The sequence below is a fragment of the Pinus tabuliformis genome, chromosome X (genome assembly GCF_031772625.1).
Source record: "Pinus tabuliformis cultivar Carrire ecotype Pingquan chromosome X, CPIR1, whole genome shotgun sequence".
In the NCBI taxonomy this organism is placed as follows: Eukaryota; Viridiplantae; Streptophyta; class Pinopsida; order Pinales; family Pinaceae; genus Pinus; species Pinus tabuliformis.
The window spans coordinates 685,976,557-686,048,645 of NC_142308.1; the positions used below are offsets into that span (position 1 = coordinate 685,976,557).

At 36.5% G+C, this 72,089-nt stretch overlaps 1 protein-coding gene across 1 annotated transcript; it reads left to right on the forward strand.

Moving 5' to 3' along the window:
- The first annotated feature begins 43,762 nt into the window (after positions 1 to 43,762).
- Positions 43,763 to 57,924, forward strand: LOC149141836 (transcription/mRNA export factor). The gene is made up of 5 exons (XM_089452158.1): positions 43,763 to 44,185; positions 44,285 to 44,372; positions 44,663 to 44,757; positions 48,333 to 48,409; positions 57,375 to 57,924. Coding segments are annotated over exons 1-5 (336 nt in total). The 5' UTR covers positions 43,763 to 44,183; the 3' UTR covers positions 57,449 to 57,924.
- Positions 57,925 to 72,089: the final 14,165 nt, after the last annotated feature.

Genomic DNA, 72,089 nt, shown 5'->3' on the forward strand with positions numbered 1-72,089 from the left:
AACAGTATGCCAACAGGGTGAATAATTATGTTGCCAATCAAATCACAGCATCCTCTAGTACCTCAGAAGAAACAGGGCCTCCCTCTAGACAACATCTTTATGATAAATTAGAAATATGTTCTACATTGAACATGACATAAATCACCTTTTTGAGGTTCAGCCCAACTTTTATAGATATACTGAAGCTGATGAAACACAGATAAAAATACAAAGACATCAATTGCCTAGAGAACACTGGTGGCAGAGAATGCTGGAAATTTTACCAAGGTGATTTTGTTTCTATTTTCCTCTTTTTTGGTCAGCTACAGGTCAGCATATTCAAAGGCAAGAGCCACATGTCAAGGAGTAAAAACAGCAGAAAAAAGAAGCCAAATTGTGACTGCAGCTCATTTATGAAAAAATCAAGCACTGATGACATAGCAAGACAGCAAGACAGCAAACGCAGGAAACGCAGAATAAAGACGCAGCCATTAGCCGACCCACTCAATCCAAAAAGTCAAATATCTCTGACAAATTGGACAGCCAGCACACCAACATTTACTGTAGTATTTATTTCTCTCATTTACTTCTTCTGAAGAGTTGGTGAAGGGAGTTATTGCATGAAGACTTATCTACAAGATATTTTGTATCTCATTTTTGTATAAATACCTCCCCATAGAATGTATTTGGGGTTTGGTGATTTTCTCTCTAGACTGCGCTGTAAATTCTCAGACTCTCTAATACAAAGGCTGTTTGAAGTTCACTGTTGCTGCACCATCTGAATGTGGATTTGATGTTCTGGGAACTGCTACAGAATTCTTGTATCTTTCTATGGATCAATAAGTTTCTCTAACCCGCGTTTATGTTTTCTGTGTTTGCAAATTTCATACATGTTTCATAGTCTTAGTAACAGAGAAAAAGAATAGCCCAGAATTTGTTTAAATACACTCTGTGTTCAATCTCTGCTATTAATTATGTTTTCTTCAGAATTAGTCATAAATAGGAATTCTTAGCTGCTCTTGTTTTCACTAATTCTTTCATTTTGAATACTATTTGGGAATTCTTAATTGCTCCTTGATAATATTCAAGCACCTTCGCTCTGCCAGCATGATCAAGGATTCTTGACTGCCCTTCATCCACTGGCTTACATCCCATTAATCTCCAGATTTCAGAATTGTTCCAAGACTGATTATCTTGCTCTGTAGCATTACCCTTTACCAAAGAAACACCTTCAGCAGTACACCATCATTGACCCCATTGCCCAACGGTATAAATTGTTTTGGACTTGCATCCCAGCACTATTTGAGATCACCATCCAACAAACTAAAAACCAAACTCTGTGCATCATAACTAGCCTAAAATACTTCAAAACAAAGCTAAATTACAAAGAGAGAGCCCTCTCTAGTTTCAGATTGGCTAGAATCTGCAGCTAAAATATTGGTTAGTGGTTACCTCGGTCGTATTCCCTTCTGGAGGCAGGGAACAACCTGAGTGATAACAGAATCCATCTTGCAAATTTATCAACCTCGTCCTCATCATCAACATTATGTCATTCCTTCCTTGTAAGAGCTATGGTTTTTTCTTTTAGCAAAAACATTAATCTAGGTACATATCTAGGGGTTTACAAACCCTTGGACTACTAAATCTTTCAAAAAGGGCACACAACACAAGTGATCTGATTTCTCTTCTAAGCTCCCTCTGCTTCTTGAAAAATCTACCATATAGTAATATGTTTTGGTAACATCTAGACTGAAGCAATTGAATCCAACAGCATATCTCAATCAATAACCTCAACAGTGTAGGAATTTACAGGGTAAGTTCCTTAGATAGAACACCAAAGGACACCACTCACAAATAGATCATAGATCAGTATACCAGTATTCTTGACGTGGTTAAAACCCTCAAAGAGGGAAATAGTCCACGGCCTGAGCCAACGCAACCACTTCATGCAATTTATTAATGTAAAAGAAAGAAAATTTACATAAGCTTCTCTCGTGAATGGTCACCCTACAAATGACCCTCCATGCTCTTTAAATAGATATCATGGACCAATCGGGTGTTAATCCATGGATCAAGTGTCAGTAATACTGAGGAGAGAATGAACCTTCAAATCACTTCATGTCTATAACATATCGTGACTGTCAGATTGTAAGTTACAAAAAGTACATAGTAAAGAAACACACTTTACCTAACTATACACTAAACCAAGTTATACTTAACTATTTCCTGTGTCAAAATATCCTAACATCCCCCCTTAAGAACAACTTGGGATAAGATTGAAGGATGTACAAAGATGACACAATAGGAGAAGGAAGGAGGCATTAGATCCTATCTCCCCTTAGTGACAACTTCTTGAAATCCAACCATAAATTGAAGTTTAGTAAACTTCACCTCTGTGAGAGCCTTTGTAAAGATGTATTCAACTTGATCATCGATTGAACAATATTTCACTTCAAGAACATGGTCATGAATGAGCTTTCCGATGAAGTGCATGTGTAGTTCAATGTTTTGTTGCGCTAATATTCGATTAGATCTTTACATAGTTGAATGGCACTTTGATTATCACACCAAAGTGTAATCAGATGTTGCTGCTAAAATCCAAACTCTAATAGGATTTGATGAAGCCATAGGGCTTCCTTACTAGCTTCTACGGCACCACGATACTCTGCTTCTGCTGAAGAAAGAGAAATGGCACTTTTTTGCTTGCAAGCCCATGTAATAGGTCCATAACCAAGAGTGAAGACATAACCTGCAGTAGACTTCCAATCATTAGGGTCACCAGCCCAATCAAAATCAGTGAAACCAACCAATAGAGGAGATTCTTCTACACTGTAATGAATCCCAAACTGAGTTGTACCTAAAACATAACGAAGTATTCTTTTAGTTACTTTCCAATGACTTTCATGCGGGTTTTGCATAAACCGAGCAATAATGCCAACTACAAAGGAAAGGTCGGGATGGGTATGGGTCAGATAGAAAAGTTTTCCAACAAGCTGATGGTATAAGGTAGCATCAACTTCAGGGGAAGTACAAGTGACTGAAAGTTTCGCTCCAAACTGAAAGGGAGAAAGGGTTGGCTTACAACCTTCCATGTGAAAGTGGCATAGAGTATCACAGTAATACTTGGACTGGGAAAGGGAAATACCATCTTTGGATTGCAAGACTTGAAGACCAAGAAAATAGTAAAAGTGTCCTAAGTCTGTCATTTCAAATTTCTTTTTAAGGCTAGACTTCACATGGTTTATAAGGTTGGGATCACTACCAGTAAGGATAAGATCATCAACATAAAGAACAAGAATGATAAGAGATTTACCCACTTTCTTGGTGTAGAAAGTATTGTCAAAATGACACATAGAAAAACCAGTATCTAAAAGAAATCTATCCATTTTGGCATACCAAGCCTGAGGGGCTTGCTTGATACCATAAAGGGATTTCTTAAGCCTACATACAAGGGTGGAGTCTATTTGTATAAAGCTAGGAGTTTCTTCCATATAGATTTATTCATACAAGTCCCCATGCGAGATGGCAAATTTAACATCCATCTGATGGACTTCCCATTTGAAAGAGGCAGCAAAGGAAAGAACAAGGTAGATAAAGTTCATTTTGGAAACAGGGAGAAGGTTTAAGTATAGTCAATGCCTTCAAATTGTGAAAAACCCTTATCAACAAGATGAGCTCTATGTTTATCAGTTTTTCCATCTAGTCCAAACTTGGTTCTGTAAACCCATTTGCATCTAACAATTTTTCGTCCCTTTGGAAGAGGAACAAGGTCCCATGTATCATTTTCCAATAGCAAATGATATTCTTCATTCATAGCTGCGTCCCAATCTGGATGACCTGAAGCTTCTGCAAAGGTGCCAGGATCATAATTCATTGAAGCTTGAGCTAGTAAATAAGAGGCTCTATCGAACTAAGAATGTGTACGACGATGATCTGTAGGATCACCTGCAAGAGCACCTACTACATCCTGAGTAGCACTGACCCATTTTGGACGCTGAGGAGCCAAAGGAGGATCCCGAGAAGGTGGGGGAGGATTTTCATCCTCGCTGTCATCATCTAAAGAAGAAATATTTTCAGAATTAGAAGTGAAAGAGAGAGGTAGCACATCCGCCAAACTAGGCTCGTAGGCCAATATATTTTCAGCAAACTTTACATCTCTTCTAATGATAACATTTTTGGATCTAGGTTGAAGAAGTTTGTATCCTTTGACATCTTCAGAATATCCAACAAAAATACATTTTTCACTCTTAGGTTATAAGGCTTTACGTTTCTTATCTAGAATATAGGCCCATGCTTCACTGCCAAAAACACGAAAGTGACTTACATCTAGTTTAATTGAGCTCCATGCTTCTTCTGGAGTGATATTCTTTAAAACCTTAGTAGGAGTGTGATTTACTATGTAAGTTTCACAGTTAATTGCTTCTGCCCAAAATTTAATACTAAGTCATTTAGATTGAAGCATACAATTAGCCATTTTCTTTAAGGTGTGATTCTTCCTTTCAGCTACACCATTTTGCAATGGAGTATATGGAACAGTATGTTGCAATTGAATTCCATGCTTAGTACAAAAGTTGATGAATTTTTTGTTAACTTATTCTCCACCATTATTAAATCTTAGCTTAAGAATTTGATATCCAGATTGTTTCTCAACAAAGGCCTTAAAGGCCAAGACCATATTAAAGACTTCACTCTTGGGTTTTAAGAAGTATACCCAAGTGCGTATGGAGAAATCATTAGTGAGTTAAGAAATACTTGTAGCTAGAGAATGAAACAACTGGAAGTGGACCACATAAATCACTATGCATAAGTTTATAAGGGGTTGAGGCGTGCCAAGAGGAACGTTTTTCAAAACTATCTCGATGATGTTTTCTAAGTACACATCCACAACAAACATCATCTTTGCAAGATACCATAGGAAGATCTACCACCATATTTTCTTTATGTAGATTTTGAAGGGATCGATAGTTTAAGTGACCAAATCACTCATGCCAAATTTTGCTCACTTCATCATTATGAGCAACAAATACCGAGGGAAGAGTTGATGACCCAAAGTTGTTAAACTTATACAACCTTGTAGAATCATCAGCGATGTCAGTAGCTAAAATATGTCTAGGATCTAGTAGGTCCTCACTTACAACATCATGAGGTGAAAATTCAATGATTTTACCTTCACCTGAATGAGTTATCTTATATACAGATAGAAGGTTGCAGGATAAGGTAGGAACACATAATACATCATTAAATTGACCATTTTCTAGATGAATAGTTCCAGTCCCTACAACACTAAGAGATCTATCATCACCAACATATATATTTTTGGTATTACAATCATTTAAAGAAAAAAAAATGGCTTTGTTTTTGGCCATGTGATAAGAAGCTCCAGAATCAATGAGCCACTCATGAGAATGAGAAGAAGAAGATACATTTAGTGCATAACCAGGCCAAGATGCTTGACAACCACATGTAGAAAGTATTATTCATGAAGTTGAAGTTTAAGAGTGCTCCAAATGGATGTTATGCTTCTTCATCGTTGCTTCCAAGGCTTTCATCTTCTTAAAGCATTTGGATTCTAAGTGGCCATCACGATTACAAAAGTTGCAATGTCTATCAGTCTTCTTCCCTTTATTTTTATTTGCCTTATCTTTTTGTTGAATTGATTTTTCATTTTGACACTGAAATTGCTTAGGACCCTTGTTTGGTTTAAGACCACTCCTTTTAGGATGTTACTTCTTAGGATTCTTTGAATTTGGTTGTTGTTGGGTTGTTAAGGCTTTCTTAGAAGAGTTTCCAATATTAAGAAGACCAAGATGTAAGAGTTTTTCTTATTCTCTTATTAAAGAATCACAAAAGGCATCAAAAAAGGGGGACTTGTAGGCTTGTCCTTGAGAAATAAAGGCTTCTCTAGTAGAATGGAAGGTGGAAACAAACACATAGTAGGTTGATCCTAACTTAGTAAGAATGGAATAAATAAGGCTACCATCTTCTTTCTTAACCTTAACACCTTCCAAGAAAATTCTTAGGGTCTTGATCTTGGAAAAAAAATATTCAATGGAAGAAAAATTATTGGGGTCCAATGCAAGCAACTCATTTTCGAGTTGATGGGTTCTAATTTCATTTTTAATTCCAAAAACTTTATTGAGTTGTTTCATTGCTTCATCAAGGTTATCAAGTTCTGCGATATGGAATCTAAGGTCTGGAGAAATAAACATCCCTATCAAACCACGTGCTTGATCTTTCTTATTTTCCCATTTGGCTACTTTATCTTCATCTTTCAATTTAGATTCTTGGCCTGAGACTATTCTATAAAAAGTCAAGACCTTTATTTCTAAGTAAATCCACAATGTAGGATAACCATTGGAAGTAGTTGGTGTTGTCAAGAATAACTAGGCATGGACTTTCCATTTTAAAAGAAATTGACGCTGAAGATGCTGAAACTAAATGTTCGAATGGAAAGATCTCGAAAAATTATGTCGATTAAAAAAAAGGACTCTAGAAATGGCTTCTGGATGAAGAAGTTATGGATTTTTGAAGAAAAGTTGTTGAAGATGCCGACGAACTATGTGAATGTTGGGAAGTAAATGCTAATGTTATATTTAAAAAAAATTCCCCTCCCCCTTTCCAAACTTAATCTAATTAGCTCACTTTTAAAAAAAGATTACTTTATGTAACCCACTTTTATAAATAAGTGAAAGTCACTTTTACAATGGTACTTTATGAACTACACACTAAATTGTAACTTAAATAAAAGATAAAGTGACTTCGGAATTATAAGTGACTCAATTTTTATAATGGATGAGAACACTTTTACATAAAGTAACTTTAAAACATGAGTTACATGTGCTTTTTGAAAAAATAACTTAACAAAAATAAAGACTTGAACCCAAAACCTCTATTCTCATAAAGTAACTTTGGACCAAGTGAGCTAGTTTAAAAGGTTGGTAATTTTTTAAAAGGAGAAAGTTTTTATTTTTTATTTATTTTTGGCTCACTGAAGCTTTAGAGTGTGTGCTTACTTGAAAAACCTCTTTTTGCCTACAAAACAAAAAAAGCCACACAATCCAAAACGAACATGCAAAAAAATCCAAACTTTACGGCTTAAAGTTAGATTTGGCCGGAAACTAAATATTTTCCTCAATGTTTCTGATTTTTCGAGATCACACTAAGGCACAGCAGAAAAGAGCATGTGCATGAGAAAAATCATTTCTTTCTATTTATTGTTTGCCCAGATCGCACAAAGTCGTAGGGAAAAGTGCATACGCAGAAATGAAAGGTATAGATCCAGTAATATTTTTTTTTATAAAGGACTATAAACAGAGTGGTAAATAATTGTCACTGCAAATAAAGACAGTATACCTCCAGATCTTAAAAATGACATAGCTAGGGCTACCAAAAACCTTTTCGCGCAAAATGAAATGGATTCCTCACTGGAACAGATGCTCCTAACACAATAGAGCAGTCCTCTCAGCCCGGAAGTAGTAAAAAATAGTAGATCTAGGAAACGACAGTCGGATGCATTTGTACCGGCTTCAGATTTGGATCACCTATGGATGCGGCCCTCGAATAACGTTGATACCATGTAGAAATTTATAGGGTAAGTTCCTTAGATAGAACACCAAAGGACATCACTCACAAACAGATCATAGATCGGTACACCAGTATTCTTGACGTGGTTAAAACCCCCAAAGAGGGAAACAATCCACGGCCCGAACTAATGCGGCCACTTCAGGCAATTTATTAATGTAAAAGAAATAAAATTTACATAAGCTTCTCTCATGAATGATCATCCTACAAATGACCCTCCATGCTTTTAAATAGAGATCATGGACCAATCAGGTGTTATGCCACAGATCAAGTGTTGGTAATACCGAGGAGAGAATGAACCGTTGAATCACTTCATGTCTAGAACATATCGTGACTGTCGGATTGTAAGTTACAAAAATGACATAGTAAAGAAACACATTTTACCTAACTATACATTGTACCAAGTTATACTTAACTATTTCCTATGTGTCGGAATATCCTAACAGTACATGAGTAAGGCATCGTATGGCAAGGGCCTCTTCAATATTCATATCCATAAATGAACACATGTCAACATTCATATTGTTGTTCTAGGCATCAATTGGAGGTTCTTAAATCATAGTGACATCTGAAAAATATTTGATGCCACACTTTAATCATTTCAAGAATGCAACTTAGTCAAGTGAATTATAAGGCTTTTGGTCATAGATTCTATGTTGTAATATGGATGCTCTGCATTCTTTTTCTTCAGTTATATCCTTTAAATCTTCTAGGGTTTTATAGAACCCCATGTTTATCAATTCTCCCAAGAGATCATTTTCATTACAACTCCCTTTGAATATTTCAAGAAGTGAATGACAACATTCTTCTTTCAGATCTTATAAAGAAACAACATCTTCCAGAGACAATCATCATAGTTACTTTCTAGAGATACCTTCTTTACACTTAAAATGGTCCTTTCATGGTTCTATGATATTCATGATGGTAATAAATTGTTACGAAAATGACTCGACCTTCACAAGGGATTCTTTGTCTTCCAAAGATGTACTACCAAAATATCATCACGACTTCAAACATGCATCCTTGATTTTCTGGCAGAGGTACTAATAAACTCCAACAAATCTTGTCTTCCTAATTTGGACTTTCAGTTATATATGTCTTCTGCCTAAAATATGTTCTTGAATTCAAAGAGGGAAATGCCCTTTGTCTGCTAGAATGAATGGCTTTCATCTTATTGGGATTTGATGTCAAGTAATATGCTTGAACTCCTAAAATGAAGACATTAACTCGACTTCCAATTGGTCCAGAGATTGAGTAGTAAATTTGGCTTTTCTGTTGTCATATTGAGGCCTCTTTTGGTCCTCCTAGAGTTACCCTCTTGTTTAGATTTTTGGTCCGTTGTTACAACATTAATACTTATACAATCTTTAAATAATATTCCATATCTTCTTATTCCTTGCTCATTTAATTTACATCACTTTTGTTCCCGTCAAATTATTTTTCAAGGAAGGATGATACATAGCATAAAAAGGTATACTAACTATAGAACACATAAAAGAATAATATTCTATTCTTCATAATGATAGATGCCATAAGAAAATATATGATATGATATATGATCAACCCTCTCAACTATTGAAATAACTTGATTTAGTGATCATGCAATTTCAAATTAGTCCGTAATCAGTTATCTGAGAAACTTCAAAATCCTTCTGAGATAGATATCTCATGTATTCCTTTCAGTCCTCCTTAGATTATTATTGAGGCATTTCATACTTTCTCATGTAACCTCACATTTCTTCTTACAAGGTTTCATACTTCTTTTAGATTCTACTAGGCATGCAGCCTATTTTTAAGGCTCCTCGACCCTTCTGAGGATTCTCAGAGTCCTACAACTAGTTCTGATATTTTTTGGCTTGTCAAGCACTGAGGCCATTCAGTCCTTGACACAAGATTCACCCTTTCAATAAAAAAATTGGACTTATGATCTCAGATTTGTTCACAAATGTAGGTTTTCCATCCTTCTTTTAGGGCCCAAACAAGGGGACAAACCTTGGTCGATTTTGGGATATACTTCTATCTTATTTCAATCAAATTTGGACTATGGATTCTTGGGCTGGTGATAAGACAATCCCTAGAGAATAACTTGAAATAAAAAAAGGCTTCTTTAAGGCTACTCTCTCACCCACGCTCTGATACCATGTTGATTTTTCAGTATCTTCTAAACTGATAATTACTTCTTATGATTTCTTTAGTTAATCTTTTCATGCATATATATTCATCATAAATAAATTACACAGAAGATTAGAATAATAGAAATAAATTCCAGTAGGATCATAAAGAGATAACTAAACAAGAGACATAAGAATTTACCCTCGGAAAACCCACATGGGGGGAAACCCAACAACCCTTTTCTTAGAGAAATCATTAAGTTCAACAATGATACATCAATTGAAACATAATGAAATAGCCCTGGTCACATCTAGTCAAACTGCCCTCTAGAAAATTCATGAAGTTTCCCAACAAACTTGGCTCGGTCTTCTTATAGTTCAACATTCTGCCTGCCTCGAAACTTGTCTTTTGTCTACCTCAGAACTGGTGTTTTTTTCTACCTCAGAGCTCAACCGTCTACCTGCCTAAGAGCTTAGCCTCCTACCTCAAATATCGCACTTCTACCACAAAGATCAAGGTATTGGTCTACCTCAGTTTGGTTTACATTAGTTTTGTCTACCTTAGACAACAGGACCTGGTCTTCCTCAGAGAATAATCTTACAGGAATAAAATATTAATTTGAAATTTCTTTCCTAGAGATGAGGTAGAATGGGCACATATATAGAGATTGAATGAACCCAAGTAGCGTGCTTATAGGGGAAAGCCAATCTATCCTTCTTAGAGGGTTGATTTTACATTTTGAAGGCAAATTCAATATAATTTGAAAATTCAAATTTCCCTCCTTTTGAGGCCAACATGAAGAACATATATTGAATACATTATTACATTTATTTGGAGGGCTAAACTATCAATTATGAAGACCAACAATAGCTACAAAAATTCAATACAGGGGACCTGAAGGACTAAGGGGCTAAAAGTTTCTTATCCATATGACCTCACCATGTGACCAAGACCTTAGTTGTCCATGGGAAAATGGGTGATGTCATCATTCCCACATGACACCCTTTGGGTGGTGCCATGTAAAATAAGCCTTATTGGCCACTCAAAATTGCATCTCTGACATACCATGTCTCCACATCACTGAGGTGCCATGTGTCAAGGTTTTGCTACAACAACCATCTCTACTTACGCCACATGTTTGGGTTCACCACATCAACCCTCTTTTCTTATGCCACATCGACCATATCTACTTACGCCATGTCAATCAGGTCAGCATATGCCATGTTAAAAATGTGTTATATTAAGCCTACCACGTGTCTTGATTCATGTCAACCATCTCTGCTTACACCACATCAATCGGTAATACATCAGTCCCACCACATCACACAGGTAGACACAACACACAAGTGTTATGTTCGACCTGCCACGTCACATGAGTATGTCATCGGATACATCATGGGTAATACATCGGTCCCGCCACATCACATGAATATGCCATCAAATACATGTCAGAACAATATAAATTTACCCATTATATTATTATTATTTAATGTGGGATGGGGTCAAACCCTTCTTGATTCCCATGTAGAACCACACCACCATCCAAAACACCCTGTTGATTAAATGTCGTGCAACTTTATCCGTCCACCATCATTGATTACCTAAGTCAGACACTAACTACATGATCCATCGGTAGAGATGTGCACTAGTTAATGAATTTAGGGTTTAACCCCTTTTACTAAAATTCTTGAATTCAAATCAATGTTTCTCCTTAACTGGTGGGAGTTTGACCAAGTGCCATATATTGAAGGAAAGGTATCAAAGATATTTATCCAACCAAACCATTTGCAAATCTTTTTTATTAACTTAACTCGAATAAATGCTAAGTAATCTTCAAGTTACGATTTTCAAGGTGTCATGTTCAAATTGGCCTTTCTTCGTAGTCCAGAGCAGTTTGACCAAGAGTACTATAATGTTGAAAATCTCTCGGAAAGGACTATCCAACTAGACATTCTACAAACTCATTTGATCATCATAACTTCAACAAATCCTCAGTAACATTTCCAACACATCATACTTCAATTGACATCCATGATATGACATATGATCTTCCAAGGTATCGTACCTTGTTTGTGATCCAAGAAATCATACTTCCTTTGACATTAATGACAACATTATGCCCAACAATCTCCCCCTTGGTCATTGATGAAAATTGGCAAAACTCCCCCTATCAGCCTATAACAAAATTTGTTCTTATGATATAGTTAATGTCTCCTATCTCTCCCCATTTTACATCAATGGAAAAGGGACCCACCGATAATGGTTGTTCATGAAATAACTGGTGATATGAAATTACTCTTCTAATGTTATTGCTTTTATTTGTGGACATGCCCCCCCTTGAATGAGTTCTCCTCCTGTGAATAAAATCTCCTCCTATAAAAGTTTCTTGCTATGATAATACTCCCCCTACATAAATTCCCAATCCAATACAAGTGTTTCACTATCCAATTTGATGTTTCATTTCTTTAATTCCCTTATATTCTTGTTGTAGCGGCTACAACACTCCTCCAAAATTTTTCCTTAGCTTCATTTTGGAGCCTCCCTACCAACCATCCTTAGCACCATGTCTTGCACTGATGGGTACTTATGCTTTAGTTGAATTTTTGTGGCTTATTAGCTTGTGTTTGCTAGCTTGTTTGCCTTCCACCCGCAAGCTAACATCCTGTGACTTGGTCATTAACTGACTGTTGTGCTCGCTTGAAGAATTGTGCAAAACTAGAGGGAAATCATCCTTGCTCTCCAGAATTGCGTAGAGCATCAAGCTAGTCTGCTACTGTCCAAAAATGCACAGAGCAAGCAAGCATCCTTCCCTCTGAAAATTACGCAGAGCAACCCTTCATTGGGCTTGCTCTCAAAATTTGTGTACATCTGGCTGACAGCCTTGGCTTCAGTCTAGAAACTACGTAGAGCCTGAGGGGCAACAAGAGCCACTCAGCCCAGAAACTGTGCAGAAGTCATCTAGAGGCTTGCAATCTATTGCATGTGCTCCTAGGTTGACTGGTTCCCTCTAGGACTGAACAATCTTTCTTTGCATGCATGGGATGTTTTTTTCCTGAAAAAGAAAAAAAGCAAAAAAGTAAAAAAGCATCCCTAGATTTTAGTGATCTATTTTTAGCAGTTGGGGGTTACATGCAAAAGTTGTTTTAGAAACCTCCTTCCAAGTGTCATTTATTCCTAGATTTGTGACATGTGTGTCATAAGCCTTGATCTTATCAAAACTATTTATTCGATGCTTCAGAGCTCATTCTTCACTTCAATCTTTGAGCTCTGGCATCCCCCATCGCATCTAGCATCATTCGGCACACTCAACTCAACTTTTTCTGGGTAAGTCTGCTTTTCACGTCTTTTGTTGCTTTTCTGTTGCTTTTTGTATTTCGGTTTGTCTGAGTGATGTTTGCTTGGTTTTGTTGAACACTTTTTGTCGTTTTAATGCATGTTAGCATGTAGAAGCATTGTTTCAAGTTTTTCATTACATCTCCTTATTGTCACATGCATGACACTATTTATGCACTAACAGTCATCGTTGCGACGACTCGCTTCACACACTTACTTTTTTTCCCCTTGCATTCACTAATTTCATGCACGTTCATTCACTCATGTTTGCACTCAGCTTTTCACATGCATTCAACCTTTACCATTTTTTAGTTGCTCGTTGGCGGGTCTGAGTTGCCTTGGCACAGACCTTGCCTTGCCCGGCTTGCACTACGCATTTATGAGAGGGAAGGCTTTGCCTTCCTCCCAATAATTACGCACAACTTGCCTAACATTGGCCTCCCAAGCTTTCTCTATGCAATTCTGAGAGGCAATGCCCCGTTGGTCCCCGGAATTGCACAGATACGATTTGACCGGGTTGTAGTCAAGCCGACTGAAACACCGCATTGCACAGTTTCAATCATCAGAAGGCCAAGTTGAACTATTCTCTACGCATTTCCAACAGTCAGTCAGCCCACTGACAGTTCAGACTGTGTTATGTGTAGTTTTGGCAGTCAGTCTCCCAACCTCTCGGTGAAAATTACGCAAATCTTCTAGTTAGTCAACCAGGTGTGTTGCATGTCATTCCTCAAGTTGTTTTGGTTTTCAACTCACATTGTGCTTGCCATGAGTGTTGCTCTGTCTCCAGGAATCATAGGTGTTCATCCATCTCTCAGTAGTACAGGTACAATGGCTTCCAAGAGAGCAAGGTCAAAGGACACCATTAAGAGTGCAACTGGAGATGCAGTCGAGCAAGTGTCTATGAGCTTGCCCATCTATGAAGACACTAAGTTGTTCATAGACAAGGAGATCAAGATGAAATGGCAAGACATAAATGACATCTTTTCAGGCACATTTGAGGAGAATTTGGAGGACCGTGGGGTCTATGTCAACATAAACAAGTGTGGCTTGTACCAGATTGCATGCAGGTATCCCGTGTTTCCATGTGCGAACATGATCCACTGGATAGTCTTGCATACAGATCCAAAGACAATGGTGTTGAGCAGTGTTAGTGGAAGATAACTTGCTACTTCCAAGGCAAAGGACTTTCAGGTGATGTATCACTTACCGCAGCCGGTGATCACGATGGATACACCCTTCACCAAACCCAGCAACAACACAAACTCAAGAGACATCTTGAAGAGTTGGGTGAAAGAGCCAACCAAGTTCAGGACAACACCCAACCAAGTGTACAAGACAAGGATAATGTGGAAGGCTTATCAGCTCTTGGTCATCTTCACATGTTGTTTATACAACCAAGAGAGTACAAAAACATTCCCGTAAAGTTGGGTGATTGTGTTGGATCAATTGGAAAACTAAGGAAGACCTATCAACTGGTCTGACATGTTGGCTCTCCAGCGGAAGGAACAAGTAACAGAGGCCCGACATCCACCCAAGGGTTAGTCAGAAAATCTTTTCATGTCCACTTACATACTTGATGCAATTTGTGTTCGTCAGCAGTTCCCAGGCTTAGGTTGGGCATGGACACCTTCAGAAACCTCTATGCACACTTATTGCAAGTTGTTCTCTGAGCACAACTTCCGTGGAGTTATCATACATCTATCATACCACTTCGTCACACCGGTATATAGGATGATATTTGAGCAGGATTTGCCTTTCATGTCACAGGCAGTGATGGAGCCATTGATTGACATAGAAAATTGGTATGCCTCACCCCTTGGCACCTTCATCCCGATGTACAGTGCGGAGAAGGCTCCGCATGTTTTGCTGGATCTTTCCATGGATAAGTTGGTCATGCAAGAAGTTTCATATCACATCTCAATAGGGTTGTTAGTGAGACTGCATAGGAAGAAGAAGGCACCTTGGCCCACTCTTCCTTTGTGGATCGGGTTGTATGAGATCTGGAATCTCAAGCATGTTGAGGCCGAGATGGAGGAATTCAAGAGGTTCACCTTCGGCACCAGAAGTTTCAATCCATATGACCCACATTTCTTAGTAAAGGACCACTGTGCGAGAGTGCATCATCCTTGGATCCACGGGGCATGTCATTAGCCTAAGGAAGACCCATGGAGATATTGTTATAACATCTCTAGGATCAATGAACCAGTGAGAATGGTTGTAGAGTGGTTAATAGTGCAGAAGGCAGCAACATCTCAGAGAGCAGCATCATCAGCAGCAATAAAGGGCAACAGACCTGCACTTGACAAAGGCAAGAGGAAGGTTGATGATAGCACAGAGGCAGAGGAAAGATGCAAGTTCAAAGGATCCACTTGTGTTGAAAGCAGCTTTATAGATTGAGGCAAATAGGTGACAGCGCGATAGGAGGATCACAAAAAGGCAAAGAGAGAAGCAGAAGCTGGAGGGAGTAGAAAAGGAGTTGCAGGAGTTGAAGCAGCAACTCAGGAAAGAACAAGAGTTGCTCATAAGAGATATGGAAGCGTAGTAGGAACAAGAAAAATAGGAGGCACGACATGCACATATTGATGAAACTGTGCCTATACTGGTTATTGATTCATCCAAACAATTGGCACATAGCAGACAGGGTGAGCAGTCATAGGAGTAGGATTTTTCTTAGGAGATTGAATAGATGGACACGGATATGGTTCAGCCAGAGTTAGATCAGGACATTGACCTCATGCCTTAGAACCAAGAGGTCACCCCACCAGTTCACCAGATCCAGGAGCAGATAAAGTCCCAAGCGATCAAGGAGATACTGAAATCCTTAAGGACAATCTGGAAGTGAATGTGCACAACATATCCTTTGATGAGTTACAACACAGATTTGTGCAGTCACGCATTCCTACACCAGATGTCCATGTATCTCTTGCACAGTTTGAAGAACGAGTGATCGTGTCCCATGTGCGCAAACATCCAGCTGCATTGGCCGATGCTACAAGGGCATATGTTGAATCCACCATCTCGAGTGTTAGATTCTTGATAGCTGAGAACGAGCGCATGACTAAGGAGTTACAAGTAGCCAAACAACCAAGCAGGGAGAAGAGAAAGTTACAACATCCACTAGAGCGAAGTTGAGGAAAGCGATACTTGACAAACTGCAAGCATATTGTTGAGCTACAGTCTAATGGTATCTTTTCTATGGAGACATTTCCATATGTTGCACAAGTAATTATTGGTTTGAATTGATCACTACTTTATAATGTGGGAGAATTTTAACATTGGGGGTGACAAATATGTAATTAAGGTATATTATAAGCATGGATCTAACTAGATAGTAACAAAATAACATTTCAACCATCTAAATCTTAGTTCAGTTTCTTAAGCTTAAGGGAAATTATTTTCATCAACTTTATATGTTATTATCTTCTTCATAAAAAACATTATATTTGGAGGTCAAACTTAATATCTGCAAACAATCTAGAACTTGAACAAGAAGTTTCTGTAAGGACATATCTAGGGTCATATTTCTTTCAATAAGAGGTGTTATGGAAATAATCAATAGTAGTCTGTTAGACAAATTTCTAGCCATATATTATAAAAGTATATCCACATGTTCCTAGAATGATTTATTTCGTAAGCATCCAAACTATACCAATATCTTTTCGTTGTAGGGATTCAATGCTACATCAGTTGTGGTGGTAGGTCGTCAACTAGATCAAACTTTAGCAACTATACTGGCCAAAGTGAAACTGGATGTCAATTACTGTGCAAACAACAATGGAGCCAATACATTATCATTTCCAACACTTTCATGTCTTGATGAACCACTTTCTCAATGAATAGCGTAAGCATTTGGAGGTATCTTTTCTACTGGCACCGTTGCAAAGCCCTAATGTAGCCTTTATTTGAAACTTTTGGTGTAGCGGCCATAGTAACATCTTGCTCAATGTTATAGTAAACTATAAACATTATTCTCTAGTTGTTTCATATTAATTTGGATTGCAACCATTTAAGTTTCAATTGTTAGTGCTCTAAGGAAAGACATTCTAATGATTTTTGCGTCTCGTCAACATTTTCCTGCAGACAGAAAAAAAATGTGCAATTCTCAATCTTTTCACTGCATTCTCCATGGTATCCTCTTTTTATAGTTGGAGCATGTAGTAGTGTATTAACCTCTTCCCCATTATTTTCTATCACATTATATTGGACTTCGAATGATGATGAGATCGTGTATATTTTGACAATTTAGTGTGCAAGATGGGAGGCCAAGGCAATGAGTTCCAAGAAGTGATTTTAGTGGTTGCTGGAAATGTTTGTGGTAGTGGTAGGAAAGTAGCCATCTGAGACATAGGTGTGAATGTCCGTTCCTCACAAGAAAAAATAGATGCACTAGTGTTGGATCCTGTATGGCAAAGTGGATGAGGCTGGACACCATGATGTAGAGATCATAATACTTAGGGAAAAGTTTGGACTAAAAACTGATGATCAAGAAGTGATCATGTGTGAAATCCTACATCTTTTCAAAGACAAGGAGCCATGATGGTCACAAAGCTGCAAAATAAAAATGTTTAGGTGTCTGGAGTGTAGAGTCCATAAGAATTTGATATATGTCAAAGTGCCTCCAGTGAATTTGTTAGGTGGTTGATCCCATTGGAAAGCCAAAAACTATGCTTACGGTTAAGGAAATTGAAATTATAGAGAAATGTGCAAAGAACTGTAAAATTGCTACAACAAAATAGGTAGTACAGGGAAAAGTGGTTGCGTGAACATACTTTGAGAGAAATATATTAGGTTGCCAAATTGCTGGAAAAAAAAAATAGTCAAAGCACACACACACACACATATTTATCCGAGGAAAAAATCATAACTTTCATTAGGGATATGAAAATTACATTTGCTAAGTGCATAAAGAATTATGAGAAGAGGCCCTTTCTGGGCTGTAGAACATAGACTTCTCAACATACTGTGAGGACTTGGGACCCCATTCTCACAACTACACATTAAGAGTCATGTCAACCTAATAACCACCTCCTTCGGGTCGGGAATGTAAGGGGGTCTATTACATGATCCCCTATGCTTGGGCTCCTTTCAATCTTTTCTTTTCCTGAATCCATCTAGCATAATATTTCTTCTTCAAGTTCCATCTCAATCACACATATATACTTGAATAAGATTTCACTAGTGGATCCAATCTGAGTGGTTAGATCTATCCTTGACTCTTCTTGTTTCCCTCTCCATGCTTTGGTAATCTTCCTTGAGTTAGCATGATACCTTCTTATGTGAATAATCTCATGTTAATCCTGCAATCACATGCTATATGTCCTTCATGGCAACATTTGGCATTATGCATTGATCTTGAATAATGACAAAAATGGTTCATATGATCTATTGTTGCCCATATATTTGTTCCTAGAAGTCTGATAATAGTCTCTATTTATGATATAATCATTCATGACATAAGTTCTGCAATCCTTTGGCTTGAGCCTAGATCTTGTACATGAGAAACAATGACCAAAAAATATATTTTGATACTTGGATGAGTGGAGTTGTCTTAATGAAGCATTTATTTTCAAGTTGTTCCTTATAAGAGATTCATCTCTTCGTTGATCTTTGAATATTATTCCACTACTGCTTGTATATCCCTTGAGATTATCCAAATGGATATTCGTGGCCACCCGCCTATTCCTCCTAGACCTCCAGTCGGTTTCATCAGCTTCCTTGATTATAGCAACAATTATTGTTTTTAGCAGTTTTTCAGGTCCTGAACTTCCGGAGCTATTTTGACCCCCTAAACGACGTGTTTTTGAGGTCCGCCATAGGCCCATAGACATAGGTAAGGCTTATTGAAAATATTGTAGTACTGAGAGAGATATTTCTAACGAAGTATCATAAGCACCAAAGAGAGATCATATGACAAAGTTACGACCCCGGGAAGTTGTATGCCCAACAAACTCCAATGGGGCCCACAAACTCTTGGCGTTCCATCTCCTAGGGTTAGGTTTTTGGTTGTTTAGGGTTTCCCTTTATTGTTCAATAATAAAAAGGCCTTGGAGCCTCATTGTAACATAATTCAGAGGCATGTAGCCGCCACATTTATTCTCAGAGATAAGTGACCATTGCCCGAGCTAGTTTATTTCCATTTTGTATGTAAGCATATTTCAGTTCTTTGATGTTAATGAAATGAAGTTTTATTTTTGCTGCATCTCTATGTTTTTGTTTATGTTTATATCTGTGCTCTGTTGCGTTCGTGCATAATTCTGGATCATGAGAGGATTATAATGAATTCCTAGTGTAGTAGAGTTTTTGAAATCATCCTGATTTCTTCCCTTGCTTTGGTTAATTGTATCTTGTTGATTCCATGTTCCTTTTTGGGTGTAACCTAAGCTACTGAAGTGAACATGCTTAGGTTGGTCCTTTACTTGATTGGTGTCTTCATTTATATTATTGATGCATTCTATGAATGTATTAACATAGCTCTTAAATTGTTCTCCATTTGGTGTCCTCGAGTGTGCTTCATGTTTGGATGTCTCACGATATTCCTAATAACCGAAGCTTATTTTGATGATGGGAGATATCTGTCGGTTGAGGATATGATCTAATGACTCATAACCTTTAAGGAGCTTCAAGTCTCGATTAGGTTGATCTGAATTCTTCTCTATTTTTTTCTCAAAAGAACAATTTCTTCTTCCATTTTTTCACATTGTTCTTACTTTTCTTTTAGCTACATTTACATAATATCATTTATCCTCTTAGTTTCTTCTATTTCAATTTTTAGAGAGATGAAAAAATCTACATCATAATCTTTATCTTATTATTCCTACAGTTGTTCTTTTAGTTGATCTACCTTTTTTCTTAGAGGTCTTAGTTCTTTCAAGGCACTTATGAATTCTCCTTCAAAGTATACTTCTGCTTTGATCTCTTCTTCAACTATGAACAATATCTCTCCTCTTTCATCATAAGACATGATTTCATTACTTTCATAATCATTGTCTTCTATGGAGTACAAGCTTCTCCTTTTGGCATTTCATCGTCTTTTATAATAATTAGATTTGAATTTTACCTCATCATCACTATCATTTACTTTTGCATAAGGACATTTATAAGCATAGTTCCCTGTTCTTCCACATTCAAAACATTTAAATGGAAGCTTAGCTCTAAACTTTCCAAATCCCTTCTTTAAATTTCTTGCAAATTGGCTTCCTCTTCATCTAATTCATGGCTAGAATCTTCTTGAATCCCATTATTGCTTCCATCCGTGGCTGCTTTGAATGTGACTTCTCTGGATCATATCTTCTCATTTTTTGTCCTTAGTTCATATGAAGTAAGAGTTCCATGAATGGTAACAATGTTTAACTTTTGAATGTCATATAACTCTTCAATGGTTGAGACTTTAGGATTAAACCTTGAGGGAAGAGATCTTAATATCTTACGAATAATATCAGCTTCCTTGATTGTTTCACCAAGACCTCTAATTTTGTTGACAATACCATCTACCTTAAGGAAATATGAAGCAATATTTTCATCTTCTTTCATTTTCAAACTTTTAAACTAGCTTCTATAAGTTTGCAACTTGGCCTCCTTTATTTTGTCATCCCCTTTATAACAATTTTTAAGATTATTCCATAGTTCTTTGGTTGACTTGCAATGCATCACCTTGACAAATTCAATATCTGATAAACCACTTAATATGGCAATTTTTTGCATTTCATTAAATGTATAGAGAGCTTTACCAACTGCATTAGTAGGAGGAGTTGCAGGTGCTTGGAACCCATTCTAAACAACCATCCATATATTAGTACCTAAAGACATAATGTAGGTTTCCATTTTTATTTTCTAGAAAACATAGTTTGTTCCATCAAACTGAGGATGCTTTCCTGAAGATATGATATTGGCCATGTCCCCTGTGACCAACCTTCAAGTGATTAATTGTTTCCAAAGGAACCTACTATAATACCAATTGCTGGAATTATGATTACATTGAGATGGGGGGGAGGGGGGTTGGGTGAATCAATGTAATGGCCAATTTTACCAATTTAAAACAATTTCAAAATTCATCATCACTGAAACCATAAGAGTGCATCAATAAAATCGATCATCACATCAATACACAAACCCCAGATATATGTGGAAACCCTTGCAAGAAAAACCACAAATCTTCTTGTCTTCTTCAACCTTTGATTACATTAATTTGCAGGCACCAACCTACTAGAGGCACCAACTTGCCAGAGGCACCAACCCCCAAAGATATGCAAGCGGAAACTTGTTGTAGGCTCCAACTTAATTGAGGCACCAACCTTTGAAATTTGCAAGCACCAACTTGTTGTACGCTACAATCTAATTGAGGCACTAACCTCTAAAATTTGTAATGACCAACTTACTATAGGATCCAACTTGATTTATCCACCGACCTTCTTCACCAAAACATAGTGGACAACTTTTCACAATATTTCAAATTGGATCCACAAGCTCAAAACACAATAAATGCACTTGATGAATTTGGTCATATAAATACAACCTCAACATGTTCTTCAATCATAAATTAGTAGCATCTTCTTCATTCTCTTTATGATCACCAAGACATAACCTGTTCATGAGCTCCAAAACATTTTGACAACAACAAAAGAAAATGGCCTTTTGTCCTAGAAAATTTGTCTTCATGACTTTTTGATGCAGGAGCATAGACTCTGGAAAAATACCTTGTATTTATTAAAACTAAGGGGTCTCATGTTTTTGAGAAATTATTAATTTTATGTAAATATTTATGAGATTTTGAGAGGATTTGTAAGTGTTTCCAAACAACTGAAAACATGAGAGGAATTAGCCTTGAGATAATTAAGAATTAATGATGAAGCCTAAGTTAGATTTAGTTTCAAGATTTTAGGGATAAAATCTAGATTGTAGGGGTGTTGAGATATTTGAGGACTTTGTTGAGTGATTAAAGGGATTTGAACCTAAATTGGTTTAATTCAATTTGCATAAATTTATGAGCCTAAAAGGCAAATTGGGGTAGATAGGATAGAATACAGAGGAGAAAGTGAAGCTTGGACAGCCAAAGCTTGAAAGCCTCCGGGCAATTGTAAGGCCGTTAATGTTGAATATCCGGCAAATGCAAAGTCTGTAAGTATTTTTATTATTAATGTGAAAAGTGTTCTCAGAGTTGTGTGGTTCGATTTCTAGAGTGGTGTATATTTTCTGTAACTGAGTTTAAATTGAGAATGCACATTTTATAGAATCTGGTGGTGAAATCGTTGCTTGAGTTTAATGCCATGAAATAAGTCAAATCTTACAGAGTAATGGAAAATCGTTCTGAATAATCAATGCTGGAATAGTTGGTAGTGGGAGAAAATATTGAGACCGACCTTCAGTTAGAATTTGACATTGGATCTACAGCATTGAAATCGATCTACAGCATTGAAGCAGCTGGAAATCGATCTACAGCATTGGTCAAGGTAGTTGAGTTTGTGTTCTCAGCGCATGGAATGTGAATGAAACGCTTGAAATTCTGTGTAAAGTATAGGAGGAGGGAAGGTCGATTTCAATTAAAATCAACCTACACATTGAATGGAATTCAATTCGCATAGCACAATTAGAGATATGAATGAATCGTTGTATGGAGTGCATGAATTTTAATGGTATTTCTGCGAAGAATTGATTTTAAGGTCACCTATGAATGAGTTGCTGGATTCATGTTTTATATGCCCCGGTGATGAACCGAATGTATGTCAAATTGGGAGAAGCGTGGGGAACTCTGTTTCCTTGGAGCGATGTCAGTTATGACAAAGTCTAACTCGTCATTTTGCATCTCTGAATCTAATCTTATGACCTGTCAATTAACAAATGAAACAGAATTCGATTGATGGAAAATGCTGTTGGATGGAATTAAATATAAGTGGCATGGTGGCTGTCGTTTTGTGGTGAACCAGTTCTATGGCCGTAATTTGTTCATATATGAAATCCTGTTTGGTATGAATGTGCAGAGATTGTTTAACAGCATTGAATAAGGTGGAGACGTCGGCAAAAGCGTTGAAGGCGTTGAACGTTTAACTGTGGGCCAACACTTGTTTTTTTTAGCCTGAGTTCTGTAAGTTGCGAAGGTCGAATGGAGAATTGAAACACTCTGGCACTGTTGGTGAAACCGACCATGGTTAAGTCAATAGTTGTATCGAATGAGTTGATATTTGACTTTGATCAAATTCTGTACACGGCATAACAATAATTGAAGTGGTAGAGCGTTGGAGTAGGCGCACTTGAATTTGCAAAGGCGTTCATAAGACAATATAATTGCAGGAACGAGGTTTATCACAAGCAGATCGGCCCTGGAATGTTTCAGCAAATCACACAACAGGTATGTGAGGAGTGCCCTAATGTCAAGTATGAACGAGAAGGCGATTCTGAACGATGGCCTGTCGCCTATGGATTCAACAGTATGTGAATGCCAATTGTGAGATGAGAAATTCTCGATTTTCATGATTTTTTTGTTGTGAAATGCAGAGATTGAAATGCATAAATTTCAGTCTTTGTGTAATGCCCAAAATTTCTTGTTCGGGGGTTTGGTTTAGGAGAGCAATGATCGAGAGATTGCTTTCAGCGTTGGCGGTGTCCCTGTTGCTGCTCTGCGCGGGGATGGGGATCTGCTTTCAATGACAAGAGCCCAGAATCTATACTGAAGAGTGTTGCCAAGAGCTTTATGAATACTCCCTCTATATTAAGGAAACGGTTACGTGATGCTTCAACTCCTGTGGATGCAAACCGGAGTGAAAAAGCAGCAGATAGAACAAAAACTCATGATAATTTTATAACACCTGGTTCATTAGCTAAGAAGTACAATGAACTGTTGGAATCTCCAGATGATGTGTTGTCTGACTATTGTGTGAAGGATGGTATCAGTGGACCTGGATTATGCCAAAGTAAAAGGCGGACTCTAGTCTCACCGCAGTATTGTTTGAAAACTAAACATTTTACACCTATTAAATCCATGGAACGGCATACATCTGAGTACAAATAAAGGGAACTTATTGGTGACATATAAGGTTTTGTTCCCAAGTAGTCTCACAGAAGAACAGAAAAGAAAAATCAAGAAGTCTTTGCGCAAAACAAAAGTTTTGTCAGATTGTTAGAGATTCATATTCAAATGAGAGGGTGTGAATTTGCCAATTATTGAAATTGATTTGGGCATATGATGATGATGCATTTGTATATAGCAGAGGGAAAAATTCCTGGGTATTGCAAGCTCTAGGCTTGCATCATTTGGTATCAGAGCCAAATGCTCTGTTGAAATATTTATTTTCTGAATGAGAACTGAAGTGTATTTTTGACTGTATGATGAATGATGATGAAGATCAGAGTTTTAAATTTGATATGCAAGTTACACAAATGCAGTGAACAGGATGGCAGAAGTAAATGGAGATAAGATCGTGCAAGATCTTAAAGGTGAGATGTTTTTTTTTATTTGAAATTTATGATTGAGGTTTATGGTTGCAGAGAAGACGATGGCATTGAACCTGGCATTCAGCTAAAGGCTGAATAAGGAGGACAATTGTAGTGTCCTGAAGAAGAAGGTGAGTTGAAGAGATAGCCTGAAGAGAGCAGAGAGAGTGCTCGAAAGGTTCCAGAGGCAGTGAACCAAGTACTTACCAAAAGACTGAGTGAGGAGAGCTTGGTGAGGTAAGTGGCGGCAAGACAGGAGAGCTTGTTGCAGAGGCTAGTGCAACTCATGGCAAGTGAGAAGATGATCATGGAGGATCAAAGAAGTGGTTCAGAGGAATGCCACAACAATGAGATGACTGCAGAAGTCAGAGAAAGAGAGATTGCAGTAATGAAAGTGCAATTGCAGGTACTAGAGAAATGGCTGCAAGAGCAGGAAAACCAGAATAGAGGATGGATCTTTCCACTGAAGGGAAAGAAAGTGAAGTGGCAGAGGCTACAACAGAAAAGAGATCGACAGATAAACATGCAGTTAACAGAAGAGCTGAGAAAGCTCGAGCAAATGATGGATGTACAATTGAGACGTGAAGAACTCAGGGCAGCTGAGTTGGAAGAGGAGGTTTCCATTGATGAAACAGAGGAGGAAATCATTGATGATTTCTTGAAATATTGGGCAAATCCAGATCAGCTGGATAATGTGAACTCTTGTGTTTTTATAGCTGACAGTTGTGATGTGATTACAGGTTTTGTTGAAGAGGAAGTTCATGTGAATGAAGAAGATGATCAGCTGGAAGAGTTGGTATATGAACCGACGATTAAAGATGTTGAGACTTGTAGTTTTCAGACTGACAAGTTGTGTATGAATGCAAGGACTGTAAGTGATGGTGATGTTATGCTTCAGCAATGTCACAGAGAAATTGCCTAGAATATTTGTTGAAGAATTCGGAGTATGACAGAGAAATGGCAGAAGAAAGAGTTCAGTACAGTGAACGAGTGCAGAAAGATATCATGGAAGCGGATGATGTGGGAGAAAGATTGGTTGACAGTCTTGAGAATTCTTCAGAGGATTCTTTGGGCAAAGAGAATCAGCATACTGATGTGCTGATAGTGGAGGAGACTTCAGAACAGCATACTGAAGTGTTGGCAAAGGAGGACAAGGCACTGATGCCTTCTGATTTTTATTCTAACAAGTGTTTTGTGAATGCAGGTATTGTTGCAGAACATTTGACTCAATTGAAAAGTCAAATGAAGGAAGAAGAAGTTTTCTGTTCTAGAAAACAAGAGGGCATGGATGATTGGGTGGCAGTGAAGACTGAACAAGTCAGAACAGAAACAAGCAAAGAAGTAAGAAGACAGCAAGTGACAGTACAGATAGAAAAAGTAAAAACTGAGCAAGCCGTCTTAGCTCAGCAGGCAGAAAAAAATCAGCAGCTTGAAGATTTATTGGACAAGGAAATTGAATTAATCAGAAGAATCATGTTGAAAATGTCTCAGAGGAAGACATCAGCAAGGAAGAGACGCAGCAGAAGCAGCAGCAAAATGAAAACAGAGACAGATTGTGAAAGTGCAGCAAGTGGAGCAAGACAGCATAAAGTGTGGGATCCAGGCGGACAAAGATTTAAAACGCATGATCTGGAGATCATGATCATTTTCTACCTTGGGAGTCTGATGCAGGAGCATAGACTCGGAAAAATACCTTGTATTTATTAAAACTAAGGGGTCTCATGTTTTTGAGAAATTATTAATTTTATGTAAATATTTATGAGATTTTGAGAGGATTTGTAAGTGTTTCCAAACAACTGAAAACATGAGAGGAATTAGCCTTGAGATAATTAAGAATTAATGATGAAGCCTAAGTTAGATTTAGTTTCAAGATTTTAGGGATAAAATCTAGATTGTAGGGGTGTTGAGATATTTGAGGACTTTGTTGAGTGATTAAAGGGATTTGAACCTAAATTGGTTTAATTCAATTTGCATAAATTTATGAGCCTAAAAGGCAAATTGGGGTAGATAGGATAGAATACAGAGGAGAAAGTGAAGCTTTGACAGAAAAGCTTGAAAGCCTCTGGGCAATTGTAAGGCCGTTAATGTTGAATATCCGGCAAATACAAAGTCTGTAAGTATTTTTATTATTAATGTGAAAAGTGTTCTCAGAGTTGTGTGGTTCGATTTCTAGAGTGGTGTATATTTTCTGTAACTGAGTTTAAATTGAAAATGCACATTTTATAGAATCTGGTGGTGAAATCGTTGCTTGAGTTTAATGCCATGAAATGAGTCAAATCTTACAGAGTAATGGAAAATCGTTCTGAATAATCAATGCTGGAATAGTTGGTAGTGGGAGCAAATATTGAGACCGACCTTCAGTTAGAATTTGACATTGGATCTACAACATTGAAATCGATCTACAGCATTGAAGCAGCTGGAAATCGATCTACAGCATTGGTCAAGGTAGTTGAGTTTGTGTTCTCAGCGCATGGAATGTGAATGAAACGCTTGAAATTCTGTGTAAAGTATAGGAGGAGGGAAGGTCAATTTCAATTAAAATCGACCTACACATTGAATGGAATTCAATTCGCATAGCACAATTAGAGATATGAATGAATCGTTGTATGGAGTGCATGAATTTTAATGGTATTTCTGCGAAGAATTGATTTTAAGGTCACCTATGAATGAGTTGCTGGATTCATGTTTTATATGCCCTGGTGATGAACCGAATGTATGTCAAATTGGGAGAAGCGTGGGGAACTCTGTTTCCTTGGAGCGATGTCAGTTATGACAAAGTCTAACTCGTCATTTTGCATCTCTGAATCTAATCTTATGACCTGTCAATTAACAAATGAAACAGAATTCGATTGATGGAAAATGTTGTTGGATGGAATTAAATATAAGTGGCATGGTGGCTGTCGTTTTGTGGTGAACCAGTTCTATGGCCGTAATTTGTTCATATATGAAATCCTGTTTGGTATGAATGTGCAGAGATTGTTTAACAGCATTGAATAAGGTGGAGACGTCGGCAAAAGCGTTGAAGGCGTTGAACGTTTAACTGTGGGCCAACACTTGTTTTTTTTAGCCTGAGTTCTGTAAGTTGCGAAGGTCGAATGGAGAATTGAAACACTCTGGCACTGTTGGTGAAACCGACCATGGTTAAGTCAATAGCTGTATCGAATGAGTTGATATTTGACTTTGATCAAATTCTGTACACGGCATAACGATAATTGAAGTGGTAGAGAGTTGGAGTAGGCGCACTTGAATTTGCAGAGGCGTTCATAAGACAATATAATTGCAGGAACGAGGTTTATCACAAGCAGATCGGCCCTGGAATGTTTCAGCAAATCACACAACAGGTATGTGAGGAGTGCCCTAATGTCAAGTATGAACGAGAAGGCGATTCTGAACGATGGCCTGTCGCCTATGGATTCAACAGTATGTGAATGCCAGTTGTGAGATGAGAAATTCTCGATTTTCATGATTTTTTTGTTGTGAAATGCAGAGATTGAAATGCATAAATTTCAGTCTTTGTGTAATGCCCAAAATTTCTTGTTCGGGGGTTTGGTTTAGGAGAGCAATGATCGAGAGATTGCTTTCAGCGTTGGCGGTGTCCCTGTTGCTGCTCTGCGCGGGGATGGGGATCTGCTTTCAATGACAAGAGCCCAGAATCTATACTGAAGAGTGTTGCCAAGAGCTTTATGAATACTCCCTCTATATTAAGGAAACGGTTACGTGATGCTTCAACTCCCGTGGATGCAAACCGGAGTGAAAAAGCAGCAGATAGAACAAAAACTCATGATAATTTTATAACACCTGGTTCATTAGCTAAGAAGTATAATGAACTGTTGGAATCTCCAGATGATGTGTTGTCTGACTATTGTGTGAAGGATGGTATCAGTGGACCTGGATTATGCCAAAGTAAAAGGCGGACTCTAGTCTCACCGCAGTATTGTTTGAAAACTAAACATTTTACACCTGTTAAATCCATGGAACGGCATACATCTGAGTACAAATAAAGGGAACTTATTGGTGACATATAAGGTTTTGTTCCCAAGTAGTCTCACAGAAGAACAGAAAAGAAAAATCAAGAAGTCTTTGCGCAAAACAAAAGTTTTGTCAGATTGTTAGAGATTCATATTCAAATGAGAGGGTGTGAATTTGCCAATTATTGAAATTGATTTGGGCATATGATGATGATGCATTTGTATATAGCAGAGGGAAAAATTCCTGAGTATTGCAAGCTCTAGGCTTGCATCACTTTTCATGTCCCCCTATTAGATCATAAAAAAATTATTGTCATTTTGCCTTTTTTAAAAATTAATTTGGGTCTCAAAATGACCCACAAAACATTATAAAAGTTAACTGTTTGACAAAATGACCCTAATAGGTCGATAGAAGGTACCTTTCAGATCCCTCGTCTACAAAGTGCACATTCTAGTGTGTGTTCGACAAAATGTACCCCACCGGTTCGACATAGTGCACTATTCAGGTTCACAAAATGCCCTTTTCCCTAAGATAGTTCCAAACGCTAAAATTATTTTAACCTCTTACTCAAACTCATGACCATTGCAGAGCAAGTCATGCCCAACACCAACTCGTCTATGTGTTATGTTCACATATCTAGCCTTTGCGTAATACATATATTGCATTATAAACTACCAACCAGACTCAAACTCGTAATCATTGTACATTAAAACACAACCCTGCAATATAATCATTAAGCCACAAACCATGCTTCAAACATGATCAGAAGACCACACAACAACATCATAATGTTTAAACATGGAGCCACACACACACACACATATATTCATTGTCATTCAAGTGAACACTTAATTGATCCAAACAACATGAAGATGTGGTGTGTATGTGTGTGTGTGTATGTGTATGTGTGTGTGTGTATACACACACACACACACACACACACACATTGAGACCAACTATCCATTGGGTTGATGCGATTATTTGACCATAATTTGCGGAGCCAACCCATCGCGACCAAGGGACCCCCCCCCCCGGGACTAAGGGGAATTTTTCTTATCCATATGACCTCACCATGTGACCAAGACCTTAGTTGTCCATGGGAAACCAAATGTTGATGTAGGCATGACATCATCATGCCTAAATGGCACCCTTTGGGTGGTTCTACGTGTCACCCAAAATCGGCCTTGTTAGCCACTCAAAAATGTATGTATGACATGCCACATGTCCATGTCACCGAGGTGCCATGTGTCAAGGTTTTTCCATGTTAACTATCTCTGCTTATGCAATGTGTTTGAGTTCATCACATCAACCCTCTCTACTTATGCCACATCAACCATCTTCACTTACGCCATGTCAACCAAGTTAGCATATGCCATGTCAAAAATGTGTTATGTTGGGCCTGCCACATGTCTTGATTATCCCATGTCAACCATCTCTACTTTTGCCACGCTAACTAGGTAATACATTGAACCTGCCACATCACACAGGTAGACACGTCACACAGGTGTTACAATGGACCCGCCACATCACATGAGTATGCCATAGGATACATCACATGTGTTACATCAGTGCCACCACATCACATGGATATGCCACCAAATACATGTCATATCAATATAAATTGCTCCATTATATGATTATTATTTAATGTGGGATGGGATTAGACCCTTCTTGGTTCCCATGTGAAGCCACGACACAATCCAAAACACATTGCTGATTAAATGTTGTGCAACTTCGTCCCTATGCCATTGTTAATCACCCAAGCCATACATTGATCGCTTGATCTGCTAGCAGAGATGTACATTGGTTAACGAATTTGGAGTTTGACCCATTTTTCTCCATTATAAACATGCTTGACTTCAAATCAATGTTTCTCCTTAACAAGTGGGAGTTTTACAAAGTGCCATATATCGACAAAAAGGTCTTTGAGAGCACTATCCAACCAAACTATTTGCAAATTTTTTTTATTGACATAACTCTAACAAATTCTTAGTAATCTTCAGGCTATGATTTTCAAGGTGTCGTGTTCAAACTAACCTTTCTTCTTATTCCAGAGGAGTTCGGCCAAGTGTAGTATATTGTTGGAAAGCTCTTGGAGAGGACTATCCAAACAGACCTTCTATATACTCATTTGATCATCACAACTTCAACAAATGCTCAATAATATTTCTAAGGCATCATACTTCCTTTGACATCCATGATATGAAATATATCTTATGAGGTATTATACCTCCTTTGTCATCCAAGACATCATACTTCCTTTGACATCAATAACATGACATTGGTTGTCATCCATTAAAACATTATGCCCAACAAAAAGAATATTTGAATAGGCTAGTTAAAAAAATTGTTGGGTCTAGTATAATTTGTTTTACTGAGTTGGTAAAAAATAAAATTACATAGTATTTTTTTCTTACAAAGTTGGAAATACCATGGGCCATCATACCACCAGACAAATAATTTAAAAATTCACACAAACACATATTTATATATATAGTAAATTTCTATGATGATCTCTTTGCTTAACATTGGTACATAACTCTTCATGTTGGCGTGAGACACTACAATAATTATTATATACTTATATTTTCTTTATTACATTATTTAATGAGCTTATTATAATGAGGAACACCTTGAATAAGAATTCAAGAGGTATTCCCTCTGCCATGAAGAAATTTTGGAAAAGATAAAGAAAACTAAAGAAGCTTGAGTGGAGAAAACAAATGCTTTAGGTAAAACTATTGAGAAAAAGGCTTGGTATTGAAAACAGATAGTGCTATATCAACTATGAGAACTAAGACAATTGATACTAAAACCCAAACATCTCAAACTAATAAACTTGAGGAAGAACCAAGGAACCTTATAATAGATTCTCAAAGTGGAAATGATGATAAGGTGAAGTGACCCACTTAACAAGCAATCCAATAGAAAGCAATTGACTCCATCTTAGCAATTGGGATTTTTGCAAGAAATGGAGTAATAAGAGGATTATTAGCACTTGCCCAATGCAATTCCAACATTTTGTGGAGGGGACCCAACAAATAAGGGATGAGGTGGCTTGATTATAGCTATTCATGTTTAACAAGAAAATAAGAAAAACATTTTGTAGATCCATAAGAAAATAAAAATGGCCTATGACTGAGTATTAGTCAAGATCACATGAGCTAAGATAATGGATGTAGAATATATGGTTATAACGACCATGGAAATAGTTGGGTTGTCGTGACCCAAGCAATGAATTCAACATCCTTTTAGTAACATAAGAAATGGAAGGTATAAGAACAAAATTAAGCACCTAAAACATCAATAAAATATTATAGAGCCACAAAGTATGATACATTTGACTTCATGGAATATGCATTAAAATCCATGATGATTTCACCCTTGTGTATAAGACTTCTAAAAGGTCATGTTGAATCTATAAGATACCTACCAAGAAGTATCAACACTTTCTCACATGTTAAAAAAATGGAAACAATAAGAAGAAGGATTGAAAGAAGCATCAATCACCTAATAGAATGGTAGCATGACTTCAAGGAAGCACCCCATAAATACCATGTTTGAGGAAAAAGAAGATGAGTTAAATTAACATGGGGCTAAGTTACTGGAGGGATATAATCCATAACATGAATGAGAATGAGGACATCTAGGATCTATAAAAGGAGTACAAACAATGTTTACAATATGTAGAATGATGCTTCTATTTATGATGAATATGACTAGAATGACACCCTTACTTCAAAATTTATGTATGGAATTGATGGTATAAGTTGATGATTTTTCCTTCACCGCAATGTATTCTTTCAATGTTATTTTGGCTTATTTGCTATAATGAATAGTTGTGTCCAAGTTATAGCCTCATAAGTGGTGCAATGCAAGTCTAATGATAAATGAAAGGAATATATATACTATTTAGTATGAAAGTAGAAAGGGTTGCAATTGTCTTCTTTAACCTTCACCCATCCATCTAAAGTTTTGGAAATGCACCTCATGTGAGACCTCCCTAGTCTTCATAGGTTGATATGCCCATGCTAGACTACAACCCATTTTTTGCACAACCTTATGGGCCTTGGTCTTCAATTTCAAGGCAACATGGAGATGTAACTTTGTTGGTGTTTTATACCAAGCATACCCTCTTGTTTTCAATGTGTCTTTTCAAAACTTGGAGAGCATTTCAACCTTGCTACGTGGATCCTTCATTTACCTCTAAATTTTAATTCTATAATGGTCGATTTGATTGTGTGTTGTTATTAATTCCCTTATTATTTGATGTCATGATCTCGTTCTCCACTACTTGCTCTTAGCATGTGATATAGCCCCCTACTAGGTAGACCAATTTTTAATGGCTAACAAGATAATACAATTCATCTCGATGATACCCAAAGGTAGAACCATCTAACAATTCTTTAAATGTGCTTATAGATAATTTAAGTATTTTGCGTGAAAAAGAGAAACTATATAGGTGGAATAGTCTTCTAATATGCGCACAAAGGTGTCTCTAGAATGATTCCTCACACAATTAACTTCAAACCTCAGCGTTTAAGCCCATTTACCCTAAGTTAAATATCTACATTGTATACATGACCTTGTTAGAAAATATGTCGAAAGACACCACGAGAATATCATAGATGAAAGGAAATTGAGTGATAACTGGGAACATGAATAGTCTTTTTGATGTACTCCCAAAGACCCCAAATCCCATAATGTTTAAAGAACCCAATCTCAAGTAGCCATAACTATCAAATGGATATCAAGGACATCTTTGTAGGCATCCTTAAAAGATTTGAATCAATTCTCTTAACAAGGACCACCAATCAAAGACATCTATGCCAAAATTGTTACAGGATCTAAATAAATTTTAGAATGAGGACCATCTATGATTGATTAAGAGGCACTTTCTCCATCAATTTTTGGGCAACAATAAAATCATGACAGAATGGTACAACATGCAATATAACTACGTTTTGTACCTTTTACTTGGTGGATGTGTCTTATAAGTAGTTAAAGCAATATTTATGATTATTAAATGATTACAATAAGATTATTCCTTTGTCTTGAGGATGAACCACATTAACTGGTTCAAAACGTTGACCAAATAATATTGATGCGATTAATCTGAAAACCATGCTTACTATATTATGGACCACAAAAGCCTAAGACCTAAGATTATTCCTCTCCAATGATATTTTAGTTTGTAATTTCTTTATTAATAAGCAAGTTCAATATAATAATGCTAATTTAGTTTTTTAACGTATTAAAAACCTATAGAGCCCATATCCTTGTATCAAATTGAAAAGATTACCTAATTTAAACTCTTATTTACATTATTGGTCGATTTAAAATAATTTGCTTCTTTTATTTTAAGATTTTTAATTCTATGAGTAAAAGAGAAAGTAAAATAGACATTGCCTTTATTTTCCAAGGAAAAAGGCATAATTTTATTAGTTAAAACAAAATTACATGTTACATTTTACGGCGACCAAGCATCATCGAGTCAAGGACTGATGATAAGCAGAGATATGCAAAAGACAAGCTAATATACAATAAGGAGAAAAGCCTAGCTTTTCTCCCCTTCTTTTTTTCCACCCTGCGTCATTCCCCTTGAGATGGCGTATTAGAGACGAGTGTAAGTTGAAATCCAGGTTCAGGTCTTTCATTGTCCTTATCTGAGTCCGAGTTGTATGTGGAGTGGGTACGTTTATACCCACTAGTTTCCATATCTTCTGGGTTATTTGCTATTTTTTCCTGGTTATCCTGCGTTCCATTGAGGTCCTGGGGGATTTCCCCTTGATTTTCTGGTACCTGTGTTGTCTAGTTGTTCCTGGTTTGTATAGTTTCCTCCATTGCTTCATCTTCCTCTTCATCCTGGTCGGGTGGAGGGAAATTCCATCCCTTGGGCTATTTCCCATTCCTCTTATCAGTGTCTTCTTGCCTTCCGGGCACATATTTTGTAGATGCCCTATTTGTTTGCAAATTCGACATCTGAAGGTTGTGTTCTCATAGTCTAGTGTCTGAGTCCAATTCATTTGCTTATGGATCAGTTGTATGCGATCTGGTAATCCTTTGCTAAGATCTACTTCTACACATATCCGGGCATGTGTGTAGATCCTTTCTTCCAGTCTTTGGGTATCCATTTTGATATATTTCCCAATGATGTTCCCGATTCTTGTGAGTACTCGCTCCTCCTAGAAATGGAATGGGAGATTGTGCAAGTGGACCCACACCAACATTCTGGAGATGACCATGGTATTTGCATCAAAAGTAGGGAACCATGGTGTGATGAAAAGGCCCGTCAAACCCCAGAACCATGGGCCATCCTAAATAATATTGTCCCTGGCCTCTATTGAAGGGAATTTTACAATGAAAAACCCCTTTGAACAGAGGTGTATTTCACACTCTAGAGACCAATTGATCAATATCCAACGAAATAAATCCATAGGTTTTGGCCAAAAACAGTTAAAACGACAAATAATTGCTTAAGATTCAAAAGCAACACAATGCTTATCTATTTTTGTATTTTCTATGATAAATTCTGGAATGGAGTTCAAAAGATCCAGAATGTATGGACTAGGGGATGTACAAACTTGTTTTTTTAGTTCTGCTGTTGTTTTGTTTCCTTGTAGGATGTTTTTGAAAGAGGGTCCTCCATTTGTTTGCTTCTGTTTGGCTTCTATGTTTTTCGAAGAACTACACCCATAGCTATTTCCAACCTTCAAGTTTTTGTTGGCTAATCCCGCACCACCCCTTAATCTCAGATTGAGGATTATGGAGGATGCTGGGTGAATATGATATTCCTGTAGAAACCGAATATCCTATAATGCTCTACCTTCAAAAATTAGGTTCTGCATTTGAACAGGGTATCCAGCCTGATGCATGATGATAAGTTTTCGCTGGGGCACATTATCTCCTAGATTTACCCATATTAGAAGAGAACACCCAGCAAGAAGTTTAATAAAAATTTGAAATCGGGTGGCCGTTAACAAGTGCCTAGAGTCATTCCCCCCCGCCCCCCCAAAAAAAGCCCGAAGTCCACACTTTGATGGGGGCCAGAGAGCCACTTGGGGCCGGATGGTGCGAGTGGTGGCTGGACATGGCGACAAGACCATCGTAGCTAGGTCGAAACAGGGCACACGGGCCAACTGAGCCAAGAGGGAGCTCAAGATGCAACGCAGATAACTGGAACCATGGCTCGAAAACAGAAAAGTCCGGAGGAGTTGAACCGTTTGACCCGCACCCTCCCCTGTTCCCACATTCCAAAACAGTTCCATTTTGGAGGCACTCGGATAAAACTCGGCTGATGTCAGAGCCATACTCTGCACTGAGGCCACCTCCGGGTTCCCTGGTCCATCGTTGCAAGCTGCTAGGGGTTGATGCTCGGGTTGACGAGATTCCACCGCCCGTCGAAGAGTCACCGCACTCAACCACTGCACAGAGTGCCCTGAAGCCCCCTTGTGACCCCTTCAAACATTGCAACCACACAACTCTGGGCACATGGGGATGGAACCAAACGAGGCAGAGGCGACCCGTATTTCCTGGATCACCCTGCGAGACCCCCTGCGAACAGGGTCTATCAGTCGCGCCCAAGAAATTATTTTTTCGATGAGAAACCCTAGTTCCAGTTTGTGCCATTTTTCCGCTCCGCCAAAATAGACATTGCCTTTCATTTATGCAAGAAAGATAAATCTTTTACATAATAATTTTGGATTTCACTTTTTAAGTATAAATCTAAAAATGAATTTACAAAAATATAATTTCATAAAAATATTATTTAATTAAAACATATATTATTTATTATCTTTTAAGCATGGGATATTGCATTCAGTTTGTGGTCAAATCTATATTAGTTTAGGGTTGACTAAAAATATTTGTATATTTTCTATAGTTTTACTTTGCACATAGAAATTTAATATTTTTTGACAATATTTTAATTTAATTTTCTACAATTTGATTGGCCATCAAATTTAACATGTTATTAATCAATGCATAAATTAATGAGCCAGAAATACAAAAGTCAGGTACAAAGGTCTCTTTATTTCTTGGATATGTAATTACGTCGAGCATTGTGTAGGGTTGCATAATCTTTTTAGGCTAATTGTTGCATAATCTTTTTAGGCTAATTGTTAAGGTTGTTCATGACTAAGCCTGCCTGCCATCGATTCCCTTCCCACCCAAAGCCATACCGCCTGCAGCTTAAAGAACTAAACCTTGTCGGCATACTACGCCATCTACTACTACTATGTGACCTTACCCTTGACGTGGTCTTTACCGAGTTCTTGATGTCTATTTATGTCCTATTTTTTTCACACTCACCAAACTTTTAAAAATAACAAGTGAATTTGGAAGTGATATATAAATTTAATTGAGAAGAAGCAATTTTTTACTTTTTAAATGTGTGTTTGATATTTCATTTATAAATGAGATTATTCAATTGGTTTAAAAATAGATACACATACAATTTATTATATGATTTTTCTAACATTTTAGTAAAGGATATATTCTATTTGAAATTAGTTTGGGTTGGTTAAAGTTAAAATTTAAAAGACATTAATTAAAATGATAAATGTTTTGTTTGAATAATAGAGAAGTGAAATTTTTGGAGCTTTAATGATAAGGATCATTAAGGTCTTAGGTTTAAGGAATTTTTTGTATTTCATGCATTGTTAATTTTTATTGGTGTTTTTTAACCCAATCCCTGGGAATTCTAAGAGATGAGCTTCATTACATATTTTAATATTTTGAACCTTATGCATAGGGGGGTTACCTCTTTTTTTTTTTTTTTTTTTTTTGATCTCATTCTTTTGAATAGAGCTTCTTCTTCTTCTTCTTCTTCCTTTTTTTGATCTCATTCTTTGAATAGAGCTATGTCTATCTATTACTGCTTTCCTAATTCCTTATCCTTATTAGCTTGTTCTTTCGTCAAATCTTTATTTGCTTTCCTTCCCATATTCTTGGTCCCACAATGATGTCCCAACCCTTGATCTTGATCTTCCTTAGATCTTTTATCCGTAGAATTGATGAAGTGAAACATTGAGGGGCTCATTGAGCTTTAGGAGAGAGGAATTGCTTTAATACTCCTAATTATTTTATAAACTTCTATCATCGAGCTTCAGAAGAGAGGAATTGCTTTAATACTCCTAATTGTTTTATAAACTTCTATTTATATTCTTCATTATTTGAGAATCATTTCAAATTACTCTTATTATCCCTACCATAGGCATGGGATATTGCATTCCGTTTGTGGTCCAATCTATATTAGTTTAGGGTTGACTAAAAATATTTGTAAATTTTCCATAGTTTTACTTTGCACATTGAAATTTAATATTTTTAACAATATTTTAATTTAATTTTCTAAAATTTGATTGGCCGTAAGATTCAACATGTTATTTCTCAATGCATAAAGTAATGAGCCAAAGGTCTTATCAATTAATAAGCCAAAGGTACAAAGGTCTTATCATAAATTTGTATTCCTATGCTAATAGAATAATAAGTAGGAGAGTAAAAGTAGATTGTAAAACATAATACTCATTGTCACAAACCTCACAAATCACATTTAATAATATATTTATTCCTGGTCAAAAAAGCCATGTGCAATTATAATGATATCATGGAATGCGCCTTCTTTCCAACTAACATGAAGATCCCCGACCTGAATCAAAATTAGATTAAGATAAACAACAACTTAGACTTATTGCCTTTTTGTGAATTAATTTTTTGACTTTGGAGACGTGGTTAACCCTAACAAATTATAATATGTTAAGTATGGATTCTTTTCAGAAATTGGACTCCACATGCATGAATTAAATGGTCTATAATTTCATTAAAAACAAAATCAACATCATGCAAAGAACATGCTAGCAAATCAATGCTTTATATTTCATTATTTTCTATTATATTATTTTAGAAATTAATTTAAAACTAAATTTATGTCCAATATATTTCACACTTAACACATGGCATTAATGTTAAAATCAATTGAAGACATCATCATTAATTTAATGTGTGAACAATTTCATCTTTTATAATTAAAAATTTATTTCTAAATGACGGTTGTTTTGTATCAATTTATAATTTTGTGTAAATATAAATACTAATATAAAGATATATTTTTCTTAATTTTAAATAAAGAAAAATATATTATCTTGCACACTCGAATAATAAATGATGTCTTATTTTTTTATTTATTTTTAATTACATCTCTCACTCCAAACAAGATAATTCATCTAAATTTTCCGTACTTTCAATTTCATAATTACAAATTTCCAATAAAAAATCACATTTCTTAAAAGTTTATATTTCAAATTTATAATTATTAGTTAACCAATTTCATAATATATAACCTATATGTCTTACATTCTTGTCTTGGTTAACTTTTCATTTAAAAATTATCAAATATATTATCATATCTAATCATCATAATTTTAGATAAATATAAATTTTCAACTCTTTAATTCACACTTATTCTAAAGTTAATGAATGTTTGAATCAACTTCATGACCAATGGAGTACAAATTAATAATAAAAATAACATATTTAACAATAACATATATTTTCTGAATGTGATCCATATTACATTAAGAAGAGCTTTTCGGTAAAAATCACATAGGAAAAAAATTTGCCAACATGTTTCAAACCAATAAGTGTGGTTCATCATCAGGACCAAATGAAGATGCAAATCACGACACATGCTTAAATAGAGGGTGATGTAGAGACCAAAAAATCATATAACAGCTAGTTTATGAAAATTAATATTTTAATAATGACAATATTCCTATAACGACTAATATACAAATATTAATAACATATATTTTAATTTAGCTATATTAAACTAAACAACAGGGACTAGCTACTATGTGACATTTGTTATTAATGAAAAATGTAATGCTGTTTTGAATTAGTGATTTTTTATTTCTTTGATCCATTACGTATTAAATTAAAAAAATGATGAGACAACCATAAAATTTGGACCATTTACAAAAACGGGATGGCCATTGAGAAAATGCCATGGGATAATCAATGAAGTGGAAAGGCATGAATGATCCATTTAGAAATGGTTCATGAATGAACTAAGGCATGGCATACTCAACAGAGTTGAAGGGTATGATTGAACTATTTAGAAATATTTATTATATAATCAATAGAGTGGAAAGAAATTAACAAAACATTGAGAATTATTTTAATATAAATAATAGAATTGTAAAATTATATGATAAGATCAAAAGTAGATCATGCCATGGTATTAGTGTAATGATATAAATTAAATTATTGGCAAATGTTGTAAGTATCAACCAATTATAAACATTAAAATACTTATTTCCTGATAAATCTTATACTTTTTTTTTCCTCGGAAAAAATCATAGTTTTATTCAACTTGAAACAAGGAATAAAATTAAATTTTGTGGATGCTTAATTTGGTTAGATAAGCCTCTCGGCTTATGAACAATAAAAAAGAAAACTGTAAAAAAATACATAAAATATGCCAAAGTTAAGTGTGATAAAAATCACTTCTCCATTTTGCCTTTCTTTCTCTGAACCTTTTGCCAACCCCCAGGGTTGGGAGCAACCAGTACAATTGCTAAATTATTTCTAGCTGACTATGAAGGGGCTTCTTTATCTCAGTTTAAGCTCTTAGATACATGTGTTCTCTTTATACCCCCCCATACCCTTTTCATTGTGTGTTTCCTCTTTATGTTGTTCTGATGCTTGGGTCTCTACTAATTTGGTACCCTTCTAAATGTGGGTTGCAATTCTGGGATGAGCCGTAGCATTCCCTTATGCTTGATTATCACGTTGAACCTTTACATCCTCTGCTTGGTTATCCATGATTTCTTCTTCTTCTTCTTCTGAAAGGTGAGGATCAAATACCTGCCATCCCTTTGGCTTATGGGCATGCCTATTTTTCTTTTTTATATTTTTTTTTTGCCCATGGGCATGTATTCTGTAAGTGTCCTATTTGAAAACATATTTGACATCTAAATGTCGTGTTCTTGTATTCTAATACTTAGGCCCACTAAAAGATTTTGTATTTTAGTTGAATGTGGTCAGGTAAACCTTTTTTGAGGTCTATCTCTACACAAATTCTAGCAAAACTGAAGATGCCTTTCTCTATTCTTTTAAAGTCCATCTTTTTGAATTTTCCTAGACTATTTCCAATTTCCACTAGGACTTTGTGGTGCCAAAAGGGAAGAGGGATATTGGGTAGTCTTACACATAATAACATTGTTGAGACCACCATATTTGTGGCATCAAATTCTGGGAACCATGGAGTAATGAAGAGCCCAACTCTGCCCCAAAACCATGGCCCATCATTTAGGATGTTCTCCAGATCTTTCTGTGTATCAAATTGGACAATGAAGAAACCTTTGGAACATAAATAGATGTCACAGTTGGGGGTCCAAGAAGAAAAAACCCACTGGTGTAATGCTTCAGATATAGGCCAGAAACCATTGAATCTACATATTATAGCCTTGGATTGGAGAATAGAAAAAAGAGAATTTACCTCTTGAAGATTAACTTCCATGGCTAGTGTTTTTTCCATTTGATCTACTATGTAGGGTCCTAGGTTGTTTTGGATCTGTTTTATTGGGGTAAAAGCCTTCCCTTGCACTGCATCCTTGAAAGAGACATATCCACTAGGGTTTCTAGAGCTCTAAGCTCCACCACATAACCTCATATTTAAAATAATGGTGGAGTTCTGTGCAATGCCATATTCCTTCATTTGGAAGGAGTCCTGTAGCACTTTTCCTTCAAATAACAAGCATTGAAAACTTGCACATATACCTAGACTATTCTGAACACACTTTTTCAAGTTTTCCACCAGAACCAAGCCCTTGATTCAGAAAATGGAAGTATTCCCACTAACATTTTTTAAGAAGATTTTGAAATGTTTCCTTTTCCGTCTCTGCCTGTATTTTGACCAGATAAAAAAGGGAAAAATGAGAGGAATTCCCATGGGAGGGCGAATCCCTCGTGTAGATAGGCCACTTTAAATCCGTAGGCCCCAAATCCGATAGAGCAGATTGAGCACATAAACCAAGATCAAGGAGATCGAGCACCGACCCTTTTGGGCTTTCTTTTCATATGCCCCTTGCTTTATCATCTCCACTAAAAGTCTTGGATATCAAATCTCTCACTATCATTTTCTTACTCAGGTAAAAATAACCAGGCTCATGCACAAATAAATTTGTTCACTCTCTTGTTTGTTGATGTCTATCGTCGACCGCCACTTTGAAAGACGTTGGTTTATGCTTTTACGAGCGATGGCAGCCATTACTTGCCCAAATCAACCTCTCGCCCGCCCAACCCACGAGACCAGAATCCATATGCCTTTTCTGCATTAGAAACCCTAGAACTGTGACTTCTCACCCTCGTCTTCCAATTATAACTTCTTGTTATTACAAGAAGTTCCCTGATACATCTCACATTATTTAAAAAAAAAACAAGAAGTTCCTCGATACATCTCACATTATTTACAAAAAATTCTTAATTTTTTTGTAAGCAAGCCAAAATTCATTATATTATCAAAACTTTACATAAAATACATGCATGGAGAAACATGAGCGGACTATGTCCAAGATGAGTTCATTTTGGCTGCAAAAAACTTTCTTATTCTGAAGTAAACTTAAGAGAGGCCATCTGCCCTTAGGTGGGAAACTAGATGGTCTCTTTAAGAGTTGTGAGACTAATTTTAAAAAATATGGAGCCACAAAAAAAGTAGATGTAAAAGAAACTAAGAGGACATGGACAACAAAAATTGCAAGGAAAACAAAGAAGTAATAGAGGATGAGTAAGCCTTTCTTAGAAATGGTTAACAATCTTGGTCATGCTGGGCCTAGTCACGCAGTGGCTGGTCCTACTGGGTGAGATAGTGGAAGGGGTCATCATAGCCTTTTGGTAACCATGAAGGGCATTCCCACTCAGCAAACACTACCCCATGTAGGTGTCAACCTCCTTCTAAGAGGTTTCCATTGGCAGTGTTCGCATCAGCTATTTTTTTGGCCAAGTTTTGTGCTTGCACCTCATGCTCAGAAGATCCATGACTACCTGATAGCTTTTGCTTCTTTTTTTGAGTCCCTGGGTGTTAAAGGATGGAAGGTTTGGTTCCTTGGTGGGTCAAGTCTGCAACTTTTGAGCCTTTTGGTGAATTGGAGGAAGCTGGAGGAGGGGGGGCGGGGAGGAGGGAATCAGATCCCCAAAGCTCTAGATAGGTTTCTCAAATATGTTCGAGTGTGAACCAAATGTGAGTATATGTCTACAATTCAGCTTTCCACCCCCTTCTGGACTTATTCCTAGTCCCGAAGATGGGGCCAAGTAGGTTCCCGATTGCTCAATGGCCATTGCCTATGTTCCTACGCTTTCATGGCAATGACTAAGCGGTGGATATGTAGAGGCATATCTTCGTCAAATTTATCCTCTCCTTGACCATGCGAGGGGGGAGAGGCTAATGCCCACGTCCTCTTCCTCCTCTTCCGACTCATCTCCTTTCATGAACCATCACAACCGATCAAGAAAATTCTCAGCCCCTGTCTTTAAGCATCCTAAACCTCGTTGCCCTACGAAAACCACAGAGACCAGCTACCATAGAGCAAATTGAATGAGGGAGTGAATGCCCTTCTGAGTCTTGATGGTGGAATTCATTTTCCACACTGGGAGTGAATGCACTATCCTCGACCATTCACCACCTTCCTCTTTGCATCGAATGAGACCAACTGAGCACTCAAAGAATGATCACCACCCAACCCTGATCATAAATGTCCTAGACAACGTTGGCATGAGGACCCTGCCATTCATCGGAGAGCGTGAGGACACTTGGAAATTTTGTGGAGGTTGAATCCCTACTATCCACCTAATAATTATTGATAATTAAATTAAAATTAAAATCCTATTCTAAAATAAACATGCTTATTAACCATTAATATATTATATAATAAAAAATAAATAAAATGACACATATTAAATAGGACATCTATTAATTACTTATAATATAATAATTTTTTAATGCATTAAGTTGTTAATATAATATTTTTTTTAATGTGATTAAATTGTTAATATAATATTTTTTTATGTGATTAAATGGTTACTCTTGACATTTTAATTAAGATTGATGGTTGAAAATGATCCATCATTAATTAATCAATATGTTAGTTTTATATTTAATGATTTTGTAAAATATAAAATTTCCTTTTATACTTTTAATATCAAATTCATATACCTTTTGCCATTTAATAAATATGCTGAAAATTTCCATTCCAACTTATCCCTTTACAATTATAAAATCTCCTTCATACTCTTAAAATCAATTTAATAAAAAATTATATATATAAATTTCAATACTCGACCGTATCTTCATTAACAAGATTATATATGAAGGAATTTCAGCCCCGGCCCCCAACCCTTTTCTCTTTGAAGACCAAAAAGGAAGAAATGTGAGGTTAAGGAACAGGGCAGTTAGGAGCCGACATAGCCTCTTGATTCTTCATCTTGATCACCCGTAGCCACACGAAATTTCACAAGGTACATACACTCACAGTCTGAACCGACGAAACAAAAATCATTTAATTTCACATCATATGAGTGCAGTCCCATAAAATCAATATCTAGGTTAGGGGACACGGATTATCTTGTGAATTAGCAGTCGCATAGGTACTTCCCTCATAAAAACCGGTAGCGTTCGACATTGGGGTTCGTTCGTATGTACGGCTATCAACGCCACGCTTGAGCGCGAGTCTAACCCGTCCAGAACTCACAGTCACGACTACAAATTGATTTATAGTCCAGCAGAAGAAGACATGTAAGTCAGAGGGAGAAACAATGTGACTCATGGATTATTTTGAATTACATACTTTAATAATAAGAAAAAAATATGGTTTTGCTGCTCCAATGCATACAGGAGGGCTTCCATCAATAGACCGCCCACCCCCGACCACGATGAGGATTCTAAACCAGAGCCCACGCTTCAAGAAATTATCAATATCAAGGTTCTCTTCTTTACTTTCTTTCCACATAAGTTAAGTAATGCATCAAATGCTCATTTCATGTTAGGGTTTGAGTCTCTGTTTCTGTCATTCGTAATTTGATGAAATGAAATAGGGCTTTTCAATTAATACCCATTTTCATCATTTTCAAAATCTATATTTTTGTCAGTATGCTTATTAGATATGCCATTATTGAAAGTGTTTAGAACATACAAACATGTAGTATTTGATTTTGGGATGAGATTTGTTGATGGGCTTCTTTGGCTTGGAATATGTGGTGTTGAATGTTGTAGTTAATTGAGAGCGGAGAAAAGGAGAAATTAAAGGAACTGTTGAGGGAAAGGCTTATTGAATGTGGGTGGAAGGACGAAATGAAGGCTCAGTGCAGGTAAGACACTGCACATGTTTATCTGTAAAATGCTATTAAAGCTTTTATCAATATTTTACCGGGATTACTACGGGTATGAGCTCCCCAAAGGCAAGAGAATATGTTAGTTTGCGACAGTCGTGACCTTTTGACTTCTGTGATTCAATGCGAACTGACTCCATGAGAATCGAAGTTATCATGACTGACTAGGCGTTATACCAGATGCTAAGAAATGCATTGGGGCACCGTGAAGTTTATCTCCGGCACAAACACACCAAACAAACGGTTTCCAGGAAGATTAAAACCCATTCAAAGCTATGGATACTAACGCTTCACTCTTGACCTTTTCCCGACTGATGCAAGCTTATCACATTGTTTGGTAGTCTTTATCAGTTAATTGAGCATAATATCTCCCTTGCTCATCAATGTGAGATGGAGTTTATTCCTCAGAAACATTTTTATTGATGTTCTCACTTTGTTATATAGTGAATAGAGCATCAAACATCTCCTTATTGGTTGCCTTTCCAATGTTGTGAGGGATAAGGTGATCCTTCATTGGGTCAAGGATGGCTTGCTTTGCCTTGGACGTTTTCTTGTTATATTCTGCCAATTGCATGGCATCAGTAGGCTCTGCAATTTTAGTCTTCATGAAATTTCAAATTTCAAACTCCTCCAAGAGATTTTGCACCCTACACTTCCATGGGACAAAATTGGAAGCACCCTCTAATTGGAAGCCATTCAACTCTGACCGCAAGACGTTCTATTGGAGGATGAGCACTTTGTTTTGCTGACGGAGGGACACTGTAAGATATATTTTGAGCCTAGGATCACATACAATTAACCCATTGGGGAATTTTCCCATCAACCAAGTGAAGAACCTTTCAGAAAGGTTCACCAACTTTGCACACTTCGACCATTCTTATCTAGAAGGAATCTTGGCACATTAACTTATCAATAATTTGCCCTTCTTGTTTATTGCTAAATGTACTAGCATGCCACTCATTAGAAATGAAGATTTTCTTCATCTCAAACATACAAGAAGGGAGACACTAAAGAGAAATGAAACTGGTGGCAAAATGTGCAATGGCAAGGTGCACAAAGCTCCTATTTTTTATGAATCTCTCATGAGGCTAAGAACAAATGCATGGTTACGTATGAATTTTGTGAGGCTCCCATCTAAATGACCTTGATAAAGTAGATTTTGGTCACATTCTCAGGCATCAAATCGATGCAATGGGCATCACATGGAGTGTGGCGATCACATGCTGCATACCTGTCTCTTGGACAAACTCATCCAACAATTCACACAAGAATGATACATCTTCAATATGCTTAGAGGCATCAATAGACTTAATAAACATTGTATCTTGGGACAATGTGCCACTAAATTAAGGAGGATCTTGCCCATCCCATCGATCGAGATTCCAACCATTGTACATCATTGTGTATCCACTGGCTTCCCATGATTGTCTTATGCCTTCCAATTTAGTAGATGTCTTGACTTTTTCCTTTTGAAGTATTGACCCTTGCAACTTTTCATATCTATATGACCTTGGCCCATCAACAACATCATCAAACATTGCTTGATAGTATGAATTGTTCTAAAAGGTACATGGCTTTATATAAAGCACCTTTTCACAATCCTATCTACTTCTTCCTTCTTTCTTTTAATCATAATTTGAGGGAAGATTGCGCCCAAGTCTAGTTCACAGAACAAAGAAAGGTAAGGTTGTGGAGTCCCTTTAATTGCCCTTTATCTTGGATATCCCTGTGGTTCTAGAGATTCTAACTACCACAGATTAAGCCTCAGATTGCTTTGCTGCTACGGATTAAGCCTCAGAAAATCAATGCTCTGCTACAGATAACACCTCTTACTTAGGCCTCAGAAAAGTAATGCGCTGCCACAGATACCATCTTAAAGATAGGCAGCTACCTCAGATACCGCCCCAGTGATGATTCACTGCTTAGATAATGTCTCAGAACCCTTGTTGCCACAGAATTGCAGCCTCAAAAATTATGCTAACAGAGTAAAGAGAAAGGTGGATTGGCTAGGGTGGAATTTTTCTCCACCAAAACCAACCAGAGAAAAGGGGTCTTAAAACCCTCCAAGAGCCTCAGCCCAAAAATCATAAAGATCAACAATTCATGATGATCAAAATGAATCTCCTCTCTCCTTTTTATAGATTCCCTTTGGGTTTTCCCTTCTAATTTTAATTTGAGTGGCTAACAAGTTTCCCTCCATTTGCCCCATATTTGTTTTTTTATTGCAAATTGTCCTCCATTTACCTCAAATTATCTAATGTTACCCCAATAATATCAAATAATGGGTTTACCCCTTTACAAATGACTATAACCTATGGCGTTACATAGGCTACTACATCCTCCCTTGAGCAATTTAATTAGAAGAGGACATTACACCTTACTTCACACATGGCTGCTATGCGTTTTCATACTTTCCTGACTTTCCTGGAGTAGCTCCTATTGATGTCATTCCAAATATGATGGAATTGCAGCAATGGCTGACCACTGCCACATTGTTACAGTAGTCAGTTCTGACTGTATTCCTTTATTGGTTTCTTCTATATGTTTTTTCTGCAGGTTCTATGCTCACAACCAGCTCCAGAATGATCCAGGAGTCGCCCACTTGATTGCCTCAGGGATGTTGCATTCTCTAGTAGCCTTGTGATAATCAACTGGTTTAAAATACTTGCTAGGAATTTCAAATCTGAGCCAAGTAAAGTAAGGTCTGGTGCCTCTTTACCATAAGCCACCCCACCAATGTGATTCTGCTTTTCTTATACTGCAAATGAAGAGATCAAAATGCCAGGGGTCTGCTATCAAGTATGGCAGTGCGAGTGTTATGGCAATCCAAAAAACTGTACACCAATACAGTATTCTTTACACCCCTTACACTCCCCCCTGCTCTTTGTGCAATCCAAAAGGTTTCATGCATTTCAAACCTTTTTTAGAAATGCCAGCCTAAGGCAACAGGAATGTTCAATGGCAGTCAATGGACCGGATAAAGTTCATTGCATAGTTTTGAAATATATTAAAACTTAAAAATGAAGTTTATAAACCCTCATTACAATATAATTAAGTGCCCCCTCACAAAGTTTATGATATAATAGAATAATATCTAGTCCCCTTGGTCCATAACACTAAAGTTTATATAACAAATAAGAAAGTTTAAATTTATAATTTAATTTGTGTAAAATAATAAATGTAAAATTAAGAATACTTATAAATAGTATGCAAATTATAAATCTATTCATATAATCCATTAATTATTTTATTTATGTATTACATATTAAAAAATATGTAAGTTATATATTTCTTAATTTTGATATAAATTGTATTTTTAAAATTATAAAAAATATATTTATATTGTTTGTACTTGTCATTTCCCCACTGTATCCAGATCCTGACTTTTCAAAATATTGGTGGATCCACATCTGGATCTGGAGCCTTGTAACTTAGTGGAAAACCCTTCATTGGACAAAGTGCTTAAAAGAGTACTTCACTGAATGCTGTAGGCAATTTGCTTAATTTACTGGAGGGAATTTCTTCTGACCTTTTTTAATCATTATTATTCCTAGGGCATTTACAAGGAAAAAAGGAAGAAGCAGTGTTACCGTGGATGAGCTTGTGCATGCAATCACCCCAAAGGGCCGATGTAAGTAATGCCACTGCTTTTGTGTGTTTGTATAGTGGTAAAATGTTCATACTATTTGTCATTGTTTTGTACCAGAGGTTTTTTCTTGAAGTTAAGATTTATTTCCCAACCTGTCACTCAAATTTGTAGACATTATATGCATAGGCCTTCATTATGGCCTTTTTAGCTGATTTGTTGAATAAGCAGGGTGATCTGTAGAAGATTAATGACCTACATATTTCTGGTCCAATCAAAGTTTCATAAATTGTTTCAAGTATGTGTTAGTAGTTGTACAAATTCGAATTTGAATGAAGTTTTCTGTGTGTTGAAAAACATCAGAATGGGAAAGAAAAAACTAAAAGAAAACAAAGGATCTGTTGGTGAAAATATTTAAAATGGCATTTGACTGAAATTAAATTTTCCCGTTCTAAAAACATGTTTGACAATGTTTCACTCACTGATCTGCATTTCAGAGTAACTTTTGTGACTTGTCTAAATTTTCAGTGGGTTCTGTCTAACTTTTGTAAACATATGAACCATGAAGGTTTGTTGACTAATATTTCAAGCTACTTTATTTATCACATGTACTGCATATAAATACTAATAGTACCGAGAATTTGGGAAATGTTAATTGTATTCTACAATTAAAGCAGTGTCGTTATCCTTTTGCTTTGTACAGTAAAATTTGCATGGAAAACAAAACCAACAGATGTGTATAAATTTAAGGGATGTGCTCTACTGATACATTAGCAAGTAATAATCTGCTGTATTTTTAAGCTGAGATAAACATAAGGTCGTAGATAAAATTTGTAACTTTGTAGTGTAGGAAGTTAGGAACCTATTAGGCCTGGTTAGAAATAAATTCTAAATTGAAGATACCTTCTGATTTTTCTATAGTAGACATAGGCATTGAATCTTGACAAGGAATTTGCGGGAGGGGACTTTGGGTTTTAGAAGTTGATAGAATTGGTTGGGGTTTGGCATTTTGGTTTTTGTAGTTTCTATCTTAGAGCAACCGAGTATATACTATAACCGAAACGTTTGGTTCACAAGTGGTATTTCATAACTTCCTGCAGCCATGGATAATGCTGTTCCTGTCATACATGTTGAGAAATATAGTTTGGATAGGAACTTCTATGTTCTGCACAGGTTCAGTGTGAATGTGTGAGAAATCGTTCAAGGTATTTTATATTTTCGATAAGTAATTCTATGTTTGAAAAGAGACTCTGTTTTGTAATTGACTTTAATAAGAAAGTGAAAAGTCTGATATTTAGCTGTTAATATTAAAAGGTGTATTTCATGCAGGTATAATTTAGACTAAGTGTAATCTCAAAAATAGATTAGGGTTTCGGTCTTAACTAAAATTGTATAAAGATTGGTATAAGTAAAGGGTTTAAACTTAGCTGGACAGTTGAGCAGGTTGAGTGAGCAGTTGTGCAAGAGAGGGAGAGAGAGAGAGAGAGCGGGTTGATTTAGGAAATAGGTAGGTGTATGGACAGGCTCATACAGTTGTATGAAAGTCAGTATAATTGTATGGAGTCTGGACAGGCCCGTACAGTCATATGGACAGGCTGTAAAATAGTTTTTCTAGCAGGCCATACCTCTCAGGTAGGTTGTACAGCTTAGTTTCAGGGTGTTTTGTTGACCATTCAACTACTGGTTTTTAGACAGACTGTGAAGGTTTCCTTGTACGTCTTTTGAAGGAAAGAAAAACTGATTTTGAAGGAGTATTTACCTGTGCATGTGCAAAACTATTTTTAATGCTTTCCATATTTAATTTCCAGCTGTTGTGTGATCGTTGCTATGGTGTGAATTCAATTTCTGCATTAAGTTTCAGAATTTACTAGATTAATTGAGATTAGTCATCTAGGATTGAAATTTTTACATGGTATCAGGGCTAACTTCTTTGATTGAGATTATCAACGATTTGTAATAGAAAATCAACTGTCGGTAAGAAGGACCAATAATTAGAGGGTTTCAAAGCTAGGTTGCACTGAAACGGATACAGGAACGGATACAGATACGAGGTTTGAAACGGATACAACAAATTTTCAAAAAAACTGGATACCATACAGCAAGGAAACGACACACACACACACACACATTTCATATTACCATTCATCTTTTAGAATCTAGAATCTATATCTAAAAATACATCATCATCATGAATTCAACATAAACAAATCATCATCATCAATTCAGCATAAACATTGTCATCATCATTAGTGATTATTGTAACATTCAACATATTATCATCATCATTAGTAATGTAATCAGAAATGCTACAGCCTTTGTGCTTTCGGGTTCAATTCCTTCAAATAACGTGTCATGCATGGTAGATGATATCTATCTTCCTTGCATGGCAATTAAAAGGCCCATGGGATCATTGGGATATTCTGTCAAGGCCTATTTGAACATTTCAATCTTCTCAACGTCATCTTGGTCTCTTTGTATATGCAGCCAAAAGATTGGCTAGAGGAGATTTGTTATATTGGAGGGATTTATGAAATCAAGAACAAAATCAATGACAATTAACAAAACCTTAACGAAATTGAAAATTAATCACTCAAATAAATCTCTTTACGAAGACATTCATCAAACCCTTTTGTTTGCATTTTTGAACATCTATCTTTTTCTTAGTAAGAATCTTTAACAAATATATGGAGTGTCGCTTCTGAAGATTTAGAAGAGACATTATGAGTCTGTGTTTATAGTGAGTTTATCTGCAAATCTGATTTCTTCATTTTTATTATTTATTTATGGCTATACAAATTTTCATGCCTTTTAAAAATTTAAGGGTGGATTCCGATCACGATTTTCGTGGATCTGATTCTGGAAATCCGGAAACGAATCCAAAAAAATTTAAAACCCTTGGAAATGTATCCAATTCCAAATCTGAAGTTTCTGATTTTTTGAGATGGTACAAAAACGTTTTTATAGCATTTCGGACAAGGACCATATCCGAAACGGGGATCCGCATTTCCGGCAAATTCTTCAGGCGTTTCCGGTAACTTAGTTTCAAAGCTATGTTTTCAGAATTAGGAATTTGTGTAGCAGATCTCAGAGATAATTGAGTAGCCTCATGTTTGAGGACAGATTAGATTGTATCTCGAATTTTTTATCATGGAAGCTGAGGGTTACACTCTTACTAGAAGAGAATGACCTTTGAAATATTGTCAAGGAAGTTGCGCCCTTGCCTACAGATTTGTAACAGTTGCCAGCTCACAAGAAGAGAGAAGTGAACGTCAAGTGGAGATCTTAGATGCCATAAAGATCATTTGATTGCTCATATATCCAAGAAAAATACGATGAAGGAAATGTTCGATGCCTTGGTAAGTCTCTACTAGAGTGAGAACATAAGTAGAAAGATGATCTTGTAGAACAAACTCAGATCGATAGAGATGACTAGATCAGCCTCAATCACTAGTTACATTATGAAGATCACACAGATTCATAGTCAACTTGCACTATGTAGAGCTAGTGAACATGGCACTGAATGGATTCCTAGCTTCATGGGAACCATTTGTCAAAGATATCTGTGCCTGGGAGGGATTCTTCCTTAACTTTGAGAGGCTTTAGGATGATTGTATCCAAGAGAAGACTTGGATGGAGTCAAAAGCTAGCAAGAAGGGTGGTGATGAGAACCTAGCTTTATTTGGTCAATCAAATAAAGATAGAGGTAAAGGACCCATTGAGAGTAAGATAAAGAGTGAGTTGTCAACCTCATACCAAGGAAAGAATTTGAGTAAAATCTGTTAGTTTTCTTTAAAGCTCAACAACTAATTTGTGAACTAAGCTAAGTAAAGAGTTGGAAACTGAAATTTAACTTTAATCCACAAAAATACTGAGTTTTCTAACTAGCATGCAACGGAAAATAAGGAACAAATGAAGACAAACACACCATCAAACTGTACGCAACAAATTTTACCCAGGAAACCCCAACTGGGGGGAACTTGCAAACTTGGTAGCTTTTATCAGGCCGCTTTGTCAAAAGTATTGTTCAGAAAATATTACAAATAAGGGAAAACTTCCCTTTGGCTCTGCAAATTCCTCAACACGCTGAGACACCCTCGCTCAGCCTCATGGCCCAGTCAGCCTGCGCACTGTACAAATTTGTACAGCTAAATACAGCCCATTTTGCGCCCTGAATACAGTCTGGCTGAAGTAAAATGGATGCTAGATAAGATCAGAGGCTTGTGTGCCTCTCTTTCTTCCTTAATCTGCGCTAATCTGAAGCCCTAGTTCGTTGAAACCCTAGCCTGAAGTGTTCTCTTCTTGCTTCCTTTAGCCACCAAGTCTCTAGTGTGTGAATGAACCAAGTGAGCACCCTTTTTCCCTCTTAGAAATCAACCTGGGCCCACCACTGCCATGAAGAGCTGAGATCAGATCTCTTTGATGGCTGAGATCATTTCACTTTTGGACTATAGGAGAAATTAAATTTCTCCTAAGTTAAATGGTAAGATAAAGGTAAATTTGCCCTTGGTCCACATGACCTGATTAGGAAGATCGACATTTTCCTGTGTCTTGTACTGTGACCTGTACAGGGCTGAAGTCCCTGTCTCAAGTACAGTGACCTGTATAGGAAAATGGGTTTAGAGGCTACCTGACTCAGGAAAAGCCTCCCAGAATCTAGCTCAGGTCTCCTTTCAAAGAGAGCTTGTTGATATCATGCATGGACTTGACTGGACTCTAGTTCTGCAGTGCTGGTCAAATTGATTTATGTGATGGTACAATGATAGGAGACACTGGATAATTGTTGTCTCTTGGGGAGAGCATGCATGGATAGTACCATGGTGATTTGGTACTGGTTGTTTGATGCTGGTAATGATGATCTATTGTTGATGCTGATCTAATCTTGGTCCTTTCTTAGAGAACCTTTCAAATTGAACATCTTGACTATGATTATGAATGCCTCCCTAGCTAAGAGGGAGTGTTGAAAATGTAGCTATGGTCGGTCTTCATGAAATATTTGTTTTCATTGTAACTTGAAAAATAAATTATTATTGCCTTCTAGCATGTTCTACATGGTCAAAATAAATTTTGTAAGCCATATTTCACATGGGATTTAAAAGAGGAAAATTATATTTGTATTTAATTCCCTGAAGGCAGAAGTAAAGCGGTCGTTCGCCTTCTCATGAGAGCGTTTTTCATCTGGAGGGGGAGAAGGCGAGGGGCACGTTGAGCCCGTCATCTTGCTCCCTTCTCTCAAATCAATCATGTTGGAATTTCTAAGTCTAACTGTTAGAAACCCTTCATGTACTTTACTGATTTATTCCTACCCGAGAGCGTTTCTCATCTCGAGGGGGAGAAGGCGGGGGGCACGTTGAGCTCGTCAGCTTGCTCCCTTCTCTCAAATCGATCATATTGGAATTTCTAAGTCTAACTGTTAGAAACCCTTCATGTACTTTACTGATTTATTCCTACCTACTTGTTCTGTTAATTAACAAATTATTTGCCATGTAAATACTGGAAATGAATACAAGTACATGCTCAACACGTTACAGATCATCAACTGAAGGAAACAAAACAAGCACACAAGTGGCACCATTGTTTTTGGACCAATGTCCTCAGAAAAACCCAATGTGGGAAAACCGGTGCATCTATCTGAGGGTTTTATTATTATGCAATTTATGAATACAATCTGGGTGCCAAAACCGGCTCACTCAATAGAGAATAATCTCCGCAGTAGTACCTCTCTACTCGGAAGCAGATATTCCCACTGGAACCTCAGATAAACACTCCGACAGCGCCCAGCTCCAATCTGCCTCACGAAAACCCCAATGTCTACCTCTAGGGACTTCATTAGCCCTTCCTGGCCTTGTGTCAGCCTCTGGAGGTACTGCGTCAGCCTCTAGAGCCACCTCGTCATCCACGTTGGCTTTTTGAGGCACTGCGTAGCTTGTGGTTGCCTCTGCGTGGGCCCTAGCTGGCTCTACGTGGCCTCTCTCCCGACTTCTGCGCTGATTCTCCTGGTACCATCTCTGCTTCTGTATTCACGGCCCCTCGCTGCTGATCACTGATTCTATCTCTCTTAGCAAACCCTGCTCTAGAGAATAGAATGATTGATCACTCTGGTGTGTTCTACAAGTGACCTTCAAGCCTCCTTATATACTTTTCTCGTTGAAAAATCAATGACCGAGATTAAGTCCCTAATCAACGGCTAAGATTAACTCTGGCTTGATCCATTACTTTTGGACCCTTCTAACACAGTTTTATATTAATTCACATTAATATTTAATTTTCCCTAAGTTTAGACTTAGGGACGCCATTAAAAATATTAATTATTTTAATATCTCTCAAACTGTTTAGAATCTGCTCAAACCATTTCTGAGTATTGGAGATCTCATGTGCTTTAGCCCCTCCACCAATTTTTGTGGCTAGAGCACATCCGATGCTACCCCAAATCAACAGATCAGCCCAGTAACTCAAACTCAAACCATCCAGTGCTACTGGCTTCCACTTATCAGGTGGGTCGGGCAGGCAGCGAGCGGCAGAAGGCTCCACAAGTTTCAAAGGATCATCTTGATGAATATAAAAAGAGGCTACTCGCTCTCCTTGTTATGCAATTCACCTCTCAAGTATATTCATTTTATTCTGAAGGAGCAATATCTTCTCTCCATTCTCGTTGAAGTCTACATCATATTGTTATCTCTGTGCAAATGTCTGAGATCATCAGTAATTAGACAGGTCAATACTATGTTTATCTCAGATCTGAATTCTGTAGCAACAGATATGAGTTCCTTGTTGGCAGATCAAAGATTTGTGGTGACAGATCTAAACTTTGTGACCTAGATTGAGTTCCTTATTGGCAGATCCAAACTTTGTGGTGTCAGATCTAAATTCTATTACATAGATCTGAGTTCTTTGGTAGCAGATCCTAGCTCTGTGGTATCAGATTCAAGTTCTATGACATTATTCTATGTTTTGTGTTGGCATATCCTAGCTTTGTGGTAGCAGATCCAAATACTGTAACATAGATCCAAGCACTATGACAAATCTGAGCTCTGTGAGGGCAGATTTGAACTCTCTGGTGGTAGATCTGATCTTTGTGGTGTCAGATCCGAGTTCTGTGACATTGATTCTAGTCCAAAGGTGACAGATCTGAATTGTTTCTCTTTTAGATCTATTACTAGTTGGATCTTAAGGAAGGGTACATTCCAGTCTTGTTCAACCTTTCCTTTGTGAATTTTGTTGGATGTCTAACATTCAGACTTAGCGCTTGTGGTAGCCTTCCTGGATCAGTATAGCCTTTGTATTGATGTATTTTGAAGGAACTCTCTAAGAAAGGAATTGGTTTGTTTTTCCCCTTGTGGGGTTTTCCCTGGTCCTGGACCTAATTTCTGGTGTCTTTTATTGTGCTTCATTATCTATGCTTTCTCCTTACTATTGTTGAAATATAGTTGTTAGATAATTATTTGAATTTCAGAAAAAAAGAAAATTATTGCATGTACTGCAACGTATATGAATTTCTAACAGAATCAATGGTTCTTATTTTTCCCATCATCATCTTTCCCTCCACTTACAGTCCTTTGCTAAAGTTACATATTAGCCTAGCGGAGAGGCATTAACAAGACATTCCATACAGTAATGCATGAATGAAGCCTAAATGTCATTCCCCATTAAATTATCTGCAGCAAACTCTTTCTGAAGATGCCTTGCCAAACTTTGACACTTTAAACCTCCTATTAGGATTCCAAGCCTTATAAGTATGTCCAAAAACTGTGTTGTAAATTTAAGCTACTTGTTTTTGATCATGGGGCCCCTCCCTTTCCCCATGAATCCTGAACTTGACTTGTTTTGGTTTTGGTTACACATGTAAGGACAGCCTTGCAACAGTGATCTGTGTCGGTGGTGGATGCCCCCCAGTAACAGGGATTATAACTGTAATAGGTTCAACTCTGAAAAGCTCAAAACTGTAGTAATCCTTCTTGCCATCGCATTCTCCACCCTTCATGTCCTCTCTGACATGATCTAAGCTGGTGCATATATAAATGTCAGATATTGTAATTATGACATTTATGATTATGAATCATCGTATGTTAATAACTTAATACCATATTAGCATATATGAAAACTATCATTATGTATTGAAATTTGAATGATGAAATCTATCAATATAGCTTTTATATATTTATTTTTAAATAAAAAATCCCTTTATATTCCATATGAGGAATATGCATGTTGCTATCCTCGAGGGACTATTCATTCTCAACAATGAGGCTGGAAGCCATTACATCATAGCTCATCATATCACTTGTGAGAATTGAACCTAGGTGGGGAGGATCCCAATCACTCCTCCCAACCACCTGAGATAAACCCAATTGACAAATTCAATATAGCTTTATATGTGAATATTTATAAATTAAAATTGTGGTTGACATATGATGATGTTTGGCATGTAGAAGTTCACAACATATATTTGATTCAAATGTTATTAAAATGCATGATTTGTTATAATTTTGCACATATACTTAATAAATATATGCCTTATTCAGGATTGGTTTTATGCTTCCTCATCCATCCTACACTATACCCCTCATCAAGAAAGGCTAGGGGGGATCGGTATTTTTTGTAGATATTTAGCCTTGTTTGGTGGGATGTTCTGTTAAAAACATCCCCCGTCCACATACCCTACCTCCCGGCATAAAGGTGTTTAGTAAACTAAACAGAGCACATACCCATGGCACAAATTAAACAGAGCACATTCCCATGATTTGTGCTTATCTCCATGCGTATGTAACCTTGTTATATAGTATTGCACACTTATGTTTATTACCTATACCCAGTCCTTACAATGGTGTGATACGAACCCACAAACTGTGTAATCTTGCCTTTCACAACTGTCTATTAGCATTGGACATATTTAAGGATGCATGTGTTTTAGCTTTCTAAATTTTAAATAAGTTTTGTTTTCTTGATTTTTTTTCTCTATTTGTAAAATGAATGGTTATTAAGGCAAGTCGTTGTGGTTGATATATATGTGCAGCCTCAGTTCCTGATAGTGTTAAGGCTGAACTCTTGCAACGAATCCGCTCTTTCCTGATGTCAGCCACACTCTAATGTTTTCTATTGAACCCTCAGCATGTTGAAAAGAAGCCAAAGATACTGAACAGGATTATCGAAGGGGTAGCTGCCAATATATAAAAAAAGGAGCTGTCTTCTGCTTAGGGTCTATGCCTGTGGCTCTACGTGGACTCATTCGAGAATCATGTTAAAATGTTCCTTTGTTTCTATTGATTACCATGCAGTTTGTTTAGGCTTACACCTGACACCAGGCCTGTAGAGAAAATTATGTTGGTCTGTGTCTACTTATCTAGTTAAGTAAATGTACTATTAAAGATTCAGAATTCATAAACGGTGTGAAATGAAACAACTGAGGCAATGTGCTAATGTAAATATGGGAAATTCCGAAGTGTATGTTTATTGCTGTATGCTAAATTTATCAAGTGAAGTGTATTACATTGACAGTAGTGGAATGTTCATTCTCTATTTGATTTCAGACAATTGGTTATATATGTATATAATTTTGTGTGGAACCTTCCCCATCTTCCTGGAAATTTCTGAATGGATGAAGTTTTTCTCTGCCAGCCACAGAGGCAACTAGTAACCCCAAAAGGTCCAGACATGAATGGATCCCGAGTCCTCTTGGACTTCACAATGGAACATCTTACCAATCAAACTAACACATACACGAATTGGATTGACGAAAGTATGTTTGACTCGTCTAGGTTGGCTTGCCAATGCTTTTTGCACTGCCCATTTGCCCCTTGAAAGACATCTAACATGAAGTTGATTCATATACTTATACTGTTTGCAGTAGTTTTTGAGTACTCTTTTGATGGATTATTCTGTAAAATATCCGAAGCTTTATATTGTTTTAGAAAAACGCTTGGGACAATTAAAAATGAAATATAATTCTACTGTGGCTTCCTACCATTTATTGCCATGACTTTGGGAAAAAATGTATTATTTTGATGGATTGCCTCCAACCATTTTTTTTTTCTCGCGCGAATGGTTAGATTCATATTCAACTCTGGGAAACAACATTTGAGACGGATGAGTGTTTGTTGGACTCAACACTTTTTTATAAAGTTTTTTTATTTATAAGAATCCTTGTCAGAGTGGTGGTTTGAAAAAGGTAATATGTCAGAATGGATTGGTATGGGAAAGAGCTAACCAGCCATATATTGGGTATTTAATGCCCTCAGAACAGCAGGCGACTTAACGCGATAACACGGGAGCGGGCAAATTCGGCATTAAATAATATTTGCCCGCTCCCGTGTTATCGGGCTAAATGGCGTGCTGCTCTGAGGGCATTAAATACCCAATATATGGCTGGTTAGCTCCAGCCGATTGGTATGAACCTGTCTTCACGTTTGAGTTGGTAAATGAGTGATTGCAGTTTTTAGGTCGTGTTTGCAAGGGGAAATTGGTGCTTCGTATTGCTAGGCAGAGTGTGCTTGTAGGCTTATTAAAAATGTAGAAATTATTGAAAACGGAAAACAGGGAGTGCTGATAGAGGAGAAATTCGTGATTTGCATTGGGACTCTTGTGCCTCGCCTATCACAAAATAGATGCTGGATAAATTTAAAAAAACTCTCGATTCTTAACAAATTCTGTTGTGACAGTGCTCAAAAGTACCTACATCATCAAAGACAATGGCAGATATAATATTTGTTCCGAGTATGAATTGAGGCTCCTTGCTACTTTGAAATGAGGCTCCTTGCTACTTTGAAATGCTTCGACCTCATAGAATTTGATATCGTCCTGTTTCCTTTTTTTTCTTGAATATCAATGAGATGTAATGTCATTGAATTTTGTTGTGCTGAAAAATAATGTTATAAAAATAAAATAATAATAAAAATAAAAATGCCTATGATATTAATACGTGTTATTGAGAACCCATAGTATTTATGTGGAATATAATTTATTTAAAGGGCGAAATTAAACTAGCCTAGATATAAAGATGTAAAGAAGTTGTAAGCAAAATAGTTATCAAGATTGCAATTATATTTATAAAATTCAAATAAAGTGAAACTTCTCAATTAACTAATGATGCTTCAACATAATGTTATTTCAAAATAAAAACAAACTTCAAACTAGCAATTCCAAAGATCATTCCTGATTGCCTTTCAAAATATAGGAGATTTGATGCCTTATTGGTGCTGTGTATGAGTGACATTTTTCAAGTCAAATGGGATAGAAATATATTTTACAAATACTTATCTTATTAACAGCCCGTTTACCAGGTGTTTTCTTTATCTAAAAACTTACAAATTGATCTCTCTGGTTTTTCACTTATTCTGTGTCATAAATTTACAAATTGATCTCTACTGTTTTATCACACATTATTTGTGATGAAAAGAGAGATTTGAAAAATTGGAAATCTAATGGTATGGGCATAAGAATTGTATTAAGTGTTTTATTTACTATAAAACTTACAATGGATCTCTATTGTTTAATTACTTATTATCTGTGATGGAAAAGTGACATCATTGAATTACAAATCATTACTATGTGCACTTATTATTATTGTGGTCCATGTGGTCCAAGTTACACATATGTAGTAATTAAGTTCTTATTGTATATTAAGGCGCTAGCTCTACAGCCCAGAATTTAGAAAGATATACTATTACATGGATAACATTTACATGCTTTAATTAAAAAAATATAATATAAAAATTGAATAATGGTAGCGATATTATATGCTAACAAAATACACATACACATAATATGCATACACATGCAATATATATATATATAGAGTATTTTGCAATGAAAAAAGTCAATTGGTTTTATTATATAAAATAAAATTATAAAGCTATAAGCTTGTGAGCAATCTTTAAGGCATTAAAAGTTTACAAATATGAAACTGCATAACTAGTCTCATGAAAAAATGACACTGATTACATAATTATAGAGTATTTTGCAATAAAAAAAGTCTATTAGTTTTATTATATAAAATAAAACTACAAAACTATAAGCTTGTGAGCAACCCATAAAGAATTAAAAGTTTACAAATATGAAACTGCATAGCTAGTCTCATGAAAAAATGACACTGTTTACATAATTTTCAAAAAGGCATTTGTTTTTTATATGATTCAACCTCTTAAACAAAACAAAGAATGCTTCCTTTAGTTTGGAAGTATTTGTCTACATCAAAACTATATATAGTCCTCGTAATATAAACGCAAGAACATTGTTTGATGAAAACAATACATAATTAAAAGTAGGGGTCATGTATACACTTTGAGATGTAAGCTTGAGCAATTCTTAGAAATTTCTAGATTCCTCTATGTAAGGCAAGTCCACCTTTCTATAACCGGTCATCTTCCCTGTTCTTGTTCATGTAAACATATTCAAAAGTGACATGAGAGAAGACCGATTTGTTGCCCATAATATCTTGAATAAAGGTTGCAACATGAGGTTGATATATTGTTACAATGCAAATATAAATATATTGACAATAATAAACATCGTATTTTTATATATGTATTTCTGTAAGTTTTGAGTCCCGAGTTCCATTGAATTAAGTAAGATACTTGATTCAACTAAAATTAACATGCTTTAGACTAGTTTAACTAATTAATGCTCAATGTGTTAATTATCCATTTGAGGCTCTATTTAATGTTAGTGACTTTGTACACTATCAAGTAATTAAATATTATGACAAATTGCGCGAGTATATACAAATTTGCTCATTTGCATAAATTGATTGTAATATAAATTTATGTTCAAGTACACAACATGCTCTGCACCTTGAAAAGTTTTGTCCCCAAAACTCGAAGATTGAACAATAACTTGTTTATGTTACTTATTCTACACGCCTTCAACCTTTGCTTGAATATGATCATATGCATCTATTTAAATTGATAAAACATTAGAAAATGATATCTTGATGCTTTGAATGAACTCATTCAATTTACCATATTGAAAATGCTTCACATATTCCCAAAGGTCCATGCATGGCTTAAGCAAGACATTAGAAATTGGGGAATTTGAATGTCATCCACTTATATGTACAAAGCTAGTTGTAGAGTTGGACAAGGTTGGATAGGACATTTCCAATGTAGAATATTTACTTCAAAACTATTTTTTTCTATTTGCTCGCAATCTCCTTCAATTGTTTTTGTTATTTTTCCAACTGCAACACTTTACCATGTAGGAAGCTTACCATAAAAGAGGAGATTCTTCAAAAAGAAGAAGAGAGAATTTTATCTCTTGTAAATGATCTTCACAAGTAATTATCATAGAGAGGAGATTCTACAAATATAATCTCAAAGTGGTTATCTTCATCATTGAAAGATAGTTACATATCATTTTTTCAAAGTGTATTCGAGATTTAACAATGAATCTATCTTCTTATTATATTCATTTTTTATATTGATTGTAACATGAAAGTTATCACACGTAGTTAAAATAAGTCATGCTCCTCCCTTCTTTCTTCTTTTTATTTTTTGATATATATATATATATATATATATATATATATTCCATTTAAGTTTGATACAAAATTAAAATATAACTTGAATTCAATAGATGTAAGCTTTTTCAATGAACAACAAAAAAATAACACTTGTAACCTTCCAACTTTTTCTTTTCCTTCTTTTTTTGGCCAGAAAGAAAAAACCAATGATTTTCATTAAAATAAAATATATTTACATAAACTATGTAAAAACAAGATAATAGGCCACATAGGTCTGGAAAGAACCCCGTAGGGATCATCAGATATATCCCAACAAATAGGTAGTCAATTATTACAATGCAGGTCAACAAACCTCAACATAAATATGAAAGGAATAAAGGCGCAAGGCCCACAAACAAAAGAATAGACATATGATGCTCTAACCGACTTGCATGTGCTTGAAGATTCTCTAATAGGTCTCATGATCAACGCCAAAAGATACTTTGACCGACAAGGAAATAATGGCAGAAGATACTTTGATCGACATGAAAATAATGGCAGAAGATACTCTGACCGACAAGAAAAAATAATGCTAAAAGTTCCTCTGACTGACAAGAAACACTAGAAGATACTTTGAATCGTAAGAAATGCCTGGAGATGATTCGACAAGCCTCTAAACTAGGCACAGACCACCCAAGAAGTTTGAAACAACAAGCCCATAGACAAGGCATCAGAAAAAAACATGGCTAAAATCCTAGAGGAATCATGGCATATGCAATGTGAATAAAAGAATGATACCCCAAAAATATAGTGCACCCATGGCGGCGACGAATGACAGAAGCCCAAAACTATTCCCTCCATAAAATATGCCAGGGTAGAGAAGCCCCACAAAGCCCACCGCAAAACCCTAGGTGAACACGATACGCACACCAGTGAAGGGAGACCACTAGGCAACAAAAAAACAGGGGCACAAAGCCCTGGACATCCCACAACTTCCCTAGTGTCGACATACACAGATGTGTGATGGGACCAGTAAACAACAAGAGAAAGGAACTCGCTGCAGTGGAAACCTGGACAGTAGGCCTTAGAGCAGAGAAATTTTTCCATGCTTTATAAAGTTCCTTATAAGACTACACATTTTAAATCCCTTTTAGTGTATCTCAAAAAAATGACACCTTGATCGAACACTCCAATGAAAATTTATACTTCATTAACAAGGTAACCAATAAAAACAATTCTCTACTAGTTTAGAAAGGAATTATGACCATTGTGATTCCCTTGGTAATGCTTGTTAGGTCATGAGTGAGTACGTACCGAAAACATCTCTAGATCTAGTTTCTATAAATTAGAACACCTCAACTTGATTCTTCATTAGAAAATTATATCCTTTATAATACTGAGTCCTTTTTATGCTAAATAGATTTGGAACCTACTCCAATTCCACATGCATTGTGCTTTGATGCAAATTGACACACTTGCAAATACAAGTATGAAGTGAAATAAGATTAAGAAATACTATGGGGTTAAAGCTCAAGGACAATCAGAGAGGAAAAATTAACAATGTGAAGACACGAAAACATTCTCGAGCAGATTGCACTTGTGATTTTGAATAATGGAGGAACACTTCTCCAAATATATTTGAAATAGTAATATATTTTAATTGATAAATAGGTATGAATAATTATAAGAAAGAAGGAATACGTTCCTCTATACAAAAGATGGGTTAAAGCCTTAACTTATGGCCCAACCTATCTTTATGGAGTAATTACATTCTTGTTTAGTTAATTAATTCCAAATACACTAAATATCTATTCAAGCCCAAAGTTCCTTTTACAACATATCCATGAACTAAGATTAATATAAGTTACATATATAATTTTCTCATCTACATAACTTTATTTCTCTACAAATTTTGTATTTAGAGAAACAATAATATACAATATCAAATTATACAATAGATACATATTTGATACAATAGCGTGGGTGATTTTAATTTGGGGTAAAACACAAGAGGACAACCAAGTAAATGAAAGTAGGTTAGAGTTATAGCCCCCACAATGTTTTGGTTGTGTAAAGAAGTGGTTAGTGCCTTTTTAGAAGGGAAGCATTAATTAGTGGTGTTGTCATGGTTGTTATGTCAGACCAAGTGAAACATGCCTAGGCATGCATGAAATGTATGTGGAACCAACCTTTTGAAAGGTGGTTGATGCCCAAACTTCATTATATGAAGCTTTCTTAAGTTTTATTCTAAATTCATTTCATGTCTAGGATTACTCGTAAAATAATATGCAATGCAACACCATAAGCTCCTGACTGCGCCTTGTCTAGTGAGGTGCTTATAAGGTGTACTATGTATCCTTAGTGTTCTACCCAAATTTCATTTAGTTGCAACACTTATTTCTATTAATGAACAATCTAATTTTAAAGTATTTTTTCAAATCTCATTATGCAACTAGTTATTTTTTATAAAGGTCACTTATTTTTTGTTCCTTATTGATTTCCTTACAATGTTTAGGTTTACCAAATTTACATATAGGTGACCAAGTATGATGTGTCAAAAAACTTGAATTTCAAATTTCATCTCAAATGGAGGATATTTAACAGGGTTTCAACATTGGCCCCTTTTGCATATGTTCTATAGTTAAAAAGGGACAAAAGGAAATTAATTGGGTGTAAAAAATCAAAGTTAAAATTGTGGTGGGAGTTTGTAAGCTTTAGAGAATAGAAATATATTCTTATTGAAGGCGTAACCCTTGCCACCACTTCTAAAATTTGGATTGCACTATTGAATTTTGATAAGTGCGGTGAATATTCAATTAAGTCCTTAAAGGAAAATAAAAAAGAGGGAGTTGAAAATTTAATTTTGAATTTATTTTTCTTCAAAATTCAAGTTGACTCCAACTATTCAAGTCGGCCCAACCAAGGAGACAAACCACTTGGGGCACCTTAGATCACTATAAAAAGGTCACTCGACCTCCATTGGGCATTAATTCAGATCATCATCTATGATTTGTTCACACATGTGAGGAAGAAGGGGAAATCTCTACTATCTGCTGCTTCAAGAAGACCCAAATTATAATCATAAAGGTATTAGATATGTTCTATATTGTCAAAGACGTTCAAAGCCTAAGGAGGCCTAAAGGCCTCAAGTATGTCAGTTGGATGAAATAGACTTGTACAAGAGCTTATGTGAGAGGGTTGATATCCTAGTAGGAGAACATGTAACCTCAGATTGTTGTGGAGGCTAGACCAAGACCTTGAGAGTCTATTGTTCATTGGAGAAGGGTTGGTCTAGCCCTAGGAGTTTCTAGGTTGTCATATAAATCTCAGATTATACTTTTATTGCATTGGATAATTTCTCCTAAGAAAATATTTCTGGGTTTTTCCCTAGTTAAGGTTTTTCTAAGGTAAATTTTTGTCTCTTTTGTTTGACTGTCTCTTTATGATCCTACCATCATTATTGCATTTCTATTGATATTTTCTATGTATAATTACTTAATGATGTAATTAATTGGTTAATAAATTATTGAATAGTAATTATTAGATTAGAAGATCATGAAAAATCAACATGGTATTAGAACCTAGGTGAAAGAGCAACCTTAGAGAAGTCAAGTTTGAGAAAGATTGTTTCAAGCTATTCTACTAGGGCTTGTTGGCATTATCCCTACTCATTTCAAGAGACCAGTCACAAAAATTATGTTTGATATTAAAAAATCCCTAGTCTGAGTTCTATAGCCCTAGTTCAAGGCAGGTAACCTTAAACTGTCAAGAACGCTGCCTGAATTTTTTTGTTTAATGTTTGAGGTTGAAGAAGGATGAAATTCTAATAACAAGAGGTCTAGAAGCCCTAAGTATGACTACAAGTGGGCTAAGAAGGCCTCAGGCCTGGTTGCATGGGACTAAGAGGCCTTAATATTGACCACATGAGGGCCTCGGGGTTGATTGAACAAGGTTGAAAAGCCTTAGACACTGCACAAACTAGGCTGCAGACTTAGAAAGGAATGAGACGCCTCGAACTCTTTGCAATACATGACCATGATGCCTGTAAAGGATAACAATGATTAACACAAGTTGCAAATGATGATTTTGTAAAGAAAGTCTTGTTTAAAGAGGTTATTCAATTGCTCTTACCATTGTTTGAAGAGGTTATCCAATTGCTCTTACCATTGTTTGAAGAGGGGGAAACTTGGAGGTTGTTGTATATATATATATATATATTTTTTTTTTGTTTTTTAATTTTAATTTTATTTTTATATAATACTACCTAAGCACCCACGGGGATTTGAACCGGTGACCTATCGCAAGGAGTGCCTTAACAATACACCCATTCACCGTCAATCCAAAGCTCCGTGGGCTGTTTGTATGTATATTAATGAGTGAATTCTCTTGGAATATTTTATGGACGTCATTGAAATACCTTCTTTCATGAATCATTCTATATTAGATATTTGTATATGTGGAATACTTTGTCTTTGTTGAAGGGTATTGCTTATTTATAGTGCTATTCAATAAAGAGGTAGAGAACAAGCCTTACACAGTCTATATTGGATAATTGATCTTAATACATTTTTCTTGGACTGGTATTGGTAGTTTGACCAAGATGAAACATTCTTGATTGTCTGATAACATGATGGAATAGGACTGAACAAAGTTGTAGAAAGTAGAGTAGTAAGGCCTAGTTTAATCTTAGACAAGGACTCACATTTAGGCATGGTTGGGAAAATTCAACGACAAAGTTGAAATCTGTTTAGAAAGAGACAAAATCAAGAGTGTTTTCACTAAGGCAAGATGATACCTACTCATAAAACTTGCACTATTGTATAAATGTGGTCATATAAGGGTCCTTGACATGTATGTGTAAGAGATGCCTTGTATATTTTGTTGAAGTTGAAATTGTATTAGTTGAGATAAATTGCTAGGGTTATGCCAAAATAGATTGGCATATGACAATTTTTCTTGTGAAAATTTCAACTATTCCAGCAACTAGAAATTATTCTTCTAACTGTAAATTAATTAACACTTTATTTTCCCACATAACAATGAATAATTGAAAACTGCAATTTTGACCAAATTAAATTTTGCAGAAGATAAATTGGAATCTGAGAAAATATTGGCACACACACAAAAATTTGACAAAGTTATTTTTGGACCAAAGTCCCCAAAAAAACCCAACTTGGGAAAACTGATGCAACAACTGAGGGTTTTTATTATTAAGTAGTAGTATAATTTCTAGGTACAATAAAATATCACTAATATGCGATTCTACATAAGAGAAATACTGGTAAAATTTTCTAAGGGAAATATACCCTCGCTCCAAGCAATCCCACAATAAGCTAAGCCTCAAAACTGGCTCTAGAACACTTCTGCGTCAACCTTCTATGTTGCCTCTATGTAGGATCCACACGTGCTACTCAGAAACTGCCTCTTATTTGACGTCTAGCCTATTGCTGCCATTAGAAGTGATTCTTCCAGCCTCCTAGAAATTTTCCCGACCATTGGAAGCTGAATTGACCCCTACTCTGGCTAAATCGAATTGCCCTTCTTGAGGGTTTGCACAACCTTTGTGCAACCTCTTGGAGTTGAACTCGACCTCCTATTATGACTTTTCCAGATTTGGAATCCTCCTCTAGAAATCTGCTACTTTGCCTCTTTGACACATGCTACTCACTCACTTACTCGATCTCCACTGTTGAACCACCTTCCACTGGGAAATCGAATTGTCTGAGAAACTAAGTATTTTATAGTAGTGTGTCCTCCATCTACCCATCAACCTCCTATTATAATCTCTATTTGGCACTCCAATGATCAAGATTAAACCATAATCGATGGATAAGATCATATATGTATCGATCCATGTGAGTTTCTAGATGATTCACGCCTTTCTCAATTAATACTGATTGATTAACCCCCTTTCCTAAGTTTAGACTTAGGAAATATTTTAGGCTAATAATCTAATTGAGACACTTCTAGGTGGAATTTCCAGAAACTATTTCTGGGTTATGGAGAAATCCTATGTTTTAGCCTCTCCACAAAATTTCGAGACTAGAACACCTCCGATGCTACACAAAATAACACTCCCTCTTAGTGAGGAATGTGTTCTAGTGCCACACTACTGCTACAACACCTTGTCTCTGTATCACCCTCTGTACGCCGCTGATGTATGGCCAGTGTGACTTCCTGTCACTACCCACCAACCACTGTGTATCTATGATGCTGCATCTGTGTTGCAGTTGACATTGCTATACTACTGCCAATTATGCATCTGCACTGCAACTCCCTCTCATTCGTTGATACAACAACTATTGCAATTGAGAAGCATCCGAAATAATGAATCATTTGTGTCATTGTGCTGCATATGTCTCCTGAGTATCTGACTACTACTAGCCTCCGCATTATCCATTGGGAATCTGTGTTGCTGCTGAATTTTCTCTGATCCTCCTGCTCTGTTGTCAACACTGCTCTGAAATCTTCGTCACCTGACTGCAACTAGTTTGCGACTGTCACTTGGGTAATCTAACTGCATCAACTGACACTGGTCCATCCTGCTACTAAATACTGTGGGCCCCTATCGCAAGGTAATGATCCATGAGGAGGACACCTCATTGGAACTTTCCCATCCTCTGTAGCTCTGGGACTATAGATCCATATCGCCCCACCTCACTCTTAGAGGTATAGTCACACACATGGAAAAATATTCCTCCAGTTTGGAGGACAACTTGTCTATCTCCGTGGACACTGCCGCCTAATCCTACTTATTCTGCTTGTCCTTCTTCCTGATAGGACACTAAGTACTGTAGTGGCCAAACTTGCCACACTTGAAGTACTTGACCTTAGTTAGGTCCTTCTTCTTCTTCTTCTCGCCCTGTCTTTGACTGGGACCCTTTGATGCAAGAGCCACATTCTCCTCTTCCTTCTCACCCTTCTCACCCTTACTGCTACTTCTGCTGATGGTGCTATTCAATAGATCCCTGCTCAACTCCTCCTGCTCTATGTCCAAACACATCCTATCCCATATAGGCAATTGGTCTCGACCCAAGATACTTTAGATAAAGACTTGCCACTCCTCTAAGACACTATTTAGTGCCAACCGTACAAGGTATGTCGGTTGAGGTGCCTCCCCAATGGATTACATCGCAAACCTCTTGAATCCTAGTGAGGAAGGGATCTATGCCTTCACCCTTCTCATCTTGATGTTTCTCAACTTCTCTTGCAGGAACATCTTCCGCTGCTCGGAAGTATTCTAATATATCTGCTCGAGAGCATCCCACATCTCCTTAGCAATATTATTTCTAGATATATGCGAGACTATATGGTCCCAGACTCTATCTAGGATCAATCGCTTCGCCTTTTCGATCTATTTCCTGTATTCCTTCATCTTATTTACATCTTGAGGTAATTCCACCACATTATCTACATAGGCTTTCAGGCCATATTCATCCAGCAATAAGGACATCCTAGCCTTCTAGATGACAAAGTTAGAGGCTCTCTCCAACCTATCATGATCTCTAAGCCCAATTGTGGCCATCTCTGAATTTGATTGAAAATCTCCCTCTTCCTCTACTCAACTAATGAATCTGCTACTCGCACTCACTTCTGGAGTGAGAAAAACTTCCTGTAGCCACTGCCAGCTACAACAGGAAAAATCATATTTCTAAGCTAGAAACTCCCTAAGAGAAATTTACCTATGTGTGTGTTCTTCCTCTTCCACCCAATGCTGATTCTGTTGCTGCAAAATCCTTTTCACCCAAACAAGGAATCTACCCAGCGAAAATTCTGGATTGCTGCTCCCTCTGCCTACTGGAATCACTCGAACTGGCAAGCCGATTTTTTCCGCCCACTTGCACTAAAGAATCGAACTTGCTCAACCAACTCGCATTTCCTGGCTTAGGCTCTATGCAACCTCCAGAAACTTGTATTTTTGCTCCCTTTGAACAATGAATTTCTTCCTCCTCTTCTGAGCTTCCATGTTTGATGAAAATCTCTCTGATACCATGTGAAAATTTCAACTATTGCAACAACTGGAAATTATTCTTCTAATTGTAAATTAATTAATAATTTAATTTCCCACACAAACAACGTGAATAATTCGCAACTGAAATTTTCACCAAATTAAATTATGCGGAAGATAAACTAGAATCTAAGAAAATACTAGCACACACAAAAATTTGACACAAAGATTTTTGGACCAAAGTCCCCGTAAAAACCCAACTTTGGAACACCAGTGCAACTACTAACGGTTTTTATCATTAAGCAGTATCATAATTTATGAGTACAATAAAATATCACCAATCTGGCGATTCTACCCAAGAGAAATACTGGTAATTTTTTTTGAGGGAAATTTACTGGCACTCCAAGCAATCCCACAACAAATAGAGCCTCAAAACTGGCTCTAGAACACTTATACGTTAACCTCCTGCACTGCCTCTGTGCAGGCTCCACACGTGGTACCCAGAATCTTCCTCTGATGCGATCTAGCTTGTTGCTACCACTAGAAGTGATTCCTTTGGCCTCCTGGAAATTTTCCCAGCCACTAGAAGCTGAATCAACCCCTGCTCTGGCTAAATCGAACTTCCCTTCTTGAGGCTTTGCACAACACTTGTGAAACCTCCTAGAACAAAAACTCGATCTCCAATACTGAACCATTTGCCACTAGGAAATCAAACTGTTTGAGAAATTATGTATCTACCACTGGTGTGTCGTCCATCTATCCATCGACCTCCCATTATAATCTCTAGTTGGGACTCCAAGGGCCAAGATTAAAACATAATCAATAACTGAGATCATATATGGATCGATTCGTATGAGTTTCTAGATGATTCACACCTTTCTCAATTAATAATGATTAAATAACCTATTTTCCTAAGTTTAGACTTAGGAAATATTTAAAAATAGGCTAATAATCTAATTGAGACACTTCTGGGTAGAATTTCCAAAAACAATTTCTGGGTTATGGAGAACTCCTGTGTTTTAGCCTCTCCACAAATTTTCGAGACTATAACACCTTTAATGCTACAACAACTAACATTTATTTCAAACATTTAATTTGATTTGATTCAAGAAAGATACTCTAGAGCTAGAGGGAGTTGAGGAGAAGGTTTCTTCACTTATAAAGCAATAAATTACAGTGATGAGATTCAAAGGTTGTCAATGATCCTTATAGGTTCGAGATGATATGATGGAATCTTGTATAAAATTATTTTTCAAGGAATAATGATTGGTTGCGTGACTATAGCAGGATAATTTTATCCACAAACGTTAGGGATTTCTTATTCAAATTTGGAAGTCTTAGTGTTTGTAAACCCTAGAATACTAGAAGTCTTGAATAAGAAATCCCTAGGGTTTGTGGATAAAATTGTAGAGTTAGACCTAGATCGATGATTTGGATGAATGAAGAAACTCTAGCTCATGCCAGGAAGGAAATGAAAGAAAAAAGTTAATGATGAGAACAAGGATGCACATTTATAGCTTGATGAGATTGCAGATGGATTTCAATGAAATCTGTAAGAAGGTAAAGATCAAGAAGGAGTTGAAAATTCCCTACAATCCTTAGATCAAAAGATAAGTATTTCATATCTATCCTCGATTATTACTACTTTATTATTGTGCAACCTCTTGTATTTGTATCTTTTGCTTGGTTATAATCGTTTCTTCCATGAACTCCTAATGAGGTTTGCAGGTACATTATGAAGGCTACCAAGGCTTTGAAAACAAAGAGAAGCATTGGGAAGAATGAAACAAAGTTTGTGCCAAGAGGACTCTCTCAGGATCGAGCATAAACTCAACTAGAGTGATTTGTGTTCAAGAAGGAGAAATTGTATTGGCATCTAGAACCATGCCAGATGATTGGAAGAGCTCCTAGTTTAGAGGGAGCAGGCGTGCCAACAAGTTTAAAGGATGCAATGATGGAGGAAATTGTGCCGAGACATAAAGGGAAGTCAATGATGAATTCCAAGTAGATCTACAAGATCAAGCATATGGTAGGCAACAATATAAAAATGTACATAAAGAGATTCATGGAAAGAAGGTTATCCTAGAAAAAGGGAATTGACTATGAGGATACATTTGCTCCAGTTGCCAGGTACACTTCTATTAGAATTTTTATGTCTATTTCTTATGTTATGGTTTGGTGGTTACATCAGATGGATGCAAATACTCATTTCCTCAATGACGTAATTGAGGAAGAATAAGTGTACATAGAGCTACCTTAGGGCTTTGAGGTACATGACAAGAATTCTCCTGATTGCAGACTAAAGAAGGCTTTGTATGATAAAAAGCATACACTTTTGACTTGGTATT

Coding starts and splice junctions, on each gene's coding strand:
- LOC149141836 (XM_089452158.1), top strand. Junction 44,758..48,332: donor GAAATGAAGGCTCAGTGCAG/GTAAGACACTGC, acceptor TATTATTCCTAG/GGCATTTACAAGGAAAAAAG. Junction 48,410..57,374: donor AATCACCCCAAAGGGCCGAT/GTAAGTAATGCC, acceptor ATATATGTGCAG/CCTCAGTTCCTGATAGTGTT.